This window comes from Chionomys nivalis, chromosome 11, assembly GCF_950005125.1.
Source record: "Chionomys nivalis chromosome 11, mChiNiv1.1, whole genome shotgun sequence".
Taxonomy (NCBI): domain Eukaryota; kingdom Metazoa; phylum Chordata; class Mammalia; order Rodentia; family Cricetidae; genus Chionomys; species Chionomys nivalis.
This window is the reverse complement of record NC_080096.1, coordinates 17,235,970-17,307,308: the sequence shown is the minus strand read 5'-3', so window position 1 is coordinate 17,307,308 and position 71,339 is coordinate 17,235,970. Positions and strand designations below refer to the sequence as shown.

General features: G+C 46.5%; 1 protein-coding gene across 9 annotated transcripts; it reads right to left on the bottom strand.

Moving 5' to 3' along the window:
- Positions 1-30,310: 30,310 nt before the first annotated feature.
- On the bottom strand, positions 30,311-63,685 carry Srrm1 (serine and arginine repetitive matrix 1). 9 transcript variants are annotated; one of them, XM_057783595.1, is made up of 18 exons: positions 63,547-63,685; positions 57,912-58,001; positions 57,562-57,684; positions 55,346-55,516; positions 54,785-54,900; positions 53,320-53,523; positions 51,715-51,903; positions 51,360-51,479; positions 48,094-48,368; positions 43,164-43,244; positions 42,681-42,767; positions 40,570-40,714; positions 40,202-40,243; positions 37,322-37,450; positions 34,848-35,309; positions 33,858-34,053; positions 32,223-32,432; positions 30,311-31,316 (listed from the first exon to the last, which is right to left on the bottom strand). In XM_057783595.1, exons 1-18 carry the CDS (start codon positions 63,565-63,567, stop codon positions 31,212-31,214), a joined length of 2,766 nt encoding a protein of 921 aa, XP_057639578.1. In that variant the 5' UTR covers positions 63,568-63,685; the 3' UTR covers positions 30,311-31,211. The 9 variants fall into 9 exon arrangements, with proteins under 9 accessions (XP_057639578.1, XP_057639580.1, XP_057639579.1 ...); XM_057783597.1 differs by having other exon boundaries at positions 40,570-40,690; XM_057783596.1 differs by having other exon boundaries at positions 42,681-42,764.
- Positions 63,686-71,339: the final 7,654 nt, after the last annotated feature.

The following is a 71,339-nucleotide window of genomic DNA, read 5'->3' as shown; positions in this document are numbered from 1 at the left end:
GTAGGCACCTGGACTCAAAGCTAACCGGGATTGGTGGCTCTGATGCCCTAAAGAACTCCAAGACTAGCCAATATGAAGCCCAGCTGAGGCTTCATGCGATATTTCAAGGGTAAAGAGAAAGACACCGAGGAGGGGGGAGGCGGGAGAATACGAGTGTGGGCATTTCAGGGAAGGATGAGGCTAAGACGCTGCGTGTGGCTCCAGGCTCCTCATGGAGGCATCCCAGCCCATAGTGTTTCTGCAGTGGGTTTTGGAGGGGTTTGAAGTTACTACTGTCAAGGGGTTGCTAGAAACTTAGGTGAGGTCACTGGGGGCTTCCTGAGGCAGCATCTGACAGGATTAAGGTGGATGAGTAGAAACCAAGCCACAAGGACACAGGAAGGTAGGCTGTCTTTAATTGTAAACAGTTTGTAGTTTTGAGAGCAGAAGGAAATATCCAAGGAAAGGAAGCACGCCCACCCAAGGTCATAGGTGTTCAGTCTCTAAACCTGCGTCATGGTTATTTGAACATTAGGACTATTTTTTTTGTTTTTGTTTTTGTTTTTCGAGACAGGGTTTCTCTGTGGTTTTGGAGCCTGTCCTGGAACTAGCTCTGTAGACCAGGCTGGTCTCGAACTCACAGAGATCCACCTGCCTCTGCCTCCCAAGTGCTGGGATTAAAGGCGTGCGCCACCACCGCCCGGCAAGGACTATTTTTTTTATACTTGCAGCATATACTACCTGCATCAGAACCTCTGGAGTCAGAGATCTAGGCAGTTGTGGGCTCTCTGATATGAGTGCTAGGAATCGAACTTAGGTTCTCTATCAGAGCCATAAAACAGCCCCTGAGCCATCCCTCTCGCCCTTCTTTCATTGGGTTAGCTTTCTAATTTATTTGTGGGTGTGGGTGTATTCATGCTATGGTTCACATGGAGGGTGGAGGACAACTTGGGGGAGCTGGTTTTCTCCCCACACCCTGTGGGTCCCAGGATCAAACTCGATATCAACCTGTGAGTTTGGCAGGAAGCATCTTTTCCTCCTTAGCCATCTTGCTGGTGAAAAGTTTCTGCTCCCCAATAAGCCTTTCCGCCGATGCAATAATTCAAATCAGACCAAATCAAAGCGAATTAGAAAAAGCCCAAGATTAATAGAAACCATACTCCCAGATGACTTTCCAGCCCACCAGAGAGTAGACAGAAAAGGAAGACCAGAAAACCACATTTTTTTTTCTTTCTGGAGGGCAGTTTAAATAACCCTGTGAGAGTGGTCTTGAACATCTCTGGGGAGGGGGTCATCATTTGGCAGCTTTCTCAGGGGCGGAGTCTGAACTGAGGCAACTCCAAGGGAGGATCTTGGGATGGAACTTCCACCCTAACATGCCAGACTCTTTGGATATATGGATGCTAGGCGCTGGGGTGAAGCTTCCATCTGAACAACCGGCCGTTCCTCAGTCTTGCTGCCGGTGACATAACACTTGAGCTGGGTGTTCATAACCTCATCTGCTGTGTGGTCTGAATGAAAATGTCCCCCACAGGCCCATAAGGAGCGGCACTGTGAGGTAGTGTGGCTTTGTGGAGTGGGCGTGGTCTTGGAGGAAGTGTGTCACTGGGTGTTTTGAAGGTCCAATGCCTGAGCCGAGCCCAGCGTTGCTTTCTCTTGCTGTTGCCTGCTGATCTGAATGCAGAACTCCCATTACCTACCTCTCCAGCAGTGTCTGCCTGCATGCCTCCACGTCTCCCACCATGATGATGAGGAACTGTAAGCCAGCTCCAAGGAAGAGCTGCCATGGTCATGGTGTCTCATCACAGCAATAGAAATTCTAAGACACCTGCATTTATGTATTTATATTTCTTTTTATGTGTATGGCTGTTCTAGCTGTATGTGTATCTGTGTACCATGTACATGCCTAAGGCCAGAAGAAATCAGATCACCTGGCCCTGGGGTGCAATGTGGGTGCTGGGAATTGAACCTGGGTCCTCTGGGAGAACAGCAAGTGCTCTTAACTGCTGAGCCGTCTCTCCAGTCCTTTCTCCTGAATTTGAAGTGTTTGCTGCCTGCCAGGTCCTGTCCTGAGGCTTCATGGACACACATTTCCCATGACTGCCTGCCTTGAGAGATGTGACCTGTGACATTCTTTCTACTGCATTCTTGGGAGGAACTTGAATTTTCCCATCTCAGCGACTTACTGTGTGAACTAGATATTAAGTCTCTTTGTATGCTTTTTGAATCTGAAAACTGTACCTAGTTCTCTGGCCCTAGTAAAAGTTAAAACAGAATACTGGAAAAATGACTCAGAGGTTAAAAGCACTGGCTGTTTTTCCAGAGGACACAAGTTCAATTCCCAGCATCCACATGACAGTTCATAACTGTTCATAGCTCCAGTTCCGAGAATCTGGTGCCCTCTTCTGACCCCCATGATCACCAGACATGCACATGGTGGCATACGCACATGCAGACGAAGCACTCATATACATAAAATAAAAGAAATAAATCTTTAAAACAGAATACTCCAAATCAGGGTTGGTGCTGCTTGGCTGTGAGGAGGTAGAAGCAGGAGGGTCTGAGGTTCAAGGTCACCCTCAGCTACAAAGAGAGTTCAAGGCAACTTAATTTATATAAGATCCTGCCATAGAAAACAATACAGAAAAAAGCCGGGCAGTCGGGAGGCAGAGGCAGGTGGATCTCTGAGTTTGAGGTCAGTCTGGTCTACAGAGCAAATTCGAAAACTGTCAGGGCTACACAGAGATACCCTATCTCTAAAAACCAAAAACCAAAACAATAAATAAATAAAGCAAAACAAGAAAGAAAAGAAAACAACTAATCCTATTTTACCAATGATAAGACTGAGCCTGGAGTGTGTGACTTAACCCTGGGGGGCACAGACCGAGGTGTGCCAGCCCCATATTATCCAGGTGAGAAGCCTGCTGGGGTGGCACACGTGGCTGGGGCTTCTGTGCCAGCCTTCTTTGAGAAACCTGGGAGGTGTGATAGGCAGTGGCTCCTGGTGGCCCATCAGTCACCTGGGTCACTTGAAGCCTTGCTCTCACCTCAGAGTTCGTCCTTCCCACTCTCGAATGACCACTGTCATCAGTTGGGGCCTTCCGTCCAGGCGTCTATCCATCGGTGAGGAGACATGGACCTTCTCAGGCAAGATGGCTAGCAACTGACGTGTCTGGCCTTACAGAGACCCTGTCCTCCCTGGAGGCACGCTGTGGCTGACATGTCCTCTCCCCAAATGTCTACAAGCACCCTGAGGCTCCTAGCTGGAAGGGCCCAGACCTGTGGCTTAGGGGCTCAGACAGACTCCAGGAAGTATCCAGTCACCCCTGCCTTTCCTGTGGGCAACCCCAAACCCTGAATCCCATAGCTGCCTTCCAACTTTCACCTGAGGCTAAGGGATCCTGTTTCAGAGGATAGGCAATGAGTACAGAGGATATCTGGGTACACAGTGCACCCCAGCTCCTAAAAGAGAGGACAGGACCACAAACAGACAGAGGGTGACCTCTGGGGATGAGCAATCTGGGTTGGAAAATCTCCAGGCACGTTCCTCTTCTGTTTTTCTGGCAGAATGGCCCTGGCTGACCTGGAGCCTGCTGTGTAAACCAAGCTGGCCTCACCTTCTCAATCCTCTTGTCTCCATATCTCAGTCCTGGGATTACAAGAGTCGGACACCATGTTTGGCAAACAGGCAAGGTTTTGCTGCTGTTGTTAAGCTCTCTACCTCAAATGTCCTGGGTATAAAGAAGTCAATTGCTTTCCAGCATCCAGGAGTGCACATGCCTACATCAGAAGGTCAGGATGGTGCGGGCCTGTGCTCCGGATATAGGAGGCAGGAGGATCAGGAGATCCAAATCATCCTGAAGTTGGGAGCCAGTCTGGGTTATAAGAGAATCACACACACACACACACACACACACACACACACACACACACAAATGGGGAGGAGGAGGAAGGAAAGTCAGAAATTATTTCTGGTAAATCATGTGCCAGGCAGGGCCAGCTGCTATGGACAAGCAGTAAACGAGACTGGCAGAGGAGCTGGCCCTAAAGCAAACAGCAGAGTTAGCAAATGCTACAGAGACATCCACAGTTCAGGGAAACTGAGGCCAAGGTGGGGTGAACTCACGGCCCTGCCTCCAGTGTGTGTGTTCTCACCATCCTGACTGAAAGGAGACATCTAGAACCTTCTTCTGGAGCTGTTGTGTGGCTTATCCTCCCCTTGTCGTGGAGATCACCCTCACGGGAGCTTGCGGTCATCACCTACAGGTTTGAAGATGCAGTGGATTGCCAGAGAGAACCGGAGTAGGGGTCAGGCTGCTGAGACAGGGTTTGTCTGTAGCCCTTGTTGTCCTGGAGCTCCCTCTGTAAACCTGGCTGACTTCGAACTCAGAGATCCACCTGCCTCCCTCCTCCTCCTCCCCCAGTGCTGGGTTTAAAAGTATGAACCACTACCCTCAGCCCCTACCTCAATCCAGCCCAACTTGGTTTTTCTTTTTTTGTTTGTTTGTTTGTTTGTTTTAAATAAGGCCTCGGACTGGTCTAGAGCTAGCCAAATGGGCTAGACTGGCAAGCCCCAGGTATCCACCATTGTCTACCTCTCTGAGCAGTGGGATCACAAATGCCAGCTACCAACCACAGCTGCTTCTAGGGGTGGAACTCAGGCCCTGTGCAAGCAAGGAAAACATTTTACCAACTGGGTCGTCTCCTCAGACCCTCGCTGGAGTTTTACCTCCAAGCTGGCAGATGGAATAGCCTCGGACTAATTCAGGTCAGGTGACTGCCAGAAACAATCACGGACTGGAGAGGCTGGGAATGGGAGGAACACTGATTGGTCAGGGCCGCCGTGTCACGTGCTTGTCTCTACCACGAGGGTGAGTTACTTCCCACCTGGCCCAGTTTAAAGAGTTTGAAGGTCAGGCTGGAAAGCTAACGGGAGGCGGGGGATGGGCAGTCTGGACCCCGAGGTGAGGTCCGTGGGGAGCCAGGGAGAGCTTTGTTCTACACGCCCGAGCATCTTGGAGAGGTGATAGGCAGAGAGGCGGACCCAGTGCAGGAAGCCTCTGGTTCCTGTTCAGGACCCAGGGAGAATGGCGCCCAAGCCCCAGCTGTTACAGCAAGAATTGCTTGGAAAACCAAGCCCACGTCATTCTTGGCTAGGAGCCTGCAGATGCCAGCGAGAGCATGGGCGAGGACCCATGAGTAATCCTTCCCTCTGTCTGCACCCACACTTACCCTTGATGGGCCCCCGGGAGCCCAAGCTTGGTGGCCCCAGCTGTGAGGTGGCCACTCCCACATCAGGCTGTGCGGTGCTGAGGGCTGCCATCTTCCACAGCCCCTTCCTCAGAGTCTGAACTCGCACCCCAGTCCCATGGGCCAGCTCTGCTCTGAATGGAGCCATTGTGAGAGCCGCCCCGAGAGCAGCCCTGGCTCCAGGCCAGCACACGTGGCTCTCTTGAAGATGCCCACAGAAGCCTTAAGCCAGGCTTGGCTGAAAAGAGAAGGGAGGCCAGAGGAGCTTGAACTGCTGCAGGAGGCTCCAGCCTGTGGAGACTGCAATCTCGGATAGGCTGTATCCTGGATTCAACCTGTCTCTGACCTGAGGAAGGAGTGGAGGGAGGGGCTAGGCTCATCCCCTGAACCTTTGCAGCTTTAGAGAAGTTCGGAGACTGGGCTCTGGGATATCTCAGGCTCTCTCTAAACTGAAAGCCATGATGGGAGAGAAGACACCAGAGCTGAGTTCTTCAGGCCCAGCTTACTGTAGAGGCCTAGTGGGCACACAAGAACCTGGGGCACCTCGGGAAGGTTTTGAAGTCCAGAGGCGGGCGGTAAGAAGAGGAGCCAAGGGCTTGCTGTTTCATGACAGACTGACAGGGTCTTTCAGACTGAACCAGCCATGACGGCGTCATAACACCTAGGTACTGTTTATTGAAGACTTACTAAATGTCTGGGTACTGTGCCAAGAACTTCATATCTCATCTGACCCTCATAACATCCATAGAAGGCAAGTATTATCCTTATCCCTGGGGCAGCTGTGGCCCAGGTAGTTCACTGCACAAAGGGACTCAGTCTGGGCGGAACCATTAAAGCCAAAATCCTCTCGTGTCTCTGGAATCTGTCTTACTTAGCATTACGGACAAGGAGAACGAGACTCTCACAACCAGGTTGGTAGCGTCTGATTCTAGACCTGTTGATTCCCTCACCGCATTCCTGCCCCATACCCACTCGCCTGCTGTAGCTGGCACTGTAGTGGACCGTGGCAGCCTGGCTGGGGAGGCAGGAATCGAGAATTGCCACGCACGCCCCGAGCTCTGCCACATCACAGCCACTGTGGCTCCAGCTGTCTTCACTCTCTTCCCCGGAAAGTAGGTATTTCCTATTTTGGTTTTCTGAGACAAGGTTTCCCTGCATAGCCCTGGCGTCCTGGAACTCACTCTGTAGACCAGGCTGGCCTTGAACTCAGAGATTCGCCTGCCTCTGCCTCCAAGAGTGTTGAGATTAGAGGCGTGTGCCACTATTCCTGGCAAAGTGGGTATTTCATTTAGCAGTCTTGTTTTGTTTAATTTGAGATTGGGCCTCATTATATAGACCAGACTGACCTCTGACCTCTGCCTGTCAACACCACGTGAATGCTGAGATTAAAGTGTACACTACCACATCTGACTCCTTAGGTTTTTTTTGTTTTTGTTTTTTGAGACAGAGTCTTCTGGTAAGCCAGGCTGTCCTCAAATTTACTATGTAGCTGAAGTTGGTCTTGATCTGAGTGTGGAGGTTACAGACTTGTGTCGTCCTTGTGTAACTTCAAGCAGAATTCTGTAATGCAAATAGGAGAAGCCGATTTGGGCTTACGATGACAAGGAAGGAATGGACTGGAAGGATCAGGACCACCTACACACTGGCTAGGAGCTGAGCTAAGCCTTGGACCACCTACAAATGTGACTCCAGGGTCATGATGGCAGGAGGAGAAAATGCCACCCGGTTCCCTTAATGACAAACCAGGCTCTGACACCAGAAGGAAAGGATGTGGGAAGGCTGGGGGCTTCCATGGTAGAGGGCTTGTCTGGCCCTGGGTTCTACCCTCAGCCCCACAAGAAATAAATGAGGAAATGAAGGAGTTGGTGGGGCAGCCCGAACAGTTAACCTCCCAGTCAGGGCTCCAGGTTGCCAGAAGGAAGATAATTCCCTGAAGGAAGTTCTTGGGCCTGACACCCTGCTGTCTCACCCCATACTCTGGGTGGGTGGGTGTCCTCGGGCATTGTCACATCTCCTCCTGGACCGCGTATGGCTCGGCTCCTCCATCTGTGGAAAGAAGTAAATTAGTCTCTCTCTGGATGTGCGTGCATACATGTGTGAATGTGTGAATTCGGAAGTCACTTCTCTCTACCATAGGGTCTATAAATGAAACTCAGTCCAGCATGCTTGCTTGCCCAGCATTGCATGGTGGCCAGCATCTCACTGGCCAGATGTATTCTTTTGTTTGTTTTTTTTTTTTTTTTTTTTTGGTTTTTCGAGACAGGGTTTCTCTGTGGTTTTGGAGCCTGTCCTGGAACTAGCTCTTGTAGACCAGGCTGGTCTCGAACTCACAGAGATCCGCCTGCCTCTGCCTCCCGAGTGCTGGGATTAAAGGCGTGCGCCACCACCGCCCGGCTCTTTTGTTTGTTTTTGAGATGGGGGTCATATATATCCCAGGCTGCCTTGAACTTGTGATCTCCAATCCATCCTCTGGAATGCTGGAATTACAAGTGTAGGTCCCAGTGCTCAGCCCATCCTTAGCTCTTGAAACCCTTGATAATATCGCCAGGGGAAGGGAAAGACTGTTCCGGGAGCAGTTGCCCAACAGAGAGGATGAATCACTGATGGTGGAATTCCAGGCATTCCCAAAGATGACTTAGACTGGGTGCTGTCTGTCAACAAGTAGAAAAACACCCCACCTTCTTGAAGGCCAGTGAGGCAAAGGCCAGCCCAGGCTAGGCTCCCACAGGGTGGAGTGGGCTCTGGGCCTCTATGTCCTGGTGTCTTTGTTGAAGGGATAACTAGATTTGTGACAGCCACCGAGACATTGTGCGTTATCGTGGACCTCAGTTTCTCTCTCTTCCAGGCAGGGTCTTCCTGAGGCTCAAAGTGGACAAGACAGAGTAGGAGACCTGGAGGACTGGCATGGTGGTGCATGCCTGTAAACCCAGCTCTTGGGAGGCAGAGACAAGTGGATGTCTGTGAGTTCTAAACCACCGAGGGCTTCATAGTGAGGCACTGTTTCAAAAATAAAAGACACAGAAGCCAGGGGTTGGGGAGATGGTCAGCTGGTAAGGCACAAGTCACACAAACTTGAAGACTTCCGTTCCATCTCAGGAACCCACGGGGAAAAGCCTGACTTGGTGGCTGCCATGTGTTTGCAGGTGCCTGCAGAAGCCAGAGGCATAGGAACTGCAGTAACAGGCAGCTGTGAGCCTGCTGACACAGGCACTGGGAACCAAACCCAGACCCGCTGCAGTGATGGCTGCGCTGCTCTCCACCCACCCTAGACTACTGTTCTACATTTATTTACTCATCTGTGTGTGAATGCGTATGCGTGTGCATGCATGCACGTGCACGTAGGTCTACCTGTGCATGCATGCACGTGCACGTAGGTCTACCTGTGCAGGCACGCACGTGCACGTAGGTCTACCTGTGCAGGCACGCATGTGCACATAGGTCTAACTCTACAGGCACGCAGGCATACCTAGGTCTACCTCACAGGCATGCACATGCACGTAGGTCTACCTGTGCAGGCACGCACGTGCACGTAGGTCTACCTGTGCAGGCATGCTTGTGGAGGTCTTAGGGCACCTCTCCGGAGTGGGTTGTTCCCTTCCACCATGTGAGTCCCATGAATAGAACCCAGTTTGTTAAGCTTGGTAACAAGTGTCACCTGCTGAGCCATCTCGCCAGCCTATTGTTGACTATTTTGAGATGGTTTCATGTGTCCCAGGCTGGCCCTGGACTCACTATGTAGCTAAGGATGATCTTGAACTTCCTTCCAGTCTTCTGGTGTCCGTCTCCTGAGCTCTGGACTGCAGCGTGTGCCAGCAGGCCCTGCAAACGTGCACCTTCTCTTTCAGCCATCACTATAGAATAGGCTTTGATGTTTTCACCCTCCTTTAGAGACAAAAGCTCCTTGACTTGGGTTAAGGGGTCTTGCTATGTAGATCAGGCTGACCTTGGGCATCTGTGACTCCTGTCTCCGACTCCCAAGGGTGAGGATTACAGATGTAAGCCTGTGCAGCTGGATCAGCTTCTCTGCTTGGTTCCTAGGGTTCTGCTCCGCAGGCTGCCTGAGCATGGATGGTACTATGGTGTCCTCTCTGGAGATGCTGGGGTTCTTGTTATTTCAGTCAAACAGTGACCAGACCCGGTGTGAGCTACGGCTTCCTCTCTCACACCTCTGGAAGTTATTTCTGGTTGTCAACTTGGATCTCAGCTGGGAAAATTAGCCTGCACACCAAATAGGGCAAGCAAGATGGCTGCCTTCCAAGAACACACATCCCAGGACGTGGGAAGTGGCACCTGCTGTTTCCCAAGATTGAAGTCACTGTTGGTCAAGTAGTCAGGGAGCCTGTGTTCAAGGGGAGGGCATACAGAACCCCACATTTAGCACGTCCAAGGAAGATGGCATTGTTTTGGAACTGTCACTGTCCCCAGTTTCTCTGATTCCTTTTGGCAAAAGGGCTGTTATTCCTAAACAACTTCTACTTCCCTTCCGTATACCCAGCTTCAACCTAAAAAAAAAAAGTGTGCCTGTGTGTACGTGTGCCACAGCCCATGTGTGGAGGTCAGGGCACAAACTTTTGGGAACTGGTTTTCCTCCTACCATTGTTTTTTTTTTTTTTGAGACAGGGTTTCTCTGTAGCTTTGGAGCCTGTCCTGGAACTAGCTCTTGTAGACCAGGCTGGCCTCAAACTCACAGAGATCCACCTGCCTCTGCCTCCCGAGTGCTGGGATTAAAGGTGTGCGCCACCACCGCCCAGCTCCTCCTACCATTTTTATGTGGGTTCCAGGGATCGAACTCACATCACCAGGCTTGTTTAGCGAGGACCTTTACTTGCTGAGCCATCTCACCAGGTCACTTCAACCTTTTGTTTTGTTTTGTGAGACAGGGTCTCACTATGTAGCCCTGGTTGGCCTGGAACTAGCTATTGTAGACCAGGCTGCCTCTGCCTCTTGAGTTCCACCAACAAAGGTGTGAGCCATCACACCAAGCTTAACTTCAGTCTTTTCTTTCTTCCAGCGTGACATGCCCAAGGAGACTCTTGGATTCCCGGTTTCAATAGACTGGTAGCCAAAGAGAAATAAGTGTCTTGTTTTCAACCGTCTTCATCTTTGCCAGGATAGCGACAGCCCCACTTCCACCTCCCTGCTCCACTTTTGCCCTCTTCCCATCACCTCTGCAACTCCGTTTACCTTATTTCTTCCTGCAATCATAATGGCTTTTAAGCCAAAAATATTCAGCTCAACACGGGCAGCTCCTTCCCCTGGATTTATTGCTGGAATCTTTCCAAACTCGGGATTGGGGGAGGCCTTGAGGACACCATTCCCCAGCTCAGGATTTTGCAGTCCTGGGAGAGATCCCATTTCTCGGGTTAGCCGCAGAGGTTCTATACAGTTAGCAGCCTGTGGCTGCCTGTGTTAGTACACTGTCTCACTGACACATCCTTGCCAAATAGTACTGTCTATGAGGAAAGGGTTGCTCTAGTCCATCTGTGTAGCCCTGGCCACCCTCAAGGCCTGCACAGGACACGGGGCTATGACACGTGGGCCATCATGCTCCCACCACCACCTCCTGATGCTGGGATGACAGCCTGTACCACCATCCCAGTTTTACGTCATGCCGGAGACTGAACCCTGGGCTTCGATCCTGCTAGGTAATCACTCTACCAACTGAGCAACTACATCCTCAGTCTGTCTCTCATCTATCTATCTATCTATCTATCTATCTATCTATCTATCTATCATCTATCTACTTATTCTTTTTTTGTTTTTGTTTGTTTGTTTTTGTTTTGAGACAGGGTTTCTCTGTGGTTTTGGAGCCTGACCTGGAACTAGCTCTTGTAGACCAGGCTGGCCTCGGACTCACAGAGATCCTCCTGCCTCTGCCTCCCAGTACTGGGATTAAAAACATGTGCCACCACCACCTTGCCTATCTACTTATTTTGAGACAGGGTCCAGGTTGTCTTGGAACTCTATGTAGACCAGGCTAACCTTGATGCCCAAGGCCTTCCTACTTCTGCCTCCTGAGTGCTGGGATTACAGATGTGTGTCACCATGCCCAGCCCTGGCTCAGAAATCTTGCATTCAATAGGTGTGGGCTTTTGGAAAAATATCTCCTCAAAGGCAGTGTCTCCTCCCACCCCCTTCAGCTTGGGAAGGGCTCTTCTAGTGCAATTGCCATTAACCGAGCCTTTGGGAGGGAAGGACAGGCACTCCAGGTCACTTATCAAGCCTGATAAGGTCCAATGACCAGCTCTGAGGCCTGGACTCCAGCCTCCTCCCTCTCCTGGCTGGACTCTGCCTCTGGGCTTTTTGCCAGCCACAAGCACTAGGTCCAAGCAGGACACACACCATCTTAGTACTGGCTCCCAGGCAGAAGCAGACACACAGCAAATTCCTTTCTTAACTGATGCGGTGGGTTTTAGCAACCCCAATAAACACATGGGGAAGCTGAACCTCACAGAGGGCAAGAGATTTGCCTCAAGAGACAATGGGTGACCGTCATTCAAATGAGCAGACGCTCATCTGAAAAAAGCAACAGGGAGGAAGAAGGTGGGGCAATGGGGGAGGAAGGAGAAATACACCTCACTAAACAATGGACAAGGCACTGGGGTGGGGACAGGGCGCCCGGAACTGGCCCCGCGCCAGAGAAAAGTCAGATGAAGCAAAGCAACCTCTGAGAAACCCAAAGCCAAAAGTGTCTTCAGCATCTCTGCCCAGGGGTGGGGCAGAGTGTTCTGTAGGTCGGCTATCAGCCAATGGGAGCTCTGGTGTGGCTGCTCTAACCAACAGGGGCAGGGGCTGGCGTTTACACCTTGTAAGGTGAAGTGTGGCAGCCTGAGGAGCATCACGAAGGAACTGTTGGGTTCTGTTGATTGAAACTTGCATAACGGCCGTGAGCTAGTTCTGGAGAAAGGGTGACGTAAGAGTCCTGGAACAATGAGAAGCCGGGGACAAAGGATGGTGTTGTGCGTGTGCGTGGGTGCAAGACTTCTCGGTTGGGCAGATGGGGGCTGGGAAGGAACGGAGGAGTGCCTAATCCCAGTTCCCCACCCTCCACAGCCCTCTCAGTTCGCACAGCCCTTGGGGGCGAGCAGTGGCCCTTGACCTTGGCATTGCCTAGCAGCACCGGCTAGGTCACAGGGTTCACTGATGTGGGGTGGAGGAGCTCTGAGACCTAGAAGGCTGGGCTGAGGCAGCCAGGAGCCTCAGCTACCTCTGAGCAGAGAGGAGGGAAAACAGACGTGGCCTTTCAAGACCAGAGAGACCTGGGTTGTTTTGGTTTCTTGTTATTTATGACAAATATTTCCCAGTCTCTGTCTCCTCTGCTCAGAGAGTCTATTTTTCCTTTCCTTTCCTTTCCTTTCCTTTCCTTTCCTTTCCTTTCCTTTCCTTTCCTTTCCTTTCCTTTCCTTTCTCCTTTCCTCTCCTCTCCTCTCCTCTCCTCTCCTCTCCTCTCCTCTCCTCTTCTTCTCCTCTCCTCTCCTCTCCTCTCCTCTCCTCTCCTCTCCTCTCCTCTCCTCTTCTTCTCCTCTCCTCTCCTCTCCTCTCCTCTCCTCTCCTCTCCTCTCCTCTCCTCTCCTCTCCTCTCCTCTCCTCTCCTCTCCTCTCCTCTCCTCTCCTCTTCTCTTTCCGAGACAGGGTTTCTCTGTGTAACAACAGTAGCTGTTCTGGAACTAGCTCTGTAGCTCTGTAGACCAGGCTGGCCTCCAATTCACAGAGATCCGCCTGCCTCTGCCTTCTGAGTGCTGGGATTAAAGGCGTGCGCCACCACCACTGGCTACCACACCTGATTTGTGCTATGCTAGGATAGAACCCAGGACTTCTTTCCTGGGAAGAAGCCCTCTACCCACATAGCTGTGCTCCTTCATCCCAAGTTCTAGTTTCTCTCCTTCCCTCCCATCCTTCTTCCCTTATTTTTTTCTCTCTGTCTCTCTCTCTCTCTCTGTCTCTCTCTCACACACACACACTCCTTTTCCCTCTCTCCCTCTATTTCTTTTTCCTCTTCCTCCTCTTCTTCTTCAAGACATGGTCTCAAGCATTCTAAGCAAACCTCTAACTCACTCCGTAGTTAAGACCGATTCTCCTGCCTCCACCTCTCAAGAGTTGGGAGCACAGTGAGCATTCTGTCTAGTTTTCCGCGTTCCCTTTGGGTTACACCAGGATCCTGCTGGTAACTTCTCGGCCTGTGACAGAGCTGACCCAGTAGGTTTGGTCTTTGTAAGCACATTCACTGTAGATGTTGAGATGGCTTCCAGTTATGTGCCCATGAGTGACTTAGCCCTGTGAGAGCAAAGCCATTGTTCCTCGTGACTGGCTTCCCTGTTGCCGTGGAGGCTTGGGATGAGCTGTGTCCTGACGGCCGCTGGCTGTCACCTGAGCCTTTACCTGCTTTGCCACGTGTGCTATAAGCTCAGGAAAGTGGCTCTCGCTCGCCCAGCCATTCTGCCGGTCTTTATTGAGTACCAGCTGCGCAGTAAGTAGGCCTTTTCCCAGGCAGTGGCAGGTGATGGGTCAAACAAGAACAGAACCCTTTGCATATAACCGACTCCAGATTCCCTGCCTCCAAAAGGAGACATTTTGCCCCCAGCTTCTGGAGATGCCTCCTGTGGAAATAGCTGTGGTCTATTAAATTGACTTGTGAGCACTTGCCTCCTATCAAGTCAGCATCTGCATGTCAGGCTCCCAGAAGGGGGCTGGGAAGGAGACCTGGAACCCGAGAGGATGAGTTGTTGGGTGGTGATGGGCTCAGGTTGCAAGCTGGCCTGGCCTGCCAGCTGGTCCCAGCCTCAGCCCCATTCCAAGGGGCCTCTCAGTGGGCCTTTGTCCTTCCTAGGTTATTGCTCAGGCTCCATACTTGGCCCAGGGCTGTCTCCTCTGACCTTTGACTCACCCTGCAAGCCTCCAGCTTGGCCCTTAGACGTGCTGGGATCCTGGAATACCAAGCAGAGTTCAAATACCAGCACTTTCCATCTGCCCCACCCCAGGCAAGTCCTTAGTCTCCCGGTGTAAAATGGGGTGAGAGTCCCATCCCTCTAGGTGATGGGCTGAGAAAGGGCTGGAACATTAAACATGCTGCGTTGGAATGAGCAGCGCTGTTATCACAGACTCCTGATGAGTCGCCGCTTCACCTTCCGTGGTGTGAGGTGGCGTGAAGGTGTCCGGAAGGACACAGACCCAGCAAGCAGATTCCGCAGGCCTCGGAGGTCACTCGTCTCTCACCGGATGGGAAACCTCAAGCAAACGCATTTCTTCTGCCTCGGAGGGGAACCTGTGTGCCTTTTGCCTTCTGTCCCTTAGACCTCTGGAGCACTTTGCCTCAGGAGGTAGTGTCTAAATGACCTGTTTCACTAAAGCATTTCCTGACCCCAAATGATTTAAGCAATCCTGGTTAATTCTGAAGTAAGGGAAAACCCGGTGGGAAGTTTTTTTTCTCTCTCTTTCCCTCTTTCTAGTCCCCCAGTCCTCTGACCAGTGGTGGGAATGGTACTCATGACAAGGGAAGCCGGGCTCCCTGTTTGCCTCTGGGGGCCTTTGTTGACCTCTGGCCTATAAAGCCACCACAGCCTTCGTGGCAATGATAGGGAGAGAGGAGACTGCACATGGAACTCACGGAGAGGGAGCCAGCTTAAGTCTGGAAGGCCCTTCGGAACCCCTGGATTAAGAATCTGGGGCCTACTCAGTGTGGTGGTGGTACACGCCTTTGATCACAGCACTTGGGGCAGAGACAGGAGGATCTCTGTGAGTTCAAGGCCAGCCTGGTCTACAGAGTGAGTTCCAGGACAGCCAGGGCTATGTAGAGAGACTGTGTCTAAAACAAAACCAAACAATAAATAATGACGTGAAAAAGTGTATGAAGAGAGCCGGGCGGTGGTGGCGCACGCCTTTAATCCCAGCACTTGGGAGGCAGAGGTAGGCAGATCTCTGTGAGTTCGAGACCAGCCTGGTCTACAAGAGCTAGTTCCAGGACAGGCTCCAAAACCACAGAGAAACCCTGTCTCGAAAAACCAAAAAATAAATAAATAAATAAATAAATAAATAAATAAAACAAACAAATAAATAAATAAATAAATAAAAGTGTATGAAGAGGTAGACAGCATTCGGGCTCCCTTTGTCTTCTCCCTTGCCTGGTGTCCAATGTGTAGCTGACTCACTTCCTGATGCCCCGCCCCCTTCACACCATGGTACCCGCCCACCTTGGACTGCTGTCTCCAAGGAGAGCACAGAGAAAATATCAACACCCAGCCATGGAGAGCATCGAGGGGGCTCTGATGGGTGCCACCCTGGAGTCTCAGCCTTTGGGAAGTTAAGACAAGACCGGTGTAGGCTGGAGCTCAGCTCAGCCCACTTAGCCTTGTTCAGACAAATACAAAACCAAGCTGAGCCTAAAGCCAGGGCTTGCTCTCCTCAGGCCTGCGATGGCCCTAAACCTGCTTCGGGGGCAGCCAGCCCCAGTTTCTGAGTCATGGCCTAGGCCTGTGTCATCAGACAGATGTGTTCATTTCCTCAGGCCTCGTGTCCACGCTGTTGCTCACAGCAAAGCTATGATGGCAGGAGCAGGTGCCCAGGGGCCTGGGACGGTGGTTTCTTTAGTCACCCAGTCACCCCCACTACGGCTTCTAGGCCTTTCAAAGCCTGAAGCTGCCAGCGTAGGAGAGAGACTGAAATACTGGACGTCAATGTGCTAACGCGGTGAGGCATGCTTATAAACCCAGCACTGGGCCAAGGCAGAGGATGGCTACTTTGAACCTGAGTATCAAGACCCTGTCTCACAAAACCAAGGGTTGGGAGTATAGCTAAGTGGTAGAATGTTTGCCTAGTATACACAAGGTCCTGGGTTCAAACCCCGACACAGTTTAAAAAACAAATGGCATACCTGTCCTTTCAGGCTTGGAAGTGGCAGGCGTGAGAACCAAGAGTTCAAGGCCAGCCTGGGTTGCAGCAGAGCCTGTCTAAAAACAACAAAAATCCCGTGGTTTCAGCTATCACCTTTGGTTGGCTTAAAGGAGCTCCTGCGCCGGCCGGTGGTGGCACACGCCTTTAATCCCAGCACTCGGGAGGCGGAGGCAGGTGAATCTCTGTGAGTTGGAGGCCAGCCTGGTCTACAGAGTCAGGACTGTCCCACAGAGAAAACCTGTCTCGAAAAACAAAACAAAACAAACAAACAAACAAAAAAACTACACACACTCACTTTAAAATAAAATAATTAAGAAAAACCACTTGGGGAGTGGAGAGATGCTCGGTGATTAAGCACACAGCTGTTCTCTGCAGAGAACCTTGGATGGGTGCTCAACACCCATGAGTTGCTCAGAACTGTAGCTCCAGTTCCCAGGGATTTGGTACCCTCTTCTGACCTTTGAGGGCACTGTGTGCGCACACACTGCACACATAGACGTGCAGGCAAAACGCCCACACATATAAAATAAATAAACCACCTCAAACTACGCATGTGAAATATATGGCAACTTATTCCATATCAATTTTACTGCAGTCAAGCTGTATAAATACGACATAACAAAACACAAATCTCGCGAGAGCTGTGCAAGGCCCTGGGTCCAAGCCTCCACAAACAAAAACAAGGAAAAAGACGCCTGTGTAAATTCCCCAGATGGAAGGTGGAAACCAGCAGCCCTGGTGGCACAGTGAGGCTGGACAAACAGCCCATGGCCTTGCCCCCTGCCTGACCCTGTCACTAAGGAATGCCATGTCCCGACTTCCTATGATCAGGTTGAGAAATCCCGCAGGAGCCCTTGGTAGAGGCTTATTTGCCCTCAGCCACTTGGACAGGGAGGAGCGGAGCCTGCTCAGAAGTGGGGGTTCTAGGGAACCTCCAAGACACCCAAGACCAAGTTCTCAGCACAGAGAGACTTATTTGCCCCAGAGGGACAGAGGACAGGGATAAGGGACAAAGACAGGAGATAGAGGGTGAAGGGAAGGGAGCAAGGGAGAAGGGGAATAGGTATTTGTTCTGGGGGACAAAGGACAACTCTGAATACAGAGAGGGCAGATGTGGCCCATAGGAAAATGGCAGTTTATAAAGATAGAGAGGAAATCCTGTGTTAAAATGAGGTGATGAGGTGTGTAATTTTAACTGGGCATGTTAATTGGGCGATCCAAAGGGTTTTTTGTTGTTTTTGTTTTGTTTTTTTGAGACAGGGTATTTCTGTCCTGGACTCACTCTGTAGACCAGGCTGGCCTCAAACTCAGAGATCTGCCTGCCTCTGCCTCCCCAGTGCTGGGATTAAAGGCGTGCGCCACCATCACCTGGCCGAAGGGGGCTTTTGATTGCTGGACTTCAATACTTTGATAGCTGAATCTTGGTGGTCAGTCTTGGGGGAGGAAGTAGCAAACTATGGGATTGGCCCTAGGTGGCTGGCTTTAGGAATGTAATCTAACAGTTTTTAGCAAGACAGAGGGAGTGGGGGAGAAGGGTAATGTTGTAATATGAGCGGCGGGCTGTGTCCTGCCACCCAGCCGCCCACATGGCTAGCTTATGCCCCGAAATAATTACATGGAAACTGTATTCTTTTAATCACTGCCTGGCCCATTAGTTCCAGTCTCTTATTGGCTAGCTCTTACATATTGATCTAACCCATTTCTAATATTCTGTGTAGCACAACGAGTTGGCTTACCAGGGAAGATCTTTTTTTTTTTTTTTTTTTTTTTTTGGTTTTTCGAGACAGGGTTTCTCTGTGGTTACCAGGGAAGATCTTAACCTGCGTCTGTCTGGAGTGGGAGAATCATGGCGACTCTCTGACTCGGCTTCTTTCTCCCAGCATTTTGTTCTGTTTACTCCACCCACCTAAGGGCTGGCCTATAAATGGGCCAAGGCAGTTTCTTTATTAAATGAAAGTAACTCCTCCATCAGGGTAAGACCTGCCAGAGCCATGTTTGCCATGGGACCGGCTGGCGTCTCTTTAGAGATCCTTCCTTGAGTGGTCACAGCTCTTCGTGACTGGCACCGGGAATGGCCGAGGCGCACACCTGTGGTACTCATCAGAACTTGGAGGGAGCACCAGGAAGCAGCCCCCGACACAGTCTTCAAGGGGCTCTAAGGCTAAAGGCAACCAAGGGGGAGCTGCCAGTCAAGAAGGGGACGCAGCCACTCCCCGAGTATGACATCCCTGGGGCTGAGCTCTGCCACCCACCGACAGAGGGTGTGGTGTACACTCTTCCCCACCAGCCAAGAAGGACCCAGGAAGGTTTGTGACCCTGAAACAGCCTCAGCCCCAGGAACACAGTATGCTGATGTTTTCCGTGGCCTAGGGATGACTCTGCTACCCAGGAAAGGAACTTCCATCTCAGCGGTTCATCAGAGCTGGCCCTCTGGAGGGCTGGGCAGCTGTCCCCGCCGCTGCAGCTGTGGGAGGGCAGACTCTGGGAGCTGGGCAGGACCAAGGCAGAAGCTGCCAGTGGGAGGAACTTTCCCAGCCAGACCTCTGGCTGATGCCAATATTGGGTCAGGTGATGACAGACTTCCTGCTGAGCCCTCTGGAATGTTTGGAACTCAGCAGTGACAGTCCAGAAGTTTCTGTTTCCCTGGAAGGCTCTGGTATGAAAGGAAAGTTCTAGATAATGACTCCTAGGTTTTTTGGTTTTTTCCTCCTACCCTGCCTTTCCTATTCTGGGACCTTTACATATGACAATGGCTCTGCCATCCTTATCAGCCTACCTACTTCCTGTTTCGTAGGGTATCTCGCACTAGAATTAAGAAAAGCAGCCTATGTCTTGGCTTCCCAGACTGCAAGGCATGCTCATCCCCACGGCTCCGCTGGAAATGCCTGCCCCTAGTTTTCAGTTAAATGCAAAGTATCACTTCTACTCCACAAACAAGGAAATCGCTGCCCAGAGAGATGGTTTACCGTGACCTTCCAACTAGCAGTGTTGGTTCCCAAACCAAGTCGTTAGCCTCCTCATCCTTGCCCCACCCTTCAGCTCCTGATAATGCCTGAGAGGGGGTGAGGGTGTTATGTGACAGGAAACAGGAAAGCAGACTGGCTTTGGGTAGAAGCTGGGCCTGCCTCCTCTCCCCTGCTTGCTTTTGCTGGACTCACCCCCACCCGCTACTGCCCAGTTGCCTGTTGCAGGGGCAGATAATTATAGCAGCCGCTCTCCAGGGTCGACTCATGAAGGAGAAGAGCTGGTCATTCATCACGTGTCTGGTATACAGTAAGCAGAAAGCGAGCAAATGACAGCCCCCTGTTAGCCACCGTCACAGCTCGAATGTGAAATGTCCCCCCGCAGGTTCGTGTGTTTGGACACTTGGTCTCCAGCTTGTGGCACGTTGTGGACCTTTGGGACGCCTGACTTGCTTGGTACACTTCAGTCACTAGGAGCAGTCTGTTGAAGGCCAGAGTTCATTCTGGACTTCCTGATTCTCCAAGGGTCAAACAAGCTGCTGCCCTCAGCAGCTTTTCCTTCCAGGTGTGTCACAACCTTCCTCTGGGGACGGAGCAAAGGTTGGGTGGTGACCAGCAGAACCCTTAGCCCTAAGTCACAGCAATGAAATCTGTGGGGAGAGAGTCCGCTGTGGGGCCAGGATACTCGGCCTGCTATCCTTCACTGGAGAAGGTGAGGAGGGTTCACTGGTCCCCAGCCTGGGGATTCCCTCCCTCCCTCCCTCCTGCCTCCATTCAGTTCATAAAAGGAAGGGAAACCAAGGGCAGCGTCCCATGATGTGGTTCTCGTGAGGTCATCCCTCAGTGATATGGGACTTTTGGGTGACACAGCTCTTTCTGAGTCACACACGCCCTGAAAGTCACCCTTCACTGTACTAAGGAAGCCTAAATGGCCCACTGGTCCACCAACCCGATTCTGTGTGCGACTATTTCTCTTTTTTATTTTTTTGTTTTTCCTTTTTGGTTTTTCTAGACAGGGTTTCTCTGTGTAGCCCTGGCTGTCTTTGAACTCATACTCTGTAGACCAGGCTGGCCTTAAACTCAGAGATTCGTTTGCCTCTGCCTCCTAAGTGCTGGGATTAAAGGTGTGCGCCACGACGTCCAGCTGGGACTCTAATGTCAGTGGCCCCACCTCTTTTTGCTCACAAATTCCCAGAAAAAGCAACACAGCAGCTATGCCAGGAGCTCCTGCCACCAGTGGCTAACCCTCTTTGGCAGCCGTGTCTTCTCCACCCGGTTGTTTGTTTTGAAACTGTGAGCCCGTCTCATCCTCTCTTCCTCTGAGTCCCTCTGCCATGCATTTTGTTACAGCAGGGGATGCAGTCACAGGTCCTGAGAGTGAGTCCTCAGTAGCCCACAGCACCCCGGTACCGCCTAGCCCGCTTCCCACAGCACCCCAGTACCACCTAGCCCGCTTCCCACAGCACCCCGGTACTGCCTACCCTGCTTCCCACAGCGCTTGACCCTGTACCCTCTCGGGCTTCTGGAAGAATCATGAGACCCAGTTTGCTTCAGTGAAGGCTGTTCCTAAAATGCCACATCTCCTCTAGACAGAAGTGTCCTAAGAAGAGCCTACAGCATCCTCAGACACGTCAATATAACCTGTATATCCATAAGAGACACAGAGAGCCCCAGAGCGGGCAGGGCCTTGTTCAAACTCACCAGCAAGGGCCAGTGGAAGCTGACCCTGAGCTCTTCCCACCTCGACACAAAGCTCCTTCCCTTCTCCAAAAGACCTGACAGACAGGTGTTTAAGGGCTATACCCAGGATGGGCAATTCATGCCCGAGGGAATACACTAGGAAAGCAAATGTGGGTCCTGAGTCCACAGGGCAGTGTGAATTTCACAGAGGCATAGAGAGTGGTAGCTGAGGATCAGTGAACTGTGCCTTGTTGTAGTATAAAAGATGCTGGGCAGTGGTGGCGCACGCCTTTCATCCCAGCACTTGGGAGGCAGAAGCAGGAGAATCTCTGTGAGTTCGAGGCCAGCCTGGTCTACAAGAGCTAGTTCAGGACAGGCTCGAAAAACCAAAAAAAAAAAAAAAAAAAAAACAAAAAACAGCCAAAAGAACTGAGACACCACAGGTGGCCTGTGAGACCGTCCCTGGCACCTGCGACTTCAGTCGCCAGTCTGGATCTGCCCAGGTAGGTAGAAAACCAGCCAATAGCACCCCAGATCCAGGCTCTGTCTGCCCTCTCTGCCGACTTTACCCTCGGGAAAGCGCTGCTGTGGACGCTGTGGCTCTGGCTGTCGTCCATCAGCACAGTGTCCTGGAGAAAAGCATGGACCCCTCCAGCAGCCCCTGTAGAAGTGAGAAGTTCTCCTCTCTGCACCGAGCCCTCCCAGGGGCCTCTCGACAAATCGTAGGATCTGGTGTTGGCAGCGTCCAATCTTGTGACTCAGGAAAAGGGATGCTTTGTAGGGTGTAAGCCCCCAGAGCCCTCGCTGAACCTGGCTGCCATCTCCCAATTTCTTGAGGCGACAATAGAGTCAAAGATAAGGAAATAAGTGAGGCAAGGCGGATACGAGCAAGTATGGGACAGCCATGTGTGGTAGAGGTGGCAGAACCCTCTGAGATGGCATGCTACCTGCCGCCTAATGTGGTGGGAACCAGGGCTTAGGAGGGGTGGGCTCTGGATTTGATAGACAGAACCCAAATCTACTTAGTCAATGCCTTAAGAAGTAATGAGTTTCCCCAACATGTATGAACTGGGGAGAGCAAGGAACACTAAGAGTTCAGGTGGGTTGGGACTGCAGAAGTTCAAGAGCCAGTTCACCTGGAAGCCCACAGAGAACTTCTTTTTTTTTTTAATATTTATTTATTATGTATACAATATTCTGTCTGTGTGTATGCCTGCAGATCAGAAGAGGGCATTACAGATGGTTGTGAGCCACCATGTGGTTGCTGGGAATTGAACTCAGGACCTTTGGAAGAGCAAGCAATGCTCTTAACCTCTGAGCCATCTCTCCAGCCCCACAGAGAACTTCTTGCTTCCAAGGCAAAGACAGGAGGAGTGTGTAGGGAAAGGGAGAAGCTCTCTCTTTGTGTGTGTGTGTGTGTGTACATGGGTGGGTGAGACCTCATCATTTGAGAGGTAGAGATTGAGTTTAAGGTTATCCTTGTCTGCACAGCAAGCTCAAGGTCAGCCTGGGCTACGCGAGACCGTGCCTGAAATAATAACAATAAAAAGAAAAGCTAACGGAGTACAGGAAGCTTAGGACCAACTCCCTTAAGGTGTTAGTTCCCGCTGTGACCAAGCAGGGGCTTGGCGCCACCTAGTGGACAAATCTGAGAACGACTCAGATAGGAGAGAAAGATTTGAAAAGCCTCTGTAATCTGTCAAGATGGTGTCAAACGAATTTTGGGTTTTGCTTTGTTGAAATTTGCCATTTAATCAAAAAAAAAAAAAAAACACTCTAAAAGCCGGACGGTGGTGGCACACGCCTTTAATCCCATCACTCGGGAGGCAGAGGCAGGCGGATCTCTGTGAGTTCGAGGCCAGCCTGGTCTACAAGAGCTAGTTCCAGGACAGGAACCAAAAGCTACAGAGAAACCCTGACTCGAAAATCAAAAAAAAAAAAAAAAAAAAAAAAAAAAAACACTGAAATTTGCCATTTAATAATGGAATAATTTTTTTTTTGAGATAGGGTCTCACCATATTGCTATGGCTGGCCTGGAACTTGCTATGTAGATCAGGCTGGTCTCCCACTCCTACTGGGCTGGAATATACTCTCAGGAAATGGCTATGGTTGTACAGTGTGCATTTCTCACAGTTTACACTAACGACTTGTTCCTTGCTGTTTTTATATGTTTTACACTATGAAAATTATGCTAAACAAAAATGCAAAATCTAATAATTTCTGTTAGTATTCAGGCATCTACACTGGCCTGCCCTTGGGGTCCTGAAGGATACATCCTCAGCTGCAGGCACTAAGAGCAGCCCCTGTGCACATGCACTACGTTCCCTTTTAACAGGTGAGCCTTGTCCACCTTCCTGTCTGTGTTTTCTTTCTCTTCCACTACTCTTGTCCCCAGGAACCTGTAGTGATGTTTTATTTGTACTTTAATAAATAAAGCTTGCCTGAAGTTCAGAGTAAAACAGCCACACTGACCAGCCTTACAGACCAGGCAGTTTGCCATAGAAACCCCACAGTAGTGGTGTACACCTTTAATCCCAGCACTAGAGAGGAATATAAAAACGGGAGGCAGCTCTGACACACAGTCTCATTCTGAGATTCCTGGGGGCAGGACGGCCATTTCAGACTGAGGTTGAGGTAAGAGTCATAGGCTTGCTGTTTTGCTTTTCTGGCCGTCAGGCTGAACCCCAATTTCTGTCTCTGGGTTTTTACTAATTGTTCTACAGAGACCGTCTTTGTCCCCCCCTTTCCAATAAACCTCCCATGTGAGCCCTGTTGATGGCATGACTTCTCTCCCTGGCGTTTTTGTTTTGTTTTTTTGAGACAGGGTTTCCTTTGTGAAACAGTCCTGGCTGTCGTGGAACTCATTCTGTAGACCAGGCTGGCCTCGAACTCAGAGATCTGCTGCCTCTCGAGTGCTGGGATCAAAGGCATGTGCCACCACTGCCTGCCTCTTCCTGACATTTTAAAATAAAGTATAACGCTATATCCAAATGGGCCATGAAATTTATTTAAAATTTTTTTAGATTTATTTATTATGTCTACAACATTCTGTCTCCATGTATGCCCACACGCCAGAGGAGAGAGCCAGATCTCATTCAATCCTTTGCCACAGCAGCAGCTGAACAAACTGGACAGGTGAAAAAGCTTGGTAAGTGGGTGCTTTGTGAGCTGACTAGAAATCTAAAAACTGTCCTTTAGAATTGTCAACATCATCAGGCGGTAGTGGTGCACGCCTTTAATCCTAGCACTTGGGAGGCAGAGGCAGGCAGATTTTTGGGTTCGAGGTCAGCCTAGTCTACAGAGCGAGTTCCAGGACAACTAGGGCTACACAGAGAAACCTTGTCTTGTGAAACGGAACAAAACAAAAAACAAAACTTGTCAATCTCAGCAGGTGGGAGTGGTGCACACCTTTAATCCCAGCACTTAGAAGGCAGGGCAGGCGGATCTCTGGGAGTTCACGGCCAGCCTGGTCTACAAATCAAGAAAGAGGTTTAGACAAAAAACAAACAAAAGAATTGTCAATCTCCTACCCAGCAGTCAACAGTTTCAGCTGTTGTGAGGAGCAATGAAATGTGGACCATATGGTCAGCAAGATGGCCCAGTAGGTGATGGTGCCTGCCACCAAGCCTGGGTCAGCCCACTGGAACTCAGGTGGAGAGCTGACTTTTTTTTTTTTTAAATATTTATTTGTTATGTATACAATATTCTGCAGGCCAGAAGAGAACACTAGACCTCATTACAGATGGTTGTGAGCCATCATATGGTTGCCGGGAATTGAACTCAGAACCTTTGGAAGAGTAGGCAATTTTTTTTTTTTTTTTTTTTTTTTTTGGTTTTTCGAGACAGGGTTTCTCTGTAGCTTTGGTGCCCGTCCCAAAATAGCTCTTGTAGACCAGGCTGGCCTCGAACTCCCGAAGATCCGCCTGCCTCTGCCTCCCGAGTGCTGGAATTAAAGGCGTGTGCCACCACCGCCCGGCCTGGCAATGCTCTTAACCACTGAGCCATCTCTCCAGCCCCGAGAGCTGACTTCTTAAGGTTGTCCTTCAAACTTCACACAGGTTAGCCGGGCGGTCGTGGCGCACGCCTTTAATCCCAGCACTTGGGAGGCAGAGGCAGGTGGATCTCTGTGAGTTCGAGACCAGCCTGGTCTACAAGAGCTAGTTCCAGGACAGGCTCCAAAACCACAGAGAAACCCTGTCTCGAAAAACCAAAAAAAAAAAAAAAAAAAAAAAAAAAAAAAAAGATTGCGTATGTGCATGCACACACACACAATAACAATTTTTAAACATTGTACAGAAAGTAAATGGCAAATAGCAATGAGCTACTGGGTTGCTCCAAAGTACTTCCCAAGCCAAAAAAAGAAAGAAAAGTCACAGGCACTGTTTGGAGTCTGCTGTCCGATTGTATCTGGGAACTGAGCAAAAAGGGACCAGTCTCATTGTCTGCTAGACACCCACTGCAAACGCTGACCAAGTTGAGCTTCGAAGTTTGATCTCAGTCCACACCCTCACCTTGCCAACCAACCACCACTTCAAGCATCTCAACCACTTTTTTTTTTTTTTTTTTTTTTTTTTGGTTTTTCGAGACAGGGTTTCTCTGTGGTTTTGGAGCCTGTCCTGGAACTAGCTCTTGTAGACCAGGCTGGTCTCGAACTCACAGAGATCCACCTGCCTCTGCCTCCCAAGTGCTGGGATTAAAGGCGTGCGCCACCACCGCCCGGCCATCTCAACCACTTTTGCAGAGAAAATGCTTCCACGTCCAGCAGAGAGCCAAAACCTCGTCCCGAAGAGCCTGCAAAACGCTGAATCATCGAGGTTATGTCATAGGCAGAAGCGGACTGTTTGTCCTTAGTAAATAAAACACAAAAGGTGGTTGTACTGTATTTTGGTTAATAAGATACACTTGAATCTTCTTAACGATTTAAAACTCAAAGTTTTTTTTTTTTTTTTTTTTTTTTGGCTTTTTGAGGCAGGGTTTCTCTGTAGCTTTGGTGCCTGTCCCGGAACTAGCTCTTGTAGACCAGGCTGGCCTTGAACTCCCAGAGATCCGCCTGCCTCTGCCTCCCGAGTGCTGGGATTAAAGGCGTGCGCCACCACCGCCCGGTCTAAAACTCATAATGTTAACTGTAGTTCCTTTTGTGTCAGCTTGTTAGGAGCAGACGAATGCAAGCCAGATACTGGACTAGCTGGGAAATCTGCCTCATAGAATTAAATCTAAACACTTTTTTCTCTTCTGGCCTGGAGTTTGCTTTGCAGCCAGATTATTTTGATGCTGGTTCTTGTTAAATAGCCCAGGCTGGGTTTCAAGATGGTAATCCTCCTGCTTCTATGTGCATATTGGTCGTAAATAAAATCAGTTTACAAAATAGTTCCACTAAGACCATCCTTTTGTATCACTGTACTTTGCCCATGTCCATCCCTCCCCACTTCCATATTGTCTCTCAATTATTTTACCATCATCCACAGCACCACACTGTTTACCAGGTGGGGTGCCAGGTCCCATAGTTACCAGTATCTAATATTTGACAATACACGATCAAACCTTTGTTTTTTGAGACCGGGTTTCTCTGTGCAGCCTTGAACTCACAGAGGACCCACCTGCCTCTGCCTCCTGAGTGCTGGCATTAAAGGTGTGTACCACCACTACCCGGCTATGATCAAACCTTGATGACAAGCGTGGCCCTTTAAATAAGCCAACCCATCCAAGCCCAGTTAACAGCGGAGAAATCTGAGGCTGCTGGTGGAGCAGCTGCAGACACCAGCAAGGCCTCACTGCTCCATGTTGCCCCATCCCACATTAGCCGCCAACCTCACCTAGGGCAGGTCCTGCCCACTCCATCCTTATGAAGTGACCTATGAGGTGACCATCATGATTACCCTTATGGAGGTCTGTCACAGTCTTGTGTGCTCCAGTGCACCCTGGAGAAGCCAGCTCTTGTCTCTTGCCACACCCCAACTGACTGGCCTGACTAGTCGGACACCCTTAGGACCTGAGCTCAGGTCTTCATGCGTCACCCAGAGTTGTCTCCCAGCCTCACCCTTTTTCTTTTTTAAATATTTATTTACTTATTATACATACAATATTCTGTGTGTATGCCTGCAGGCCAGAAGAGGGCACCAGACCTCATTACAGATGGTTGTGAGCCACCATGTGGTTGCTGGGAATTGAACTCAGGACCTTTGGAAGAGCAGGCAGTGCTCTTAACCGCTGAGCCATCTCTCCAGCCCCCCCACCTCTTTTTTTACTTTGCACAGTTCAAGCAGACTTCCCATGCCGTTTAACAAGCTCACACGCTCTTCTTTTTTTTGTGCATGTAGGATGGTATTCAGTGCATCCATTTTTTCCCGAAAACTGTGTACCTAGATCTTCATAATTAACTGTATACTATTCCTGGGTATGGTAGCAGACACCTGTAATCATTTGGGAGACCAGGGCCAGTCTGGGTTACATAGCGGGATAACATGGCAAAAATGGGAGGAGGGGAGAGATAGTGATACAGCTGTTTGTAGACTGTCCTGCAGCAAGGCCCTTAGATTGCCAGCATAGAAACATGGGCACATCTGCCAGCATGCAGAAACTGAAGAGCCCTGTGAGCTCCCCATCAGCCTACATACACGAGGTCATGTCTCAAAAAGGGAGGAAAGTGGCAGGAACGGGGACACGCACTTTTAATCCTTGCTGCACTCAAAAGGCTTAAGGTGGATCTGTTGTGAGATCAAGTCCAGCTTGATCTACCAAGAAAGTTCCGGGTCAGCCAGGATGACAATGAGCCCCTCACTGGCCTCAGAGGTCAAGCAAATAAATCGCTCTGGCAGGACTTCAGTGCCCAGCACCCACACTGAAAGTCACAGCAGCTTGGTTCCAGCTTTACAGGATCATTCCATGTCCTCTTACGGCCTCCTCCGGTGCTGCACCCTTGTGCACAAATTCAGTCACACATACACGTGATCAAGAATAAAATAGGGGGGGCTGAGAGATGGCTCAGAGGTTAAGAGCACTGACTGCTCTTCCAGAGGTCCTGAGTTCAATTCCCAGCAACCACATGGTGGCTCACAACCATCTATGATGAGATCTGGTGCCCTCTTCTGGCCTGCAGGGATACATGCAGGCAGATGCTGTGTACATAATTAATAAATAAATCTTTAAAAAAAAAAGAATTTCATACATACATATCATATATTTAAAAAAAGAATAAAATAGGGCCCTGTGCTGTGATACATGACCAAAACAAGCTCTTGGGAGGAAAATGGTTTATTTCATCTTACAGAAGCCGGAGCAGGACCCTGAAACAGAAGCCCCGAGGAAATGTTGCTCAGTTAGCTTTCATTTTTTCCCCCAAGACAGGGTTTCTCTGTGTAGCTTTCACTTTTCAAACTAAAAAAATCCAGCTCTGCCTCCCAAGTGCCGCGATTAAAACGGCAACTACCACATCTAGTTCTTAGCTTTCTTACATAGCCCATGCCTACCGCAGAGACGGTGAGGGAGATGGCACTTCCCACACAAATTATAGTTGGAAATGTGCCTCACAGACATGGCCACGGGTTTCCTCTTTCCAGGCGACTCTTAGGTTTGTGTCAAGTTGACAGAAGAAACTACAACACTTCACTGCTTGCCAATGCAGGCACAGAACACTAATTCTTACAGGTTTTTTTTTTTTGGTATGATTTATGTATGAGTGCTCTGCATGCATACCTGCACATCAAAGGACACCAGGTCCTACTGTGAGCAAACACGGGGTTTCTGGGAATTGAACTCAGGACCTCTGGAAGAGCAGCCCTCTTAACCCTGAGCCAGCTCTCCAGCCCCTAAACACACTAATTTAAATCCCAACTTTTCCTTTGTCCCCAAGATCTCATATGAACCTGAACCCGGAAAAGCAGGGCTAAACAGATGGACATACTCCAGCGGTGTTTATGGTTTATACTGGGAGGAAGCTTCCGGAAGCTGAACTCGGCTCCTCCCATCATATGAATTTAGTTCCCACCTGTTAACACAGGGAAGAATCTGGAGAGTTCTGCACTCATGTGAGACTCTACTATCCCAGTGGAGTCCTTCAGGACTGTCTTTTATTCAGTGCCCCTTTCCTTATTACACCCCATAGACACCCATGCATATAATCTGCCCATCACTACTGAGGTCTTGTCTATAACTTTTAGATAAAAGTAAAAAACTCAAACAAACAAACAAAATCTCCCAAACCCCCAAGTTTTCCTGAAATTAAGAAGTGGGCACTTTGGGGAGCCCAGGTAGTTTGGATGCTCACCTTAATAGACCTGGATGGAGGTGGGTGGTCCTTGGACCTCCCACAGGGCAGAGAAACCTGCTTGCTCTTTGGGCTGAGGAGGAAGACTTGATTGGGGGAGGGGGAGGGAATGGGAGGTGGTGGCGGGGAAGAGGCAGAAATCTTTAATAATTAAATTAATTAATTAATAAAAAAAATCAGCAAGAAAAAAAAAAAAGAAGTGGGCACTTTGTGCTTCTGTTCCAACGGTCAGAATTTTTTTTTTTTTTTTTGGTTTTTCGAGACAGGGTTTCTCTGTGGTTTTGGAGCCTGTCCTGGAACTAACTCTTGTAGACCAGGCTGGTCTCGAACTCACAGCGATCCGCCTGCCTCTGCCTCCCGAGTGCTGGGATTAAAGGCGTGCGCCACCACTAACGGTCAGAAATTTTAACCATGGGTCCAAATTCTCAGCTCAGATTGTATGGTAAAAGGGCCAAAAAAAAAAAAAAAACCCAGAGCCAGCGAAAGAAACACATTAGCTCTGAACCCAGAACCAAATCCAAATCCTAACTCTGAAACCAGAGTGAAAGAAAAGTCTGCCCCTGAGCAACTAAACCAGCCAATCCCTGAGCAGAAAATCTTCACCTTGGCCTTCCCCTAAGAAGCCTTACATAAGCCCCTCTGCCTGTTCATTGCAGGCTGTCCTTTTCCTACCCTGGCACAGGCAGCCAGGCTCCTGAACTCCTTCCCAAATTTTCTTGAAAGATTTTTGGTTGGCCACTGGTGGTGGCGCACGCCTTTAATCCTAGGCAGAGGCAGTCAGATCTCTGAGTGCAAGGCCAGCCTGGCCTACAAGAACTAGTTCCAGGACAGCTAGGACTGTTACACAGAGAACCCTGTCTCAAAAAACCAAAAATATTTTTTGGTGAAGATCTTTCAACAGCGTGGAGCAGGTTCTTCTGCTGAGCAGAAAAACCAGAAGCGAGTTACACTGGGTGAGAAACTCTCTTTTGAGTGGAGCAGAAAAGGTGACTTTTCGCAGGAGCTGGAGGAGACCGCTGCACTTCAGGAGTTTCCCCTTTAGCGGTGAAGCAGAAGTAACATCTTGGGCCCGAGCTTCCAAGTTAGGATACCTTTCCTTCCGGAGCTGCTGCACTCGCCCAAGTTCTCATACTTGCCCGCCCTAGCACTCTTTGCAGCCAATTATTGAATAAAAAGGGTAAACCCTGTTTCATTGTTTTATTTACCCTGTACACCAGCTCTACTAAGAAGGCAGAGTTGTCTTGTAGTACCTAGGTAAGTTGAGTAAAAGTGACTGGCAACATTCTTAAATTTAGAAATTTATTCTGTTTAATCCACAAGCTTTATATAGCTTTAGTTAAAAAATAAAATAAAATAAAACAAGTGAAACCAAGACACTATGTCCAAGTCCAGGCCCTCCCAGCCTGCCAATACAAGAGCTCTTCAGTTTTGTGTGCCAATTGGAAGAGTAAGGAAAAAAATTCTGGATGGGAGCCATGAAGTTTCATAAGACAAGTTTACCTAACTGAAGGATCCTTGCTAGGTCTAGTAAATTGCCTTTACAAAAGATAAAGAAAAAAGGGGGAGAAAGAAAACCAAACAGAAGCCAACCCAAAGAGGACAAAATTCCAGAGTTCGAATCAACTTATGAACCTGTCATCACGGACAATCTCCGGCATCCAGCCGTGCCTCCCCTGTTCCCTAGAGCTGGAACCCCGAGCTGTCAGCGGAGACTCCACGGCCAACAGGGGTATTTGCGGCATTAAAACACTCACTCAGACCCTTGTGGTACTTAACAGTGGTCTCACTTTTGGGCAAGCTTACAAACCTATACAAGGTTGAAAGCATAATTTACATGGTGCTAAAATTCAAGAGAAACAAGAAAAAAAGGGGGGAGGGAACCTCTGGGGAGAGGCAAGGGCATTTAAAGGGATGGTAAAAATGCCAACAATATTTAAACGCCCCCTAAATTTTTTTTTTTTTGGCTTAAAGTATTTCACTCTAAATGTCAATGGAAGAATGTCACTAGTACACCATGGACACCTGTGTAATGCAAATCCATGCCCCCCTTTTTTAAAAAACATGGTGAACTTCAACCTAGCAATTATTACAACAAATGTTATAGTCTAAAGCTCAAACACATTTTAGCGATTTTGAAATTGAATTGAGTACAAACCAAATAAAATTTACAATGTAACAAACATGTCCACCTAGGACTGTGGGGACACTTGAGCCTTCCGCATGGATCGCAGGGCTTTTTCCCGCAGGTGCCTCTCTAGGTCATCAAGGTTGTCTTCAGCTTCACTTTCAGTCTCCTGGAAAACAAAGGCAAACCAGGCAGATGTTAAGTCTTGAGACACGCTGGGAGATGCTGTGCACAGACAGAACACAGCCGCAACCATACATACTCTGCACATACAAACCCACCCACTTTAAATCATGACTTCTTTCTACCCTAGGCTTGTTTAGAACTTGTTAAGGAACTGAAAACAACCCTGAGCTTCTGATCTTTCTGTCTCAAGCTCTCAGGTGCTGTGCTTACTTACATGCACCCATACTCCCACACCCAGAGTATCTGGGGCTAGAGGAACACATCCAGGGGGTCTAGAGCATGTTGAATGCTCCACAAACAGCTCGATAGATGGAGTTCCCCCAGCAGAGTTATATCCCTATGCTTGCTACGCAAGTATGAGAACCTGAGTTAGGATCCCCAGGTAGCAATGCCCCGGCAGACCCAAGTGCTGAAGAGGTGGCCTAACTGGTGGTTCAGTCTACCTGAAATAGTGAACTTTAGGGAAGATAGCTAGGGGAGCTTGTCACCAATCCTGATGATTTGTAATCAATCCTAAGGACTCCATACGGTGCAAAGCTAGAATTGACTCTGCAAATTGTCCTGACCTTTGTGTGTATGTGCACAGAAGTAAAATGTAATAAAAATATGACAAAAGAAAGGGGGGGGGCACTAATGGCTTCTACATGCACACTGATGGGCAGAGGCAGGTGGATCTCTCTGAGTTCAAGGCAAGACTGATCTGCAAGAACTAGCTCTGGGACAGGATCCAAAGCTACAGAGAAACCCTGTTTCAAAAAGTCAAAACTCAAAGCATTCTAGCATTAAGTTTTTGGGAAGCCATTTGTACTTTTCCCCTTGGTTCCTGGCAGGTCAGGAGGAAACATTAGCCATGAGCAACAGATAAAAGAGCCAGGTGGTGTGTGAATACCTTCCTGGGTTCTGGTGCTGGCGCAGGCTCTTCCTGTGCTGACGTGGTTGTGGCAGCAGAAACAGCTGCAGGGCCTGCAGGAGCTGTGGTGGCTGTAGCCACAGTCTTCTCTTTCTTGTGTTTTTTGTGCTTCTTGTGTTTCTTATCCTTTTTGTGTTTCTTGTCCTTCTTCTTCTTTTTCTTCTTTCCACCTCCTTCTTGATCAGAATTCTAGAAACCCAGAAACAAACAGTGAGGTAATCAATCTGATTAAAATCCTGTTTTATTTTGAGGGAATCTTAAACAGACAAATACATGCTTCACCAAAGTGCAAAGAACCACCAACAAGAGTTCTCAGAGAGGTAAAACAACCAGTGTCAAGGCCCACCCACAAATCCAGCAGGAAGAGCCCCGACACTGACTGACTGTACAGTTTCCTACTAATTCTAAACTGGATTTCCAACTTCAGGATGTGAATGTGGTGTCAACAGCTGGAGTCATGGGCTAAGCATGAGTTGCCTTCCAGCTCCTAAACACGAGCCTTAATGAGGGGCGATTAGAAACCACTCAAATACTTGGCTAACTCAAAGCAGGATTTCAATATGTGGTGAGGAGCTCAAACAAAGCCAGGCTAAACTGAATGCCTACTTTAAAACTGGGAGTGGCCTGCTTCTCTCTGCACAGATGGTCCTCTCCTACCACGGGGTCCTAGGGAATGAACTCAGGCTTTCAGACTAGAGGCAGACATCTGTACCCACTATTAGTTACTGCTTTTGCCTCCCGAGTGCTGGGATTAAAAGTGTGCGCCATTACTGCCCGGCTTGCTTATTATTTTGTAACTGTTTAATAAGGGAGGGAATTCTACATGTTATATAATTATGTATTCCTAACAAAAAAAGCATTAAATATTTTTACTTTTTAATCTGACTCATAGCCCAGATGCTCCACAATGTGGCTGCATCCTCATAAGCCCTCTTAAGTTATAGTCAGTCCATCTAAGAGAATCTATCGTTACATCTACTGAATACCAAATACCATGGTTAGCCCAATGGCTTCTAGCATGCTTAGAACAAACAGCTAGGCAGTCATCTAATACAAAGCTTACTGCAATATGTTAAATGGCTCATATAATTTACTCAATTTCAGTATGTCAACAGTAGCTTTTGCTGTTTACTAACCTAGAAAAGAGGATCAAAATCCAAATTCAAAGTATGGTTTCTACCAAATAAAAATCAATTTCACACCACAGAATGATTATTTAACTGAACCACCATTTTTTTTTTTTTTTTTGGTTTTTTGAGACAGGGTTTCTCTGTGGTTTTGGAGCCTGTCCTGGAACTAGCTCTTGTAGACCAGGCTGGTCTCGAACTCACAGAGATCCGCCTGTCTCTGCCTCCCGAGTGCTGGGATTAAAGGCGTGCGCCACCACCGCCCGGCTACTGAACCACCATATTAACAGAGACTAAATTTATGTATGAATTTAACTGACTAACTTGTAATTTAATTGTTTTTGAGACAGGGTCACTGCGTAGCCCAGGCTGGCCCTCAACTCTTGACCCTGCTGCTGCCCACCAAGTGTTGGGACTGTAGCACCCACCATCACCTCAACCCCAGTTAACTAATTGTAAAGCTGTCCCAAACAAGGCACATACACACCCTGGCAGGGGAAGGGCTTGGAGTTGGGCTTTTAGCCTTTTTGACTGGTACTGCGGGAGACCAGTTTGTGGAGGGTGATTGAGACTGGACAGGAGATGGAGGTGCTGGAGGCTTTTTAGCTGCTGGCTCAGGAGATCCAGAGACAGATCGGGAAGAGGAAACTCTTCTTACAGACTGAGGGCTTGGTGAGGCTGCCCTAGACAGAGAGGAAAAACAAAGAACACAGCATTGAGAACAGACACACAAAGGAGGCCAGAAACTTGCTTTTCTATCACTCAAGTCTTGGGGTAACTCATGCCCACAATTCTCTACCACTGTACTGATGGATGGACTACACTAGGAACAGCAGTTTCTTAGCTCCCTGAAGCCTGCTTTGTATCAGTATTAAATATTTTTCTGGGGTTGGAGACGAGCTCAGTGGTTATGAGCACTGATTGTTCCTGGAGAGAACCAGGGTTCGTTTTCCAGCACTCACACAGCTCACAGTTAACTGCAACTACCTTTCTAGGTGATCTGACACCCGCTTCAGGCTTCCTGACACTGCCCACTGGCAGCATACAAACATATACAGGCAAAACACCCATTTACATAAAACAACAAAAAGAAAGGGTTGCTTCATCTCAGACTAAGATACCAGAAGCTAAGAACCAAGTAAAGTTCTCTGGCATTGATGCCACAAGAAACTAGGTTCAAAGTAGAAAATATGAACAGTACCCAAAGTTTGATAATTATTATCATTGTTGTTTTTTGAGACACGTTTTCTCTGTGTAACTTTGGCTGTCCTGAAACTCACTCTGTAGACCAGGCTGGCCTTGAACTCACTGAGATCTGCCTGCCTTTGCCTCCTGAGTGCTGGGATTAAAAGCGTGCGCCATTACTGCCTGGCTTGTTTATTATTTTATAACTGTTCAATGGGGGAGGGGGGCTCTACATGTTATGCAACTATGTATTCCTAACAACAACAACAACAAAAGCATTAAATATTTTTACTTTTTAATCTTTTTAGGTTCCGGAGTCCTGGAGACTCTCCTAATAGGCCTAGTACTTGGAGATGGGGACTGCCTTCCTTGGGGTGATGCGGATGCTCCTCTTCGAACAGGGGGAGGACTTGAGGTCTGAGGAGCTCGAGGACGTGGTGAGGGCGAATGCCGTTTGTTTGGCTGTGGTGACCGGGCCTCCCGGGTGGAACGGCCTGGGGAAGACCCTTTCCTATGCTTTGAAGATAAAGAGGGTGAGCGTCTCTTGGTGACTGGGGGGCTTCTTTGTTTGGGAGGTGGAGAGTGGGAGACGCGGCGCTTTGGTGGTGGAGATGGTGATGCCCTTCGCTTGGGTGGAGGCGGGGGTGAGGCGGTTCTCCTTTTTGGAGGTGGGGAAGGAGAGTATCTTCTCTGGATGGGAGGAGAGTATCTTCTTGGAGAAGGCGAGCGGCGGCGTGGAGGAGGAGAAGGAGTCCTAGAAAAAACCACACCATTAAGCTGAAACCGACATGTGTGGAAGTGAGTGGCAAGCTGAGGTCAGGGGAATTAATTCTCTCATCAACCTTTACGTGGACTTAGGTCAGTACATTTGTGTGGCAATACTTTCTCACCCATTGAGCCACCTAGTTAGCTAACCCAGAACTAGGAAAATTAAATAAATAAAAAGTAACCAGTTGTAAATGTCCTGTAGCCAGTACTATGCCAGGGGACATATTTCAAAGTAAGATCACCATACCTGTCAAGAGGGTACTATGTACTGTTTAATGGAAAAACCTGCAACTTAAATTTAAACAATTTAAATTCATCAAGTCAATAGAATTTTTATAGAATCAATTCACTATTTCACAATAAGAGAACCTCACACTGCATTGTGGTAACTGAGCATCAGCTGTTGCCAGGTAATAACACTGGCCAATTGAGAAAGTCTGTTTTACTGAGTTCTTTGTGACAGGGGCTGTAGATGTGGCTCAGTTCTTGGTGCCCAGCACCTACACTGTAGCTCACAAAAGTTCATTAACTCAAATTCAAAGGAATCCAACGCCATTTCTGGCTTCCACAGGTACAAGGTACACACAGTGCACACACACGCGGACAAAACACTCACATATATACCAAAATAACTATTTTATGGGATGATGTGCTATCTCTCCTGCACTAGCATCCTAGGTCACTGAATAAAGCTCCTAACATAGATTGTCCGGTCTTCTTCAAAGGACGGCTTTTTAGTATAAGTTCACTGCCAGGCAAAGGGATCTCTGAAAGTTCTACCTGGCTTTTCTCTTACAGGTGACAAAGTCATCTTATGTCACCTAGGAATTAGGACTCAATACAACATTCAGGCTAACTGCAATTTGTGCTTGGGTCTTCCAGCACAAATTCCTGCTCAGAACTGGGTTTACAATAAGCAATCTTCAGACAAGGTGGTAGAGTGAACTGGGCAATCATTTAATAACTCTAGCTAGGCATAGTGGCTTCAATTGTAATTTCAGTACTTGGCAAGTATTGAGACAGCCCTAAATCCGAGGCCAGCGTGGTACACAAACTAAGATCCTGTTAAAGAACAAAACAACCTCCTCCAAAAAGGGGTTTCCCTTTCTCTATTTATTTCACATGGAATAAACACAGGAAAAAGTAAAACAAAACAACCATTCTTGTACAGTTAGTCTGCCGTGGACTCATCCCCAACACACACCAAAGTTACAAACAAAACAACCACATTTCCCCTCTTTTGTATCTACAGACACACAAGAATAAACTAACCAGTTACTGCCTAGTTCTCTGCCCACTAACCTGTACTATTCTTCATTCTCTTGCTGTGCCTGAGCTGATACCCTGGATCACATGTTCGTAAGGGTTTCTTTAAGACAGAGTCTAGTGGAACTCATGTATAGTTCAGGCTGCCTCCAAACTAGTGCTCTTTCTGCCTCCATCTCTTAAGAACTGGGATTAGGGGCATGTGCTGACACATGCAGCCTGTGACTGACATTTCTAGAAGACTTCTGGTTTCTCATTTCATAGAACACCCTTAACTTGGGACTGCTAGCTCTTCTATTTCTGTATAACTGGTAGAGTGTTACCAAGAATCCCAAATGCACATGACCAGTAACAGATCAGCGCAGCTGTTCATGTGCACAAATGGATGGATGGTTCTAGAACCTCCCATAGTTGTGCAGCCATTGCTATTCCTCACTCCCCCGCTTATCCCAGACACCAAGGATTTGGCTGCTTTATGACCCAGACTGGCCTCTAACTCAAAATCCTCCTGCCTCAGTCTTCCAAGAGTTGAGATTCCAAGCATAAGTAATATACCTGGCTCCTAACTTCTGTTTCTGCATAGTCGTGTGTTTTGGGGTTTTTCTCTAAGGGAGCACACATTTACTATGTGATCTTTTATGACTAAAAATGCAATGTTACCACACACACACACACACACACAACTTTCACAGTAAAGACCCAGAGCCACCATGAGTCTCTCAGACACAGTACCTTCGTCGCGGTGGTGGGGTGGGAGATCTGCGCCGCCGAGGAGGAGGGGGAGGAGGAGGAGGAGGAGCTGGAGAAGGAGATCTTCGTCTTCTGGCTGGTGGTGGGGAGGGACTTCTCCTCCTTCTACCACTAAAGTAAGAGTTGATTCTCAGTCAGTAAGATGTGTAAGCAAAGGCCCCAGGAAGTACACGGCCAGCCAATAACCCAAGGCAGAGATGTACTCTATGTTCTCTATGTTCCAGAGCATGCTTTCTCAGCCTAAGGCTGAGACCCTGGGTAGCAGCCAACATTAAAAACAAAATTTAAAAATCAATGTTTTACTTTTGAAATGGGTAAAACAGAGCTTTGTAATGTTAGCTTCTCACAGAAATAGCTATCTGGTTATAACATAAACCATCCAGCAGAGGAAGTGAAAATTTTCAAAAGATTATGACTAGAACATTTTTTATTTGGGATACACATGACAATCAGTTGAAAAACTTATCTGAGACTTATGTGGACCATGTCAGGGAAAAATCCAGTCAAGCTGGGCTTTGAAAAGGCTTTTCAGGTATTTTAATTGTTTGAGAAACATTTAAGATGTTAAATAGACACCAAAGGCTTAAGGCCCAAGCTGGAGACAAGTGCTCCAAGCTGCCCCTTCTCTACAGTACACAGGGCACACGCACTGCACACAAGCACTCTACCTCTCAGCTACACCTCCAGCCTTTACCACCCTAACTAAAAACATATGTGCAGCACTGAAGAGGAACTGGGTATCATACTTAATGATACTCTAAAGACAAACGACAAAGCCAGGAAGAGGCTGCCCTGGGGGTGATGTGGTTAAACAAATTGACACATATTGAGAATCAATGTAAACAGTTCTTGATTCCTTGACCAGCCAGGACTGAAGCTATGAACCTAGAACTCAGTTTCTAAAGTTTACCAGGTCCCACCCAGCTTCTATTTGAGACTACATAGAGAAAAGGCATAAATTCACAGCAGATTTCATTTCCAACCAGATTTGATTTAGATTTGCAGATGATCTGTGATTAGCGCTTTATCCTAGCACTTTACATAAACACTCAAAATCATATTTAATTTTATCCTCCTAAAATACAGGGAACTGGGCAGTGGCAGACAGAGTTCTGAGTTTGAGGGCAGCCAGGTTGACACAAAGAAACCCTGTCTCAAAACAAACATCAAAAATGATACTGACCCATAACTAAAAATAATTTTATTTTCTGTTAGGCATGGCGGTGCACCCCTTTAATTCCAGCTCCCAGGAGACAGCGGCAGGTGGATCTCTGTGAGTGCTAGGTCAGCCTGGTTTACATAAGGGGTTCATACAAAGACCCTATCTGAAACAACTCAAAGTTTGTTTTGCTTTCTGATAAAGAGTCTCGTTGCATAGCCCTGGTTGGTCTCTGCATCCTGAGTGTGGCACTGTGCCCAGGTGAGTGGTGATCTCTTAACAGCTTTAAACTAGAAGCTACTGGGCAGGGTAGAGAATATTCGCTTTTGTTGTTTCTTGAGACAGTTGTCTCTCCACAGAACCCTGGCTGTTCTGGAACTCACTATGTGGACCACTAGTGTTGGGATTAAAGGCATGTGCCACCACACCTGGCTAGGATATTCTGATTTTACTGTTCTGAAGAATCATCCCAGAACCGAACCTAGTTCTGTAATTCAGGGGAGGCGGGGGAAGTATAGCACTAACACAGTCCTGTGTAAAGCAATTTTCGATGTCCAGTTAAACAATTTCACTGAAGTCAGAAGGCACTGCAGCTGGGAGAAAAATATTTTTGTACCCAATTTCTTTCCTTCATATCTCTATTTTTCATTATCATGAAACAGTTCCCTCTACAGCATAAATATTCCCCTGTTCCATGACTGCTTCCCAAATGTCTTTCTAAAAGATTTTAAAATGGGAAAAGGTAAAACAGGAAGCATCTCCACTCCCAAGCAGTTTAGACAGGGGGTGTTCAACTTGTATTCAGAAAAGGAATACAGACAGATGACAGACAGATGTCAATAGCACAGGTCAAAGACCTTGTGTGGACACTTCTCCCTGTGCTTTCTCACTTGTGAGACAGGTCTGAACTAAAATATTTTTTTGTTGTTGTATGAGACAGGGTTTCTCTATGTAGCCCGGCTATCTTGGAACTCACTCTATAGAGACTAGACTGGCCTTGAACTCAGAGAGATTCACCAGCCTCTGCCTCCTGAGTGCTGGGATTACAAGGTGTGCACTGTCACGCCCAGCCCATCATAAGATTTTTATATAGGGTTTGGATCTAAAATATTAGTTTTATGGTCACATAAACATATGATCAAAAAAAAAAAATTCAGTAAGTGGGAGGTAGGGGGAGAAAGCCAGGGCTGGTGAGGTGAGCTCAGCAGATAAAGGTACTTGCCACCAAACCTGAAAAATTGAGTGAGTTTGATTCCCAGGACCCACATAGTGAATGGAGGGAACCAACTAGTACAGGTATCCTCTGTGGTGTGTGTGCACCTACACGAATACAGGAGAAATATAAACACAGCGAAGACTTAGACCTCACAGTTCCCATACTTCGGCAAAGACTACAGAACCAACTCTTACTTTCATTTTCAGCATTTAAGTTTCTCCTTTAGCTTTTCTTGCTTTAAGTCACCCTTAATACAAAGCTCATCCCTACCAGGTGTAGGGAGTCAGAATTACCAGCTTAGAAAAGATTGTAAAATCAACACCTCACATGTAGCTTTTCCTATCATTCATCTAACACACACCAAACCAACTTTAGACTTTCTCCACTGACACAATGCATCATCTGTAAAGTGTGGACAGTCACCTGAACAAAAAATGAAGAAAACTTGGAATGTCACCCTAATTTACGATAATAGTGTCTAACCAACCTTTTAGTCACTGGCGATTGCCATCGTTTTCCCATCTGCATCCTGAGAGCAGCGGAGAAAAACAAACGTCAAGAGCTCTATTCACACCAGTTAACTTCTTGTGGAGGCATTGTTTAAAGCTTCAAAATGTCTGGAATTAATGCTGTGATTTAACTGCTCTTTCTATCCATGCACAAATAAGGCAATCACTCAAACCTTGTCTAGTTTTAATGTTAAGAACTACCAACAACAAGAAAAAAACCCAAGCTATCCAAAACCCCAGACCCCACATCTCTAATGACAGGAAGAATCTAGCCCAATGCTAAAATAATTTTGTGGCCCACCCTGTAAGGTACAGATCAGTCAAAAGCATTAATGAAGGTGGTTACCGAGGGGAAGTCTCCTTTTGGCGCTTCCGAGGTGATGGAGAGGCACTCCGAGAAGGGGAATGTCTCCGCCGCCTGCCTACCTCACCATTCTTCACATGGGATCTCTTGGGCCGCTCATCTTCTGAGGTGGAAGAGGAGCCAGAGTCTGTAATCACAGAGCAAAGAACAACAACAAAATATCACATTCACACACGCACGCATGCACGCACGCCTCTAGCTCTCCCCACTCCCCTTTACATTGCATGCTCAAAGTCCTAGGTTCTACCCCAGCACTGGGGAAAATGTTAGTGGCTAAGACTCAGCGACACAGTATTTACCTAGTATGGCATGAAGTCATGGGTTCAATTCTCAGTACCATCAGAAAAATTTAATCAGGACAATTCTAGTGTCAGCCAACATCCCCACACCCAGCAGAAAACTAGCCAACACAAGACTCCTATAATATCTAGAGTGCATCTTGTTGCATGGTGGCTTAAAAAAAAAAAATCAAGAGTGCAGAGGTCTGAATACATTTCTAAGAAATCTAGGGATTTTAAATCAGTCTTGTTGGTGCATGTCCATCTGATAACAAGGAAAGTAAAGGCAGGAAAATCTCAACAAGCTCAACACCAGTCTCAGCAACATAGTAAGTCAAAGGTCAGCCTGTGAGCACGAGACTATCTCAGAAACAAGACAAAACAAAGCTGAGTAATTATTCCCAATTAATTAAGTAAAGCTTCAAGAGCAGGCCCTGGGTTCCATGCTAGCAGTAAAAGAAAAGCATCAATAAGTTACTTGAAATGAAATACAAAATAAAACTTGTTGCCATAGTAATTATAATAATCCCCAGTGGGACTGAAGTATGGCTGTTACTAGCCTTAGCACATGTCCCCACCACTGCATAAAATTGGCTACAGTGGTGCAAGGCTATAAATCTCAGTATTTAAGAGGCAGACAAAGGAAGATCACATGTTTAAGGTCATTTTTGGCTACAAGGCAAGTCTGTCTCAAAACCAAATCAAACCTACCAAAACCCAAGAACAGAGCATTTGATGTAAACATCAGGCTTCTGCATGCTTTTTCTTTAAGCCAACAATTACAATTATTGGAAAATTTCATCTGCCTACTACTAAACAAAATACCTAAAAGCAGCCTAAAACCCACCAAAAACAAACAAACAAACAAAATGTACTAGCAAAAAAATGAAAGATTCACGAAACTAGTTAAGATGTCCTAAAAGCACAGACTCCGGATATTAGGGATACATTAGTTATCCATTTTCATTTTCTGTTTTACTAGTGTGCTCTAGGTCAATGACCTTATTGTTAATGCTGGGAAGAAAGCCCAGGGTTTTGCACACAGTAACCTGCACCAGACCACACTCCTGGCCAAATTTATCACTTTCATAACAATGCAACAATTTAAAAGAAAAATTTAAGGGCTTAAAATAAGGAAGCCTTTAATCCCAGCACTCCAGCACTCGGGAGGCAGAGGAAGTTGGATCTTTGTGAGTTTGAGGCCAGCCTTGTCTAAAAGGGCTAGTTCTAAGACAGGCTCCAAAGCTACAGAGTAATCTTGTTTCAAAAAACAAAAAAGAAACATACACAGTAGCTAACTGAGACAACGAACTTCCCAGGAAGGCAAACACTTTGTCCCTCACCTCTTCCCATTCAGAAGCAGGGCTCAGAGGTTAAGGATACTGGCTGCTCTTCCAGGGGTCTGGATTGAATTTTCAGCACCCAAATGGTGGCTCATAATAATGTCTACAGCTCCAGATACCAGGGAATCTGATGCCTTCTTCTGGTCTCCTCTGAGATCAGATATACACATGGTGCACAGATATACACGTAGGTAAAACACTCACTTGTATAAAATACATAAAAAGAGCGGGGGTGGGGAGGAGCCCCCTCATGTAGTCCAGGCTATCTCAAGTTCACCATCAAGAATAAGTATCTGACCCTTCTGCTTCCACCTCCTGAATGCTGTGGTGTGTCTGGGTTCGCTGTTTTTTGGACTCTCACTATGTAGCCCTTAAAGGCTTTATACTCCCCAGGGACTCTCCTGACTCCACCTCCCAAGTGCTGAAGTTACAACAGATGTGGAAGCAGAAAGCATTTTCTTGGTGTCCATACCAGACGATGACTGCTGGTTCTGTCGTCTGTACTGGCGCCTCTGTTGCACAGAATCCGCTGCAGCCATCTTGCTGCCTTTGTCTTCTTCTGAAAGATGGGTGCATTTAGAAAGCATCTCTTTAGTTCCACAGAGGTAATGTGACAAACGACAGGAAAATAGGCACTCAAACCCTCACCAACTACTAAACTTATTTACTGCAAGTAAAACTGGGAGAGATGAACTCGACAAACATTTCAGCTAGCTTTAAAATCCCAGAATTATGTCCAAATACAGAAGAAAAAGAACAAGGTCAAGATGAATAAAATAACCGCATACAGAGAACACTTAAATGCTGGAGTTGGGGATCTCAAACAGTCTGGGTGATGCCAGGTTTAGCTGTTCTCTACTGTGCTGCCCGTACAATGACTCTCCAACCCAAGGGGAATAATCAAATATGGACGGGAAAAGAAAAAGCCGACCTGTAGAAAATCATTACAACTTACCAGACTCAGACAGCTCCACTTTTCTCGGCTTGGGTGCTGGTGACGGCGACTCTCTTTTCTCAGTACCTTTATGTTTTGTCACTAAAAACAAGTTAAGAAAAAACACACAATAATAAAGAACAGTGCTTTATTTATTTAGATTTTTTTTTTTTTTTTTTGAGACAGGGTTTCGCTGTAGCTTTGGCGCCTGTCCTAGAACTAGCTCTTGTAGACCAGGGTGGTCTCAAACTCAAGAGATCCTTCTTGGGCCGGGCGGTGGTGGCGCACGCCTTTAATCCCAGCACTTGGGAGGCAGAGGCAGGCGGATCTCTGGGAGTTCGAGGCCAGCCTGGTCTACAAGAGCTAGTTCCAGGACAGGCTCCAAAACCACAGAGAAACCCTGTCTCGAAAAAACCAAAAAAAAAAAAAAGAGATCCTTCTGCTTCTTCCTCCTGAGTGCTGGGATTAAAGGAGTATGCAACCACCACCCAGCAAGAATAGTATTTTAATAGTATAAAAGTGTGCATGACTGTACACATGAAAAACTTAACCTAATTGGAGTCCATGCACTAAAACCAGATGGATGTAGTGAGTGGTATGTACGTGTAATCCCACGACTCCGACGGCAAGACGGGGAGGTGAAGATGAGGGAATGATCTGGAGGCTTGGACCAGCTAGCCTGTAGCACACACAGCAGCAGACAGCAGGGAAGCCCTGCCAGAGAGGCCATGTCTCAACAAGGAAAAAGAGGAGAATCAACTCCCAGAAAAAAAAAAAATTTTTTTTTTAAAAGAAAAGAAACTAGACAGGTGGTAGGGGCGCACGCCTTTAATCCCAGAACTTTGGGAGGCAGAGGCAGATCAACAAGTTCAAGGCCAGCCTGCTTTAAGACAACCAGGGCTACGCGGAGAAACTTTGTTCCAAAACAAAACCCAACCCAACTCAGGGTCATCCCTTAGTTCTTTTTTCTTTTTTTTTTTTTTTTGCTTTTTCGAGACAGCGTTTCTCTGTGGTTTTGGAGCCTGTCCTGGAACTAGCTCTTGTAGACTAGCTCTTGTCTGCAGTAACACGGGCATCCTGAAAGGTAAATGGAGTAGGTGGGAGGGTTGGGAGATCCACTGCCTCTGCCTCCCAAGTGCTGGGATTAAAGACGTGCGCCACCACCACCCGGCTCCCTTAGTTCTTTTACCTGTGAATGACTAATAAATTTCAGTAGGATGTCTTTTTTTGTTGTTTTTTTTTTGTTTTGTTTTGTTTTGTTTTTCGAGACAGGGTTTCTCTGTAGCTTTGGAGCCTGTCCTGGAACTAGCTCTTGTAGACCAGAGTGGACCTCGAACTCAAGAGATCTGCCTGCCTCTGCCTGAGTGCTGGGATTAAAGGCGTGCGCTACCACCGCCCGGCAGGATGTCTTATTAAAATGCAGTTATACCTTTTTTAATACTCTAGGAATTGTCATAGACTAACTATACAGACTAGCAACCACGAGAACTGTTGGTCTAACACTTCAACCTTATCTTTGTTAAAGTTACCAAAGAGATAATTACCACTGAAATATCACACACAGTAGACAAGTCCTGAATTCCCGAGCCACAATCCTTTAGTTAATGATTCTACTTATTAATGTTATTTGGACAAACCACTGAACTGGGTGAGAATAGTCAACACCTAAAAATTCATAAAAGCATTGAGCTGAGTGAAGCTCAGTGGTCAAGAGCACTTGCTGCTTGGACAGAGGACCCAGGTTGGTTTCCAACACCCGTATGAGGAGCTCACAGCTACCTGTAACTCCAGCTCCAGATAGGATGCCTATTCTGGCCTATGGACACCTGTTTAGTATGTATATGCCCTACCACAGAACATACATAATTTTGAAAATTCCAACACAGAGGAAGCTTGAGACAGAACTGCTAGCCTAGATTACATAATATACTATTGCCAAGACTTTAAAAGACAAACCAAACCAAACAAACAAAAAAGGAAACCGCCTACATGTCAAATTTACTTTCTCAAAGTAACAAATTTTAAAACTATCTGGAAGGTGGCATGCTTGGCTATAAGAAGGCATTTTTTTTAAAAGAAACATAACTAAAATTAACATTGCTTTTATATTTCCTGAGATAAGGTCTCACTACTATAGGACTTCAGTATAGCAATGTAATGTCAGAACTAAAGAAGTGCACTATCATCAGGTAGTGATGACGCATGGCTTTGATCCCAGCACTCCAGAGGCAGAGGTTGGGGGGAACCTTGAGTTCCAGGACAGCCAGAAATACACAAAGAAACCCGTCTGGCGGGTGAGGATGTGCGCTCGCACCATCACATCTAGCCAACATTACATACTTTGTTAAACAGAGGAAATAAACACAAGGAGGGCTCATCTTGGCTTGATGTCTCATTAATGACTTAACTTTAATAATAGCGTATATAGCACACTATCCTACTCCTGAGTTAAATCACTCTGCCAGACAGTAGTGATGCATGCCTTTAATCCCAGCACTCGGGAGGCAGAGGCAGGCAGATGTAAGTTTGAAGCCAGGCTGGTCTACAGAGAGAGTTCCAGGACAACTAGGGCTGTTACACAGAGAAACTCTGTCTTGAAAAAAGAAAACAAAACAAAAGAGAAATTCAAGGAGCAAATCATTCTAGCATGAAATAAGAAATTCAAAAGAACAACTCTAAAACCAGAATTCTGAAGCATTTCAAAAGTCCTATTAATTATTAATCTTAGAGTGCCCAAAAGATAACCTGCAAAGTTAAATTACTGTAAGCAGAAATTGTAAAACACATCAAGTGTCCACAGAGCACAATAGTTTGGCTGATTCCAAAGGTACAGGACGTGCCAGGACATTTGACTGAGGTACAAGTTCATGCAATACGGGATTTTACTGATTCAAAGTCTCTCCAAACACCCTCGATGGGACAGTTAACTGCACTCCAAATGATTTACTGTCAAATAGCCCACTTTTCTTTCCTTCCTCTCATCTCAGCCTATTATCAACAGCAGCCCACCAGACCCCACAAACATCTAATGAAGCACAAACAAGAACTTTACCATGTTACAGCAGTGCCACGGTTCTAAGTGTCCAGAAACCCCCACAGTGGGCATCTCTGAAATCACACCAGGTAGAGACAACAAAGAACTTCATTCCGCCCTTCACCCTCCTCCCTAATCAACACAAAGGCATTTGGAGTCTGATGGTTCTTACTCTAACTGGGAAGGAACTTTTAATCGTTCACTAAGTCGTTATCTTGGCTAAGTCACCTCGCTGAAGAGCCCGACACTTCGACACTTCAGGGTCTCTCCTAGCTCTCACATTTCATCACAAGGGTGATCCCACACAGAGCACATCAATTCTGAGCTTTGGTGGACACGAAGGAGACTAAGCTCCCCACAAGCGATCTCGAGTGCCCATTCCACATGGATGAGGCATGCGTCAAGACAGGAGACCAGCACTGCGCAGACTCATAAAAGGTAACTAATGAATCTCAACAACTGCCCTATTCTAATAGAACCCCTTCTGGTCAGGTATTTTAAAATAACTCTTCTCTATAATCTAAATAGAAAAAACATGTACTTTTCTAAAGTAATAGTGGGAATACTTAAGAGTGTCTTCCTCCTAGAGAGCTTTCCAGCTCTAAACAAAAGAAATATTCTCAATGTAAAGCTCACAGGAAAAGACAAGAAGGCTAGAGCATTAAGTATCAGATTTAGGACACGGTGAGAGGAACTTCAGAAAGGCTGAAATGTTCTCATTTAATATAAAAAGTAATACAGCAGGGCGATGTTGGCACACGCCTTTAATCCCAGCACCCGGGAGGTAGAGGCAGGCGGATCTCTGTGAGTTTGAGGCCAGCCTGGTCTATAAGAGCTAGTTCCACCGGGCGGTGGTGACGCACGCCTTTAATCCCAGCACTCGGGAGGCAGAGCAGGCGGATCTCTGTGAGTTCGAGACCAGCCTGGTCTACAAGAGCTAGTTCCAGAACAGGCTCCAAAGCTACAAAGAAACCCTGTCTCGAAAAACCACACACACAAAAGAAAGTGATATAGTGCATGTTATAAAAATAGCTGTCTTAAATACATTTGTCCCTGAATGAACTTGACATTAAAGTCAATAAAGATTTTGCACATTATTTTTATGGCTTGCCACCACCAGCAGATCCTCTTTTCACTGATCCTTCTCATCCTAACAGGTTTAAACGGTGGTGCGCCAGTTTTCTTCCAGCACTAGGACAGCCAATGGGCTTTCCCAACCCTCCCACCTACTCCATTTACCTTTCAGGATGCCCGTGTTACTCCAGTCCTAGCACCAAAGGCACCATTCGAATGGATCCTATCCTCCTCTTTCTCCATATGTATTTTAGTGCTAAAGTCCCTGCAAGCCACAACTTGCTGCGGCTTTAACACTAACAAACTAACGAATATTGTACTCTCGGCTGGCACTGTCACAAGCCATCAATTTCTTAGAAACCAATCTACTGAACAGAGTAAGGACAGCACCCAAGAACCCCGCCTAGACCTTCAATCAATCAACCAAACAATCAATCAAATCAATCAATCTTCTCTTGGGGGCATAAACGTGACCAAAAAGAATAACAAAATACAAAATTCTCAAGGAAAGTATCAGACAAAAAGTCTTAAGAAAGGGTGTGAAGAGGGTGGGATAGTTAACTGGTCTCAGAGTAATAAAATGAATCCTTACAGGAAGAACAAGTTCCAATTGTTACCAACTTAAACAGTCCCAAGTGCTCTGCGGCGCCACTGCCCACACAGAGGGCACTGAAAAAACAATCTACCTTTCCCTATCACCACCTCTCAGCAGAGCCCTGAGAACAGAAGGGCAAGCAGGCCATTTACAGTGTCACACAGAAAGTAATGCCTAGCAGCTTCTGCAGATGGTTACAACTGGGTTCACCCTGACGTCAAAGAGAACAAAATGCTTTGTGTTTTTACCTTTACCCGAAGTTCTTCCTGGAGACACAGAAACACGACTTTTTCTTGTGCGGTTCGACTGCTGGGGGGTTGGAGAATGGCGAGTTTTGGGTGGTGGAGTTGCTGGAGACGATGGCCTGTGCCTTCGCCTTGGAGGACTTGCTGAAGGAGATAGCCTACGAGTTTTTCGAGGGGGGCTAGATGTCCTCTTGGGAGGCTTCTTTGGCGGTGACCGGGAACGAGATGAAGAGGACGAAGAGCTACTTCCAGACAATGATGCGGAAGAACGCCTCCTTCTGCGGAAGAAAGCACTCACTTTACCCCTGCATCCCTATGGAGGATCACTTTACAGTATGTACAATGTACACAAAATACAGCTAGCTTATCCAACTTTTGAGTTTATGTAGCTAAGTACACAAATTACTTCAGAAAGACTGGAAACAAAACCATCACCTAGGACAGGAAAGAGCTGTTTCTGAAAGTACATAGACACATTCATTGTGGCTGTGTCTGAGCTGAGTGCTATATAATCCAGTAGCGAAGCAGCCTCTTCCTGAAGAGTGATGATGGAGCTGAGTTTGTACAGCTTTGGGGGTGAGAGAGCACTGCTCACTCAGAGTGATGTCAAGCAACTTTTAGGCTGCACTAAAAATATGTGCAAGATTTGAAATTCATTTAGCTACATAAACCTGTAAGTGGGGACCTCTTGAATTCTGCGGCAAAGTCTGTGGTAAGTTCTGTTGCAATTACGTGTACCTGCAGAATTCACCTTTGGCAGAAGAATTCCTGAGAACCTGAAAAAAAGAAACCCTACCTTCAGAGTGTGAGATTATAAACTGGCTAAAAGGGAATCTTACACAATCTGCAAAACACTGTGACTGCTAAATTGTTTAGTGCATACTAATGAGACAGGCTGTTTGAAAAACTCCAGTGTAAGAAATTATAGTCTCCTGAGTGGTGTACTAAGGAGCACTGGCATTACTTCTCTCCAAAACAGAACGATCAATGTGAAGTGTGATGCCTGGAATTCCACCATATTACACGACTGTCCTAGCCACCAGCTGCAGCACCAATTCTACACACTTAAAAAGCATTACCTTGGCCAAGCGGTAGTGGCACATGCCTTTAATCCCAGCACTCGGGAGGCAGAGGCAGGCAGATCTGAGTTCAATACCAGCCTGGTCTACAAGAGCTAGTTCCAGGACAGGCTCCAAAGCCACAGAGAAACCCTGTCTTGAAAAAAGAAAAACAACAACAACAAAAAGCAGTACCTTGATAACACTCCCCAAAGATGGTATTTGTTGTTATTAAAGTCTGAGTCTAAAAGTCCTACCTGTACAGACAGAATTTGGAGAAGCTTATTTGATGTTTCCCCATTTTCTAGCTGCTGTGGTTTTTGGTAAAAAATATTAATTCAACAGCATTTCCAAGGCTAGAGGTGTACTACAGAGTTGGCGCACACACTCAGTCTGAGTGAGGTCCTGGTTCAACCAGCATCAACAAGGAAAAACAGACAACAAAGTTCTGTCCAAAGCAGACTCGAAAAGAAAGCCCAGTCAACAACAAATCGACAAGACAGAAAATCCTGTTCCTGTGCACCAGGTCTCATTTTGTATAAAGTTAGACACAATCTACTTCTATAATATATCTAAGATAAAAACATTTTATCTTATGCCTGTTTTAGAATGGTTAAACATATTAAACATTTTAGCAATGTTTAAAAAGAGTTAATACTATTGGCTGAACTAGATGACTGCCTAATTGCCACAAATGTAGCCATTGTAAGCTATTAGTAATGGCTCAATGTATCAAGCTTTCTTACTGGACTATCTTTGGACTATCAGCCCACCAATAATGAACCGAGACTTACTAATTATGAAAGCACCGCCTTGGCTTAGGACTTTCCCCAACTAGCTCTTATAACTTAATTAACCCGTATTTTCTTAAATCTACATTCTTCCATGAGGCTGTTATGGATTCTTAGTGAGGCACATCTGACTCGCTGCTCGTCACCTAGGTTCCTCCTCGTCTATTGTTCTCTCTCCCTGGAAATCCTGCCTAGCTATTTGTCACTTATCTCTTCATTAAACCAATCAGAAGGCACATCAGGTAGAAACATATCTTTACAGTGTAAAGGAATGGAATTATAGGGAACTTTCCTCTGTCTGAGCTGCTACAAAAGGCTTTATTACAAAGCGTGGAAGAAATGGCTTAGCAGTTAAAGCTTTTAGTGGCTCTCCAGAGGACAAAAGTTCAGTTCCCAGCACCTATAGGCTCACAACTGCCTGTAACTTCATTCAGCTCCAAGATTTGGAGACCTCTGCAGGTAGTTTCAATCTCAACCTCTCTCTCTCTCACCCCTCTACACATATTCAAAATAAATCTTTTTATAAAAAAGCGGAACATTATAAAGGTACTTGTTGTGCAAGCCAGGTGACCCAAGCTTAATCCCCTAGAACCAAACAAAGGATAATGGAATCCAGTTGTGCACAGACCTCCAGGAACAAGTTATTGTATGTGTGTATGCACAGACAAAGTAAGTTCTTAAAATGTAGGGTAAAATAGCAAATGAATTCTTTAAAAAACAGGTAAAATAATCTGATTCATTATGTAACCAGTTGTCTTTCAGAAGTTGTAATAAGTTACAAGTAGATGGGAGGGAAGGATGGTTCAGGGGTGAAGAGCACCTGCTCCTCTTGCAAAGGAGACAGATGATCAGAACTACCTGTAACTCTGTTTCAGGGGGTCCAACACCCTCTTTTGTCCTCTGGGGGTACTGCACACAGGTGCACAAAATACAGACAAAACACTTGTATACATAATATACACTTATACATCTTAAAAAGTCAGACAAAGGGCTGGAGAGATGGCTCAGAGGTTAAGAGCATTGCCTGTTCTTCCAAAGGTCCTGAGTTCAATTCCCAGCAACCACATGGTGGCTCACAACCATCTGTAATGAGATCTGGTGCCCTCTTCTGGCCTGCAGGCATACACACAGACAGAATGTTGTATACATAATAAATAAATAAATAGACAGAAAAGCAGTGTTTCTGTTTGGTGTCTGGCGTGTGTATGTACATGTACATGCACAGGACCTACAAACCAGTGACTTGACTCTTTCCCATAGTTCCAGATCGCCACACTTGAAGGGCATCATGCTGTTTAGAAGACATTCCCTACTATCATTTATGAGATGTCTTCCAGTGAACAAAAAGCAAAAAAAGATCCTGAAATTATACCAAAGATCACCCTGAAGTGCCAGGCACCTGCCACTAAGAGAGTCTCACCGTCTCCCTGGAGACCTACTCCTCCTGTGCCTTGGTGGAGGAGGCATCCGTCTTGGTGGAGTTCTTCTTCGAGGAGATGGTCGCCTTCTTGGGCTTGGCCGCCTTCTAGGAGAGTATGATCTGCCAAAACAGAATTAGACGCCAAATAAACTAAGAACAAGGAATTTCATGGCGTAATTTCCAGTGCCACAACTTCTGCTTGTGTACATTCTGAAGGTGCACAGAAAAGTGGACTTCACATAAACGCAGAGTGACCTTCACTCTGAACAGACAATGACACTGTTTACTACTCCACCTCCAGCATCAGCACTCACATCCCGATGTGTCCTCATCCCAAGGCCACAACACAACACACCTGGATCGGGATCGATGTCGTCGTCTTGGTCTAGTATGAGAAGGTGATCGAGAACGGGTCCGAGATCGTGACTTGGAACGTGATCGAGATCTTGGTCGGGTCTTTTCCTTTTCCTTTTTGGAATTTTTTTCTGGAGAAGGTTCTTTGGGCTCTGGTACAGGCTCGGGCTTGGGAGCTTTCAGGATGTCACTGTGAAAATAACATTGCTTTGTTTTTTTCCTCTACTCTTCTTAGAATCCTAAGCCAACATAACTACATATACTGACCTGACTCTCTTTTAAGGGTTTTCAAGGGCTAGCAAAATGGCTGCCTTTGATAAAGCATTTCTGGTGCAAGTCTGACAACCTCAGTTAAATTCCCTGGAAGCCCACGTTAAAATCAAGGAGCGGGCCAACTCCACAAAGCTGTGCTCAGCAATGTGACCTGTTGCCCAGTGCAAACAAATTAAAAAGCAATAAATTAACAGATATAATCACCTTATTCAAAAAAACTTTTCACTATATGCAAAGACCCTGGCTTCAAATGACAGGTACACATCAGAATTCATTGAGCAACTAAGAATTTATAGCCCTGCTTCACATGTGGGCAAGGACTGTGCCACTGTCTAACTGCTGGAGTCCACAAAGCCTGACCCTCGGGAGCCTTTGGAACCATGAGGGGACAGAAGCTAATGAACAAAGTCCAGTCAGGACAGCATCCCCTTACCTACTCAACCATCGTGTATGCAATCTGTGGACAGCACCCGTCACAGGTCCACAGCTGCGGGGGCTGCAGTGTCACGTACTGCATGCCATGGTCAAGCTTAAGGCAGCCAGAGAGCACAAGACGTTCCCATTAGAGAGGGAGGGGGTGGCTTTTATTTGGTATAATTTGTACTTCAGTTAGCAGAGGTCGGGGGTAAAAACTGAGAATGTAGGTCAATGACAACGACTGTGCAAAGCTCTGGGTTGTATCCCCCATTACAAAAAGAAAACAAAAACCAATAGGAACTTGTCCCCAGCATATTACGGCAAGAGGGTAGGAAGATCACATTACAACACATAAAAATTTTGTGGCTGGACGGTGGTGGCACACACTTTTAATCCCAGCACTCGGGAGGCAGAGGCAGGCGGATCTCTGTCAGTTCGAGACCAGCCTGGTCTACAAGAGCTAGATCCAGACAGGCTCCAAAGCTATAGAGAAACCCTGCCTCGAAAAACAAAAAACCAAAAAATACATTAAAAATTTTTAAGGAATATAACAGACAGGGCTAGAGAGATGGTTCAGCAGTTAAGAGCACTGACTGTTCTTCCAAAGGACCTGGAATCAATTCCCAGAACCCATATGGCAACTCATAGCTGTCTGTGACTCCAGTTTCAGGGGACCTGACACCCATGGCAAAACACTAAACCACATTAAAACAAAACAACAAAACAATTCAATTGGTTAGGTTACCTCTAAAGCATTTTCTTCCTTATAGATAAAATTTCAACTTTGTAATTAAAAAAAAAAAAAACCTTAGAAAATATCTAGAAGGAAAACAATCGTTTTGAATTAGCAGTATCTATTTGCAGGCGGTGTGAACAGCCTACAGCGTGATTATGTAACACAATGTCAGGAACATGCCTTGTAGATGTGGCCTCCTGTACTGAAGAGTCTTTCGTTCTCACTGATGGTTCTGGGAGCTCTGGAGATTTCTCCTTCTTTTCTGGGGCAGGGGAAGGGCTCCGGCTCTTGGTTCTGTGACGGGGAGATCGAGAGTGACTGCGCTTTCTCTCTCTCCTGACAGGGGAAGATCGTCTTCTAGGGGAAGGAGATCTGGATTTGCGTCTAGGATGAAAGCAAGTTTTTCAGATTTTTGAATAATGTGGTGTGGCACAGACAAAGGGAAAATCGAGGATTAATCTTTTAAGTTACCCACTGTTGTCTGTATCTGAGAAGTTTCACATGAAACAAGATTTCCATTTCATCTACTTGAGAGGGAAAAGGCCAGAGAGAACTAGAAGGACAAGCAGACAGAGGTAATAGCCTCGAGTACCAGTTAGAGGAGGTGGCACTGACTCGGGTAGGTGTTGGTTCTCAACTATTCCCTGTGATCTTTCAAAGACCAACGCCTCAGATGAAGATGTTTAAAGCCACCATTTCCTTAGCAAACATCAACCCTACCAAAAACAGAGTTGAGGTTCAGGCAGCTCCTATCAGAGCCGATCAGGCAGAGCCTCAAGATGCGGAAAATGGCTGGTGAAATGCAAGCACAGGAAAAGAGAAATGCCAAATTCACAAAAAGATGCTTTTTTTAATGGGGGAGGGGGCTTATTCCTTTGTAACTGTAGTGTGCCTAATTGAAAAGTGTTATCATCCCTAACAGCAGACGTGGTCCACCACTGGCCACACTCGGCTTTAGAAGCATCCTCTGCTTCTATAGTAGGTTTTAGAATTCAGCATAAACTAAAGAAAAAAAAATCACCTCCCTTTTACTTTAAAAATTCCCACAGATTAAAATAAAAATTCTAAAAATGAAAAGCCTAATGGAATTCTCACCTTTCACCACAAATATAGTAGAAGCTGAACAGTGGGTTTAAAAATGTAACCTAACAATTGTCTCATTGGAAGAAAGAAGAAAACAAATAAATGGTCTGAGGTTTGGGTTCAGTACAACCATCTGAGAAAAGCAGAACAAGGAATTAGATAAGTATAACTGGCTAACGAGCAGATTTTTAATAAAAGGGAAATGGAAAGAGTCAGAATGTAGTAACAACAAAAAACCCCAAATGCTGTACTTAAGCAAAGCAATAAGAAATTTAAATTTCTACTTAAGTAATTCACCTAAATTAGAGGTGATCATTTCAGTCAACTGACCTGTCTCAAACAGAGAGTATCATAGTGCTATCTAGGCTGGCCTAGAAGCCACACACCTCTCCTCTACTACCTCAACCTCCTGCGTATCTTTATAAAAACATGTGCTAAAATGCCTAGCAACATAAAAGATTGCGTTAGTCCAGAGGCAACAGCTCCTCCAATAACGTTCTCCAAGTCCTCCAGCTAAGGAACTTTTGCCAGTGTTCCTTAACGTGCACCTGTTATGTCATACCTTCTTGGGCTTCGAGACCGCTCCCTTTTTTCTCTGCTACTTTCTTTTTCTTCCTTATCCCTCTTATCTTTATCTTCATCTTGTTTTTTCAGAGAAGCCAATTTTTCTTGTTCGATCTACGAGTACACAGGTGAAAGATGAGAACACGCAATCCAAACACAATGCTGATAAATGCTAGGGCTGTACCGCCCTACCAGTCCTGGGTTTTCAGATGTGCTCATGTGTTCCCAACTTTACTTTTACCTATCCGACTCTTGTAACTTTACTATTACTGTCTATGTGAGAATTGCACATACTTTAAGTTAAAATTTCTTTTAAAGTTAAATGCACTTGCATTTTAATAATCATAAATAAATAAAGCATCTACCCAAATACCGGCCTCCTGAAAAATGGCACTCTAATTTTCAAAGGAGTGGCAAACCACAACACACTGTACAAATATATCATAGCAAACCATAGCCAGATCACAGAAGCTAAAATAGGCCAAAGGCAACAGAAATTCTTAAGGCAAACTGTCAGTTCACACACCACTTCTCTCATCAATATGAAAAGGACTATTACTTGTCTCTGTTTTATTTCTTCCTTCTTCAACTCTAGGAAAGCAGAGGGGATCCCAGCGATGTTCTCTTGTGCACTCAACAGCAGGGGCCACAGTTCTCCCATGAATTCTCGAGCATTTTTCCCATTCAAAAATCCAGTCAGGTTGATTTGCATCATTTTGGAATCTGGATTCTGCAAAAAGACATGACAGGAAGAAAAACAGTTTACTTCGAAACCAACCAACCTAAAACTCATTTAAATTAGTATTTAAGTCTATCATAAGGGGCTTAGGTACATATATGCTCTGCTATTTTAAGTTTTCCCTAGTTGCTTCTTGGTAATGTACTCTCTAGATTATCAGTCTCCCTCCCTGAACCAAAAGCATCAGAGCAGCCTTTGTGGATCCCTAAGTATTTAGACTGTATGGCTGTTAGTGGGCCTTATATATTTATCAACTTTAAAAACAATCATGGAACATCTATAAATTCTTGCATTTACTAACAAATGTTCACTTGGCTGGGAAACTTCCCCCAACAAGAAATTGAAAACGTATATAACACTTCTCTTTACATTACAGGTAACTTTCTCTAAAGGATCTACTATCTAGCGCTCAGTTATAAGAACAAGTTATGCATGCACTCTGTAACTTCTCAAGACTAAGCTAGAAGCCTGACTACTGCACATAAGAACCTATTACTAACAATGCCACAGATGCTCAACTGTCCACAAAACTAAGAGTCAAGATTTCTAAAAAGTAATTGGGTTTTTAAACACTAGATCTGTTGGTCAAGCAACAAGGTCCATATAACAAGCACAGCTCAATAGCACAAAGCAAGTACAGATTCCAGGTGTCTTCAGTTTCTTCTTGGAACCTTGGGGGTTTGGAATCGCCAAGTCCCCTGTAGAGAAAGATGTTCCCTTGGCTTGCTTCCGACTCCCTACTGCAACTCAACCACCTTGAGTTTAATGTTATATCATTTATCTAAATTGCAAAAGACGAACAAGCAATAATGAGTACACAACCACAAAAAAAGAAAAGATTCTTTAAAAAGTTCTAAACTTTAATCTCATGCTCACTACAAGGGGAATACTACCAGATATTTAGGTTTTAAAAGTACACTAAAATTCAAATCAGTAAAGCATTTCTCCAATAAAATCTACCACTAAACATCATTTAAAAAACATTTTCCCATGTTTCTGGTCTCAAAGTAAAATAATTATACTTTAAATATAAAGTCCATTCTTAAAATTAAGTCTTTAAAAACATTCAAAGCAAAATAATTACCATATTGTTTCTAAAAAATGAAATACCTTATCAGTTGGAATGATAACTGTTCTTTCAAAATTCAAGCATGAACTCTTTGGGAAAGGAGTAATGTAAAAGTAAATGCACATTGGTATATTTACCAAAAGGTTATATGGTACATCTTTCCTGTCCTTTGGGATGCCATGGCAAAATAGTAAACTATGTAACAAATGTTTTTAAACACCAGTTGTATTATCTTCTATTATTTCATATTGGATGACAGGAACAATTATGTTAACTGGCTTTCACAGGACTTGTCAATTCATCTGCCTGAAGTTTAACTAGAATGTAAACAAAATCCTGTGCCTAAATTCTAACTGGTAACCAGCTGACTTGCAACTACAGCTAAAGACTTTAGCTCTTTTAAAAACAACATCCAATCAAATTAGAATTGCCCCTCATGCTTCAAATAAATGTCCATCTCAAAAGCTATGTTAAAGAGCAGTATACAGCTTTACCAATTGCTCTTGTGTTTTTGTTGTTGTTGTTGATGTTCGGCCACTTTACACAACTCACCTCCAAACACACACTGCGTCATCAAGGGAGTTGGGTCAGAGCGACATTGGGACACTCACTCTGCTGTGACCTAATAAGGTGATGGTGCTATACTTCAGACGCAAGGAATAACTTCCATTTTGGTTCAGGCCTTTTAAATCATAAATCACATTATCATTAGAAAATTGCTGTCAAAGTAACTTAACATGTAACAGCAAAATTACAAACAGTAAGTTTGATTTTCACCTGTGTAGCTTTCAAAACTATGCACCTTCACTAAACTTCCAGCCTTAACAGTTGTTTACAAAGTGAATTCTTTCCACAACAAACATTGTAAAATAGCCCTTCTATATTTGTATTCCATAGAAACTGAGTTTCGATAGATTCACAAATTATGCCACATATTCAGAAATAAGAGTCATCTGTGTATTAGTACCTTCACTTCCAGCTGGTTGAATATAAACTCAATCACAACATCATCTTCAAATCCAAGGATTTCAGTTACTCTTTTTGTTATCCAAGGCTTTATAACCTCCAAATTTACTTTGCTCATGTCCACCTGATGAAACATGCAAACTGTTAAGCACAAGTTCACTGCTGAAAGAACCTGAGTTATACTTTATCTAAATACTTTTTTAGCTTATGCACATTTAAAAAACTAAGTACCATGCTCATTCTTTGGTTGTGCAACCACCAACTTTCATTTATTTTTACACAAGTCACAGTTCATCTCCCAAACCCTCAAATTCAGCAATTGCAAAAAGGCAAGAGTCCCACTCAGAATACCTTTTTTTCTAGGCATTCTGCAAATTTCAGTTGCTTGAGGAGTTTCTTCTGCTTGTTGCTGAACCGATTATCCTGTTCTGCACTTGTTCCCTGAAGGAAGCAAACACATGTCCAAGGAATACAAGATTAAATTTTCCTTCTTTTTCAGTTAAAAAATAGTGCCCACATGTGGAGGTCAAAGGACAAATCTGGAGAGGAGGGTCTCTCCTTCCAACACGTGGATTCCAGAGATGGAATTCAGTTCATCAGGCTTGGCAGCAGATGCTTTTACCCACTGAACCATCCTGACAGCCTTCTTTAAGAAAAATAAAATAGTTCGAGGTCAGCCTGGTCTACAGAGAGTTCTAGGACAGTAAGGGCGGTTACATAGAGAAACCCTGCCTTACCCCCCTCCCACACAGACCAAAAAATAAAATAAATAAATCTTAGAGCCGGGCGGTGGTGGCGCACGCCTTTAATCCCAGCACTTGGGAGGCAGAGGCAGGCGGATCTCTGGGAGTTCGAGGCCAGCCTGGTCTACAAGAGCTAGTTCCGGGACAGGCACCAAAGCTACAGAGAAACCCTGTCCCGAAAAACCATAAATAAATAAACAAATAAACCTTAGTTTCTTTTGTTAGCCCAGGCCAGCCCTTAAACTAACAGCAATTCTCCTGTCTCAGTTTCCCAACTGGTAGCTTGAATCACCACACTAGCGATTTCAAAGTTTAACAAAACAAAAAATACAAACCCCCAAAACTTAAGTAAAGTTTCCCACTTATTTAGTTACGTCCGTACACCCTTCCCAGCTCCCACATACAAGGATCTCACAATGCAGCAGTGGCTGTCTTGGAACTCACTATATAGACCAGGATGGCCTCCAACTCAATCCAACTAGCGTGGGATTAAAGGTACATGCCAGTTCTGTGGCCTAATAATCCCTTCACTTTTGGGGCATACGCCTAGTTCCCACTGTGCTCACACCGTTCTTGTAAGAACTTTGCTCATTTTATCACATTACAATGCTCTTCTAGTTTTCAGGGATTTGTGATTTTGTTTTCGTGACAGGGTTTCTCTGTAGTTTGGAGCCTGTTCTGGAACTCACTCTGTAGACCAGGCTGGCCTCGAACTCACAGAGTGGAACTTCAGAGATTAGGTTGTGTGTTCTCAGGACATATGGTGGACTGTTAGCAGAGCTGACACACCACACTACAGTTTTTTTTACCTTCTCCAACAAAACTTTCTGTATCTGAACTCAGGCTAGCCTGCAACTCACAGAGACCCTCCCGCCTCTGCCTCCCAAGAGCTGGGATTAAAGGCGTGCGCCACTGTCATTTCTAGGATTGTTTTTTTTAATGTTTGCCTATGTCTTGCCTACATTATGTCTGAACCATCTAACCAGACCCCAAAGTAAAATTCTTTAGTAGCAAATAAAGGTCATGACTTTTACAGTTATAATAACCGAGTGAGTAGAAACACCTTAACTAACATTAAGATAGAAGCTGTACATCCTTCTCTAAATGTAGTTGACAAAGCACCTATATTTCAATATTATAAATGTACATCCCTAACAAGTCAAACATAACTGCAATATTCAGAGTAAGACTCCTGTCCACATCCATGTTGAGCTTGACATGTATGTTTCTGCAGATCTGTTTAAATGAGGACACTGAAATAGTTCAAGTTTCATCCTCCCCTCCCCAAAACAGGAGCTCTGCCTGCAAGATCACGGCACGGAGGCACAAGAACACCCTAAGACCACACTGTTTTAGCCTGTCACAGCTTTAAGAATGTGAACAGACAGGCAGGAAGGCTGTGGCAAGTTTGAGGCTAGCCTAGCATACACACCAAGTTCCAGTCAACACAGCAAAATACTATCAAAAGAACACAATTGAAGAATGGGGATATATACCCCAGTGGCAGTGCTTACCTAGCGTGCAGGAAGTCCGGGATTTAATCCTAACACTACACAAACCTAGGACTAAGGATTTGGAAGGTCAGTCATTCAAGGTCATCTTTAGTTCTATAGTTTGAGAAAGATACAGGAAACCCAGTAAATGTGTTTGATGGAGGTACATGCCAAGGCCAAAAATGTGGGGCACAGTGGCGCACACCTATAATCCAAGCACTTAGGAGTTTAAGGAAGAGCAGAAATTATTCTCAACTACTGAGTTCAGGCCACTCAATCTCTCAGAGGAGAGGAGAAAGAATGGGGTGGGGGTGGGGACAGAGGGAGAATGAGAAAGAATATGAATTAATAAAGCCGAAGCAAGGCGAAGTAGCATACTTCTGAAATCCTAAAACTTGAACCAAGAGGATAGGATTGGGGTTCAAGCCAACCTTGTTACATAGCAAATCTGAGGGCAGCCTGGACTACAATGAGAACCTGTCTGGAGAAAAACAAACACACACCATTTTGAGTCCACAAAAACTAACCCAGCAAAGAACTCATTAGAGCGGCAAAGCACCAGCAATTTACTGTTTATTTCACCCTTCCTCCAGGCTCAATTAAATAAGGAAGTTACTGGTTCTTTGATTTGAAATCTACGGACTGGCTGACTACATCACTTGGAAAGTGATCAAGAAAACTTTTGTTTGGGCTGAGAATATAGCAGAGTGGCAAGAGCATTTAGCTAGCATATAGAATGTCCTAGGCACAGTCCCTAGTATTGTAACAAAGTTTTTGGTTGTGTATGGTGTCCCATGCCAGCACTCAGGGGGCAGAGGAAGGAGGGTCTCTGAGTTGCAGGCCAGCCTGGACTACACGGTGAGTTCAGAACCAAAAAGTTTTGTTTGAGAAGGTAAAAAACCTGTAGCAGTATGTCAGCTCCGATTCTACTCTACCATATGTCTCGAGAACACACAACCTAATCTCTGATGTGGTTTCAAGTGCAAAATTAGGGGCAAGGAATCAAAAACTAAAGCTGAAGCCTGGGGTGATAAGGTATGTTGATTTTCCTCACTAATCATTACATGGCAAATGTGTGCTAAAATGCCACACTATATCCCCACTTGTGTGTAACTGTTAGATGCCAGATAAAGATCAAACCGAAGCCAGGCAGTGGAAGCACACACCTTTGATCCCAAGACTCAGGTGGCAGAGGCAGGTGGATGTCTGTGAGTTTAAGGTCAGCCTGGTCTACAGACCAAGTTCCAGGACAGCCAGAACTATACAGAGAAACCCTGTCCCCCAAACAAACCCCTATTAAAGTCACCTGGAAAGTGAGCCAGAAAGGCTGTAGCTGAACGGCACAACACCAGGCTAAAACATATAAGCCTTGAGCATGGTCCCTAGTACTGCAGAAACAAAAAGGTTTAAAAAAAACCGTTTTGGGCTGAGTGGTGGCCTACACCTTTAATCCCAAAGTTGCCTGGGGAAGCAGGTGGTTTATAAGAGTTCAAAGCCAGCCTGGTCGGCCTATCAAGATCCTGTCAACTGCCTCGTCAAAAACACAAATAGAGGCCGGGCGATGGTGGCGCATGCGTTTAATCCCAGCACTTGGGAGGCAGAGGCAGGCGGATCTCTGTGAGTTCGAGACCAGCCTGGTCTACAGAGCTAGTTCCAGGACAGGCTCCAAAGCCAGAGAAACCCTGTCTCGAAAAACCAAACCAAACCAAAACAAAACAAAAAAAACAAAACAAAAAAAAAAAAAAACACCACAAATTTACCTTGCACGGCTGTTGTATGTATGGGAAATGATTTACATCAAGTACCTGACACAAGAGCAGTTGTTCAGGAAACGCCAGGCACCATTTCTACCTTAAATCAGATCTCAGTTGGCAATGTACTAGATAACTGTTCTAAAATCTTAATGCCCCCATTTGGCCAGCTGTGAGGCAAACATCTAAAATTCTAGCACTTGGAATGTCAAGGTAGGACTCTGGGTTCAAGGCTAGTCTGGGTTAAAGAGAGAATAAGGTTTCAAAACTGCCTCTCCCCCAACAACCCAATGACAAAAACACACTTCATTTAAAGAAACGTAATGAGTATATTTTTAAAAACATGACTCTTTTCCAGATTCTGTTCATTGTAAGGGAAAATTTTGTCTAAAATTGACTTTTCATATCACTTTGCATTCTTTATTCAATCTCCTTCCCACTAGAAATAACTGACAAGGCTGGGCAGTGGTGGGGCACTACTTTAATCCCAGCACCGGGAGACAGAGACTGGCAGATCTGAGTACAAGTCTAGTCTGTCCTAGCCTAGAGTTCCAGAACAGCCACAGAGAAATCTTATCTCGAAAAACCAAACGGGAAAGAGAGAGAGGGAGAGAACTAACAGACAAGCGAAATAAGCCTTCAATTGCTTTTAAGTGTAACTTCTGTGCCCTAAGAAATAATAAGTGTTCACTGAAATACAAACCCATTCGAAATTATTACCCTCCAAGTACGTAACTCTTTTAGTGCTTGTATGATCTAATAAAAAACTGGCTAAGCGCTGTAGGTTAAATGCTTGGCATAATATTGTGAATGCCTAGTTTGCAAGACCAAGAGACCAAGAGTGGTGGAGAGGGAACCCAGGGTCTCATTCGGGTTAGGCAAGCTTTCATGAACTACATACCCAGTCTGCAAGAGGCATTCTTATTAGCACCCCTCCCTCTAATTTTTTTTAAAGGTAAGCAAACTGCAAATTACAAGCTCGATCCAGGGAATGCAAAATTAAGCCGAATCACAGTTAGCTGGGATTTAAACGTTTGGTTCTACTCTGCATTAAAAGAACTAGCAAACCCTAAACGAAGGGATCGTTGCTACTCAACTTTTAATCCTACAAGTGTCCGTTGCCATCCATCTGGATCTCGACCTGTAGCTAATTTCCTTCAAGAGTGGACGGCTCCCACCTAATAAACCGCCTTAACGGGGGATCTGTGGGCCAACTCCAACAAGGTAACGTTCCCTGCTTGGATCTAGGCTAGAACCACCAGACTTCAAACACTGGCCGCTGGGCCGGGAAAGGGTGCGGGCGAAGAGCGGGAAGCGGAATGGATTCACGCCGTCATCTGCCTCCACCCTCGCGCACGTATTTGGCCCTAAAAACTCTCCGATTCAAACGTTCCAACTACAAATTATCTAAGTTCCCCCTCCCGAAGAGCTATCAAATTGGGCGGGAGCGCTCATGAACTCTGACCCTGCGCCTCCGCAGAGGCTTACGACCCGGAGGGTGGACGCTAAACGTGGGGACATACAGCCGCTAAAAAAAAAGCGCCCCTCTCTTCCAAAGCTCTCTCGGGACGTACCCCTAAACCGTACTACCGGTGCCCCGCTGCCGCCTCAGGCTTCCCACCGGCCTCCCCTTAGGGACTTCCTCCTCGGGGCTCCGCTAGGCCCCAAAGCCCCGGCGGCCGGCGCGGCTCCCGGCCTGCAGGCCCCGCCAGGCGGCCGGTGAGGTTCTGCTCTGGTCCCTTCCCGCCGCCATTTTCCGGCCACCGTCGCCGCCGCGTAGGGGGGACGATCCCGGAGGAGGAGACTGCGCACGGGCGCACCGGTCTCGGCCGCAGCGCCGAAGGCACAGCACGCCGGCCCCAAGCCCCTTCGGGGTCTCTAAACCCCCCCTCCACGGGCCCCCGTGTCCCGAGTTTGAGCCCCCTGTCGGGTCTTCCATTCAAGCCTCTCGCCTCCTCCCTCCCCCCACCCCCGTCCAGATCCCCGCGCTTCTACTTACGCGGAAGAATCCCGCGTCCATCTTGCTCCCTCGCTCGGAGATCGCTCCCTATCCCAGCGTGCACCGCGCCGCCGCGACGGAGGGCGGGACCGGCCGAGGGGAGCCCAGCGCCGGGATGCTGCGCGCGCCTCTACGCGCCCCCCCCCTCCGCGGGCCTGCGGCTGCGCCTGCTCAGTTTTCCGAGAGACCGACACGCGTGCGCAAAGTCACCGGGCCCTCCGTCTTTTTGCAAAGAGGGGAGGAGAGTCCGGCTGCCTCAACCAATGGAGACAGGAGGGCGAGTCCTGGAGTCGCCCCACCCTACAAAGCCTTTTGTGGCGCGTGATCAGCCTGGTTCGCGTGGCGGGAGTTGATCCTTCCTTCGACCCGTAGTTGGGGGCGGGGGGCCTCGGTTCTGGGGTGACTGGGGTTGGGGGGGGACGTCGTGGAAGAGAAAGGTCGCCCTGCGGAGTTGGGGGGGAGGGAGATGCTGGGAGACTCGGTGCGCCAGTTAGGAGCTCGCTACCGCCGGTGTTGTCATTGTGCACTGTGAGGGTTGAGATCTGTGTCGGCTTTAGATTGCCGGCGGGATTGGCCCTGGAGTGTCAGCACGAATGAAATCCGCGTGCTAGCCGGATGTGCGTCGCCTCTGGCGTGTGCTTGAGGTGTCCATTGGATACGTTCCTGTACTTGAGCTGTGAAACCACGCTAAAGGGCCGGAAGTGGAAGCGGGGCAGGGCCTCCAGGATGTCCCCCAAGCGCTTTCTCCCTTTCTCAGAAAAGCTTAGCTACCTTATATCAGTCCCTCTTTCACAGGCTCACCCGCTTTATCTTGGGGGAAAAAAAAAAGCCTGGAAGTAGGTTTGTGCCCTAGGAGCATCGGGTGCCATTCGTGTGCAAACACCCACATGCCCCTAGGCACTTTTCCTGGGCTTCAAGCTTCACACGGTTGACCTTTCCACTTGGGTGTCCATAGACCTCGCAGACCAGAGGACTGGGCCTATCCCAGCCATCAAAACCAGCAAATCAAGCAAAAATGGGGGCGGTTAGGCTAGCTGCTCCGGAGCCTCCCCTGTCTCTGTAGACGGCAATAGCGTTCCTTTTGTTTAGGACCGACCTTGGTGTGGAGACCTGCACGTACCCTCTAAGCCATCAGGAAACCCAGTCTGTTGGAAGCCCAAGATCCCTTTCTGTGACTTGAACTCCTACATTAGCCCTGTAACAGATCTATCCCTGTTCCTGGCCTTTCTGCCCAGCATCCATTCTGAAGGAGGCCCAAAGAGTAGTGCCGCTGAAACACAGGCACTCTTATGCTGACGTCTCCAGCGGTTCCTCATAGTTTTTTTCCCTCCAAAAATCAAAGTCGTCCTCTTTCTGATCTCTCGTGCCTCAACCCCACTCTCTGCTTGAACTTCCCACATTTGCTCCTGCTGTCCAAGGCCTCTGATCTGCTTCGAACCTACGACTAGAACAGGCAACAACAAAATAACTTGCCAATCTACAAATTTCACACAACTGCCCCTCAGGAAGCAGCCCCCACAAGCTCTACATCCAGCACCCCTCCCGCAGCTTGTATCTCCTTCTGATACTTGTTTAAAGTTTCTAGGTTTTTGTTTTTTTCACCTGCCCTCAACCTTTTGCTTCTCATAATGAACGAAGCCATCTTCCGTTGGTCATTCTCTTCATACTCCACTGTTGTCCAATTTTGACTTCTGTTTCTCATAATATTTATTAGTGGACCGTGGTGGGGCAAGCCTGAAATCCTGTCATAAGAGAGGTGAAGGCAGAGGGAGTCCATGGATTCTGAGTATGAGGCCATCTTGGGTATATGGAAAACCCTGTGTAAAATGCTGGGCATGATTCAGGCCCCTAACTCTGACACTCAGGAAATGGGAATTTGTGAGTTCCAGGACACCCAGAGCTACATAGTAATCTCTCTCCTCTCTCTCTCTCTCTCTCTCTCTCTCTCTCTCTCTCTCTCTCTCTCAAAACAAACAAACAAATAAATAAATAAAATAAAAAACAACAACTATCTATATATTCTTTAAGATTATTTGTTTTGCTGGGCGGTGGTGGCACACGTCTTTAATCCCAGCACTCGGGAGGCAGAGGCAGGCGGATCTCTGTGAGTTCAAGGCCAGCCTGGTCTACAAGAGCTAGTTCCAGGACAGGCAACAAAAAGCTACAGAGAAACCTTGTCTCAAAAAAAAAAAAAAATAGAACAAGATTATTTGTTTTTACATGTATGGGTCTGTTATCTGCGTGTGTGTCACAAATGTATGTCACGTATTCAAGGAGACCAGAAGAGAACATTGGACCTGGGCTTACAGACTGTTATTAGTCACCATGTGGGTGTTGGGAACTGAACCTGGGTCCTACAAATACAGCAAGTGCCTTAACCACTGACCCATCTCTCCAACCTTTCGTTCTTTGAGACAGGATCTCACTATGTACCCTTGGCTGTCCTGGATCTCACTATGTAGACCAGGCTGTCCTCCAGCTCAACAGAGATCCACCCACCTTTGCCTCTGGAATTTTGATATTAAAGATGTGCCCCCTTGCCAGGAGGTGGTGGCACACACCTTTATCCCACTTGGGAGACAGAGACAGGCAGATCACAGTGAGTTCGAGGCCAGCCTGGTCTACAAAGTGAGTTCCAGGACAGCCAGGACTTACACAAAGCCAACCACACTGAACCTTATAGAAAAAGTGGGAAGTACACTTGAAAGCATTGGCACTTCCTAAATATAACCCCAGAAGCACAGACACTGAGAGAAACAATTAATAAATGGGACCTCCTGAAACTGAAAAGCTTCTGTAAAGCAAAGGACACGGTCAACAAGACAAAACGACAGCCTACAGAATGGGAAAAGATCTTCACCAACCCCACATCAGACAGAGGTCTGATCTCCAAAATATTCAAAGAACTCAAGAAATTGGACATCAAAAGATCACATAATCCAATTAAAAAAATGGAGTACAGACCTAAACAGAGAACTCTCAACAGAGGAATCTGAAATGGCTGAAAGACACTTAAGGAAATGTTCAACATCCTTAGTCATCAGAGAAATGCAAATCAAAACAACTCTGAGATTCCATCTTACACCTGTAAGAATGGCCAAGATCAAAAACACTGATGACAACTTATGCTGGAGAGGTTGTGGAGAAAAGGGAACACTTCTGCATTGCTGGTGGGAATGCAAGCCGGTACAACCCCTTTGGATGTCAGTGTGGCAATTTCTCAAAAAATTAGGAAGCAACCTTCCTCAAGACCCAGTAATACCATTTTTGGGTATATATCCAAAGGATGCTCAATTGTTCCACAAGGACATGTGCTCAACTATGTTCATAGCAGCTGTCTGTTATAGCCAGAACCTAGAAACAACCTAAATGCCCCTCGATCGAAGAATGGATAAGGAAAATGTGGTACATTTACACAATGGAGTACTACACAGCAGAAAAAATGACAGCTTGAATTTTGCAGGAAATGGATGGAGCTAGAAAACATTATTTTGAGTGAGACACAGAAAGACAATTATCACATGTACTCACTCATAGGTGGTTTTTAAACATAAAGCAAAGAAAGCCATCCTACAAACCACAATCCCAGAGAACATAGACAACAATATGGACACTAAGAGAGACTTACATAGATCTAATCTACATGGGAAGTAGAAAGTAGAAAAAGACAAGATCTCCTGAGTAAATTGGGAGCATGGGAACCTTGGGGGTTGGATTGAGGGGGAAGGGAAGAGGCAGGGAGGGGAGCAGAGAAAAATGTAGAGCTCAATAAATATCAATAAAAATGAGTATATATATAAAAGAAACCCTATAGTGACTTTCTATTGTCCTCCAGATGAAGCCCAAAATGCTTACTGTGACAAAGACCTTTATGATTTGGTATATGCTCCCTTCTCCACCTTCACCCCATGGGTGTGTTCTTCCTATTCACATCCTCAGGCTTTGGGCTGTGAACACTTGCGCCTTTGCTCCACCCCACCCCACCCCCACCCACCCGGTCCCAGACTTTTAAGCTGAAGCTGTTGTAAACGACACGCGTCTGTGTTGTGAACAACAGGTTAGACTTGAAATGGCAGTTATTTAGCCTGTGAATGTGTAAGCCTACTGTGACGAAGAAGTAATTGAGTAACTGGAGCTCCAGGCCAGCCAGGCTGCCTAGCGAAACCCTCTCTCAAGGAAACCTTACTCAGTTGTCATTTCTTCTCTTTTTTGTTCTGCCTGCATAGGTGCCTGCAGGCCAGCAAAGGGCACCAGAACTCATTACAGATGGTTGTGAGCCACCATGTGGGTGCTAGAATTGAACTCAGGACCTTTGAAAGCGCAGTCAGTGCTCTTAATCACTGAGCCATCTTTGCAGCGCCCAAATGTCATTACTTCAGATAAGACAGACTTTCTAAAACGGTGGAAGCCCTCTTCTTAGCATTTTGCGTTTACTTGAATTTGTTTTGATTATATGTTTACCGCCTTCTCTGTTTTTCTTTTAATTTTCCTTGCTCTTCAATACTGAGGCTTGAACTCAGGCCTTTGTGTAGTCAGGCAAGCTCCCTACCACCTAAACTATATCTTCAGCCGCTTTTAAACAATGTTTGCTTTTGAGCCGGTGTGGTGGTGCACACCTTTAATCCCAGCACTTGGAGGCAGCGCCAGGTGACTCTCTGTGAGTTCAGGAGACTCTTTAGTGAGACCCTATCTAACATTAATTAGTGAAGCTGGCTTTTGAGATGGGGCGTAAGAGAGTTGCTCCAACTCACCGAACTTGGCTTTTTAGCCCAATGAGCATATGAAGCAGCCCCTGAACTTCCTGAGTAAACATAGGTCTAGGCTGGCTACCTACATTCCTTCCTTCCTGTCTGTCCTGGGATATGGTTCCGTGGGAGGTGTTTGCCCTAGGTCCCACTCACGGCACCACCAGTGAGATACAGGTTAAAAAAAAGTTCCAGGAGCATCAGCGAGGATCACACATAACTGATCATCCCCAACTTTAAACAATAAAGTGTCAAAGTTCCCGTGGGCCAGTACTCTGGAGTTGCTTAGGTGAACGCTCTGGCTAACGTCTCTCAAGATGTTGGCTGTGATCCACACGGCTGTTGGCTAGCAGCCTCAGCTCCTTGTCTCGGTGTGCTGTCCCTAGGATATCTTCATGACGTGGCAACATGGCTTTCCTCCAGAGCAGGTGCTCTGGAAGAGAACACCAGTAGGAAAGAACCTCCAAAGACACGTAGCACAGCTTTTACAAAATCCTATTAATTCTGCTGATTGCCCCTTCCGCAGCGAGAGGATTACCCAAGGTTATGAACACTGGCAGAGAAGAGCCAGGTATGGGGCACATGCCTCTAATCACAGCCCCTTGGGAGACACAGCTAGGAGGATTACACATTACAGGCCGGCCTGGACAACCTAGGGAGAGACTGTCATAAAAAAAAAAAAAATCATAAAAATGGGGAAAGGGGGTGGAGACATCTTAACAGTTTGTATCTTCTCTCTGAGACCGATTGTCCCCTCAGGACTTTTAGACATAATCTGTCCCCTTTGTTTGAATCCACTGTTCCCTCACAGACTGCCTTTCCCTCCCCATCTTGTTTCTTTTTACTGTTGCTATTTTCCTGTCTATTGTCTTCTTGTTTTTGTCTTACTTATTGTAGCAGGGTCTCATGTAGCCCAGGCTGGCTACAGCTGATGATAACCTCAAACTTCTGATCCTCCTGTCTCTGCCTGTCAACTGTGGGGATTACAGGCCCAAGTCACTGCGCCTGGCAGATGGTACTGGCTGACATATTAACTGATTGACTGTGGGTTGAATGTAGGACCCTACACATGCTAAGCACATTCTCTATCCCTGAACTACATCCAGCTCCACCTTATCTTTTTGTTCTTCACCTTTTTGCTTTTTTGTTGTTGTTCTTTTTCAAGACAAGGTTTCTCTATGTAGCCCTGGCTGTCCTTGAACTCACTCTGTAGACCAGGCTGGCCTTGAACTCCCTGAGGTCCGCCGGCCTCTGCCTTCTGAGGGTTGGGATTAAAGGAGTACACCACCACAACCACCCGGCTAAAGTCTAATTTTTATTTTTATTTTTTTTAGGGTTTTTTTTTGTTTGTTTGTTTTGTTTTGTTTTGTTTTTCGAGACAGGGTTTCTCTGTGGTTTTGGAGCCTGTCCTGGAACTAGCTCTTGTAGACCAGGCTGGTCTCGAACTCACAGAGATTCGCCTGCCTCTGCCTCCCAAGTGCGCCACCACCGCCAGGCCTTTTTTTAGTTTTTTTTGAGGCAGGGTTTCTCTGTAGCTTTGGAGCCTATCCTGGAACTAGCTCTTGTAGACCAGGCTGGCCTTGAACTCATTGAGATCTACTTGCCTCTTCCTCCCTAGGGCTAGGATTAAAGGCGTGTACCACCACCACCCGGTTAAAGTCTAAAATTTTAACAGCAGATATAATGTTATTAAACAAGGCCCATTGTGCTTTTCACAACTTTTGCAAAAAACCTATACCCAAGGCAGCCAGGCATGTGGATATGGCAAGCTGTTGCAAATCTGTTTCCCCTGGCTAGGGTGCAGGGACATTCGTGGGGCAGTGAGGCAGGATTCCTGACAGCATTGGGAAGTCACTGGAGATCTTTTCCTTAGTTTCAAATAAAACTACAACCGGGTGTGGTGGGCTCACCTTTAACCATGGCACTCAAGAGGCAAAGGAAGGCACCTGGCCTGCATAGCAAGTTTCAGGCTAGCTAGAGCTATGTGGTGAGACACTCTATCTGAAAGCAAGAGATGGGCTGGGGTATGGCTCAGCAGTTAAGAGCATGTACTGTCTGATCTTCCGGAGGGCCCAGGTTTCTCTTCCAGTACTCACATCTGTTTGCACATCTGTAACTTAAGCTCCAGGGTATCTGAACCCCTCTGGCCTCTGTGGGCACCTACGTGTGTATGTACACATAAACTCACATAGGCACACATACATACACATAAATGAGTATTTAGCCAGGCATGGTGGCACACACCTTTAATCCCAGCACTTGGGGGCAGAGGCTGGTGGAGCTCTGAGTTTGAAGCTAGCATGGTCTACAGACCGAGTTCCAGGACAACCAGGGAAACCCTCTCTCAAGAAAACAACAACAAAAGGCTGGAGACACAGCTCAGTGGCAGAGCACTTGCCTAGAATCTCTCAGGCTTTGTTTCAATCCTCAGTACAGAAAAACGGAAAAGTCCCACAACCTGTCATGCTGTCACGCTGGCAAAATGGCTCAGGGAGTAAGGGTTCTTACTGACAAACCTAGTGAGGAACTGAGTTCAATCACTAGAGCTGGAATCCATGTGGTATAAGGAAAGGATGAACTCCAGCAGGCTGTCCTCTGACCTGCACACACACGCATGTGTGCTTGCACACGACGTGCAAATAATAATAAATAAAAATCTGAAACCAACCAGTAAGAAAACATCAAGCGTCACTAGATGGCGCTCTCCCCTCTCAGGCTAGTCGGCTCCCATGCAGGCGGGGTTTGTTAGAAATGAGTGGTTTGATTCTTGTTTTATGCTGGGCCCTTGCTTTGTGTTTTTAAAGTAAGGAAAGCGCAGGAAGTGTAAAGCCTGGGAGTTTATAGGGCAGTGGAGGACAGAGCAACAGGCGCCAAAGGAAAGTGCAGTGGTGTTTCTTGCTTCTGCTTCCCTTTGAAGATCTGCAGATACTGTAGTTAGACATTGTTTATGCATGTTTTTTGTTTCTTGATCGGTTTTTATTTTATTTTTTTGAAACAAGGTCAAGCCGGGCGGTGGTGGCACACACCTTTAATCCCAGCACTCGGGAG

Excerpts from the sequence above, each read along its gene's own strand:
- Srrm1 (XM_057783595.1), bottom strand. The coding sequence starts at position 63,567 with ATGGACGCGGGATTCTTCCGC. Across the intron at positions 35,310-37,321 it reads ACCCCACCACCGCGACGAAG|GACTCCTTCTCCTCCTCCAC; the intron begins GTACTGTGTCTG and ends GGTTTTTTCTAG. Across the intron at positions 32,433-33,857 it reads CAAGCCCTTCCCCTGCCAGG|AATTCTGATCAAGAAGGAGG; the intron begins GTGTGTATGTGC and ends CTGGGTTTCTAG.